This window comes from Macrosteles quadrilineatus, unplaced genomic scaffold, assembly GCF_028750875.1.
Source record: "Macrosteles quadrilineatus isolate MER2022 unplaced genomic scaffold, UCM_ALF_1.0 Scaffold_8__2_contigs__length_117827958, whole genome shotgun sequence".
In the NCBI taxonomy this organism is placed as follows: domain Eukaryota; kingdom Metazoa; phylum Arthropoda; class Insecta; order Hemiptera; family Cicadellidae; genus Macrosteles; species Macrosteles quadrilineatus.
The window spans coordinates 22,948,198-23,020,286 of record NW_026542601.1 but is presented as its reverse complement, the minus strand read 5'-3'; the positions used below and the strand labels follow the sequence as shown (position 1 = coordinate 23,020,286).

At 31.4% G+C, this 72,089-nt stretch overlaps 1 protein-coding gene across 1 annotated transcript; it reads left to right on the top strand.

Annotated features, from left to right (window-relative positions):
* The first annotated feature begins 32,383 nt into the window (after positions 1 to 32,383).
* On the top strand, positions 32,384 to 66,419 carry LOC129000262 (dipeptidase 1-like). Its single transcript, XM_054427223.1, has 16 exons — positions 32,384 to 32,493; positions 41,641 to 41,857; positions 42,241 to 42,512; positions 44,313 to 44,580; positions 46,925 to 47,030; positions 47,843 to 48,035; positions 50,624 to 50,780; positions 52,269 to 52,401; positions 52,975 to 53,125; positions 54,606 to 54,675; positions 55,128 to 55,304; positions 57,756 to 57,840; positions 61,932 to 62,007; positions 64,430 to 64,568; positions 64,814 to 64,920; positions 66,039 to 66,419. The coding sequence occupies exons 2-15, from the start codon at positions 41,651 to 41,653 to the stop codon at positions 64,916 to 64,918; spliced, it is 2,139 nt and encodes a 712-aa protein (XP_054283198.1). The 5' UTR covers positions 32,384 to 32,493; positions 41,641 to 41,650; the 3' UTR covers positions 64,919 to 64,920; positions 66,039 to 66,419.
* Positions 66,420 to 72,089: the final 5,670 nt, after the last annotated feature.

Genomic DNA, 72,089 nt, shown 5'->3' with positions numbered 1-72,089 from the left:
TATTACAGAATTTATTTCAAAACGAAAAAAAGTAATATTCAATGAGTTTAAAAGAGTCAACTCAAAGATCACCAGTGTGTAACTGCTGGAGATACTCACGATGTATATACAGTAATCAACATTTCCTGTAAATATTTTATCATATTTCATAAATTGGTATTGCATTTTAATGTTTCTACAAATGTTTCCTGACTTATAGCTGCATAAGGTTGTCCATGTTTATCTTATTTATTGATAAACCTATGCATGGCACCACCCTTGTCGCCAGCAGTAAGTTTACAAATTTCAGTAATTTTTTAATAAAGATAAACACTTTTTTGATCATATTAAGGACTTCCTGTTGTCTGTAACAATTTTATTTGTTCAATCGGCGTATTTTTATTTATTTAGTTAAATAAAACATTTATTTCATTGAAGTAAACTAATATAGGCCTATTTATATTCACTGTACTGTGTATAACAAAATATCGATTGAGAAACAAACAATTACACGTAATAAAAACCTCACTAGTCCGCTGCATTGTGATAGCTGAAAATCGTCGGAATGAAAACCGCCGCTAAAAGATACAGAAGTTGGTACGCCTGCAGGGCCCTCCACAGCTGCGCGCGCCGCTGGCACTGCCGCTCAACACATCCCCACCTAAAAGACGAGCAAGTGGTAAGTCGGTCGGGAGGATTGACGACAAGTTGGTTTCTCGTGTATAATAATTTAGATTTACAGGCCGGTCAACTGGACTGACGATGAAATAACTTGTCGACGTACTGGTTTTCAGTAATTATCTATTTAATTAAAAAAGACGGTCTAGTGGCAAGACGACCAAGTATCTTGTCGGTCAACTGGTGGCCCCCCTACAGAATATGTGGCAAATAAAATATGACTGAGCATACCTCAACCAATAATCGGTAAGAGAATGTAAACACAATCTTTATTTTCTGTCCTCATCTTATACGATTACGAAAGCAAACTCAAGAAAATACTTCTATCCTAGTACAAATGAGTTAGTTTTCACATGAAACACGTTGGGTCAATATTATACCTTATATTATTAATAAGATACTGTATTCTGTAGGTACTGCTTACAACAAAATAGTGTTCGGAAATTATTTTATAATTAATTTAGTGTCGGATATATCAACTTTTAGTTGATATATCTGAAAAATGTATTAAAATTTCGTACGCTGTGAGTACAGGTGGCTTTACAAATTAGATACGAAATAATTATGATAAGAAACAACTTACTTAACTTATGCACTTAATAAAAGAAAATTTAAAAAAATTTAAAAAAAGAAAATTTGTTGATTTTCATATGGATATTTAAGTTAATTTGCCAAATGAAACTATAAACTGCAATAATAAGCAAGGGGAAAATCCGAGATCAGATAATAATTATTTTATAAACAGAGTCCAAATTTGGTTTCTTTCAGATATATTGAACTGGTTCACTTAATCTACAGATTCACATTGATGAAACTAGGTAAAAAACATAAAGATTAACACTTATTTAACTAATTGAGCGAATCAATCTAATTGTATAATAAGATGTAGATTCCTGTACCCAAAAATATTTTATGTTAAGTACATCCAATCCATTATAGATTTTAAGGCTTGCACTAAAAAGTCTACCTAAAAGACGTCAAATTATACATTAATATACAGTACACCACACAAAACGTATCTTAAGCCAACATTATATTCATACCAGGTGTGAATATAAATATAAGACTAATTTCATTATAAATCTGTTTGGTAATTTTTTTGAGCAAATAGAACTCTGCTATATTTGCAATACGTTAGAGTAGGATGTTGCATATTTTTCCTACTTAAAATACAACATAAAACAATAAAACTGAATCATTGAACATCAACCCCCAGCTTAAAATATAACAGGATTAATTATACTCTGAAAGAGCACCCTAGGGACTTTCTGTTAAGCAAACAAATTACAAAGCAACTAAACTAATTTAAGTTGATTGCCTGTTAGTGACAACAGTTCGTTATTTGGATTAACTGTTAACCGTTGCTTTCCTTCTGCATTTGGCTTCAAATTTTGATTTGGAGATATAAAAAAATCAGAGTATTTTTATGAGAGATTTGATTATTGTACTTTTATGGTGCAGCAGAAAGAGGCTGTAACAGTACAAATTAATTTACATATATTGTTAAGCCTTAGATCTGTTTATAGAAAATTAATATCACAATTGTGTTTAAGATACAATTTTGTTTTATATCCTTTAATTGAAGTAGTGTCACAAACTATTTCACATTTGCGTAAATATTAACCTTTGACATTTTTAATTAATAGTGAAAATAGTTACAGGCAAATGTCTACTCTATACCGCCCTACCTAATGATTCTGTTGAGGTACCTACAGTTTTTTAATGATTTTTACAAGTATTGGCAGTTACCAGTTTTATAACTTGGCTAATTGTTGCTATATGTAGTTCCAACAATGGTCTCAGGTTATTAGCATTGCAAGATGTTAAGGGTTCCGGTTAATTTCCCCCTGTTTTTATGTACATAGTAGAAAGAGTTTATACTGTTAATATATTCAACGTCTATAAATCAATATCAATGTTATAAAAATTTGCTCGTTCATTAAGTGTATATAGATTTTAATTGTGATGTTTTAGGCTACTCTATTCACTTATTAATTTAAATATTTGTACTAAACACGAAATATAAAATAGTATGTTTATCATATTTAATTAAAAATATGTTTTCATTCTCAAGACGATATGCAAAGAAAACCTATGCAAGAAATTAACATGATATTCCTCATTATTTGGACTTTTGTTATATTAGTCATTTAGTTTTATAGTTTCCAATTAATCTTTGTCTAATAACACAATTGACTTACGTTTTACATCTATAGATAAATTTATAAGCAATCATTTGATTTTGACATAATGTTAGTGTCCACTCATCAAACGCCATATTATGGTTTTAGAATAGTTTCCTAATAATTATACAATAAATTAAGTTGGTTTATAAAACTCGAACACGCTTATCCTATAAACCACAAACACATAAGACATTCGAATAAACTTAGCATTAGCTCAGTTTCTTGTTACTTCCATTCTTCAGTCCCAGACCTCGAATCTTATGAATATTTATATGGTTTCTTATCACAGGACACATTTTACGTCATTGCCACAACATTTTATAATAATTTACATTTTGATAATGTTCTAAAGCTTAGGAGAACTATAAAGTCAGAAGTTTGTATAATTCCTCTAATGTCATTTTTAATTCCAATTTTGCGCCGGTTTTATGGATTGGACAAACTTATTTATAAATATTTTTGGTTTGAAAAATGTAAAAAAGAATAAAAGTCCGAAAAATCCAAAAGTGCCAAATCTAGTGAGCATGCTCCTTGAACTTTGTGAGGTTACAATTTAATCATCTCAGTGCTCACAATTTTCATCAAATTAAGAGCACAAAATTTATTCTCTGCAGGCTTTTGTTTTAATATAGTAGGTAGATTAGTTATAACACGAACACGAGTTGTGCATGTAACTAAATTAAAATGTTTAGCTGTACGATTACAAATTATTACGTTGTTAAGGGGATGCAGAATATTAAACAAAAGGAACAATTATTATTACACACCTTAATCTACTCTTTATGTCTTCGTATCAACCACTAATGCAAAATAGTGTTGGCAAAAGTTATATAATAGTTTTCAACTGCTTGGTATTGATTTTTGGTATAAAAATAATTACATTTATTGTAATAAATGATTCATAGTCTAATTGAATTAGGTTTGATTTGATTATTCTTTAAAAAAAAAGTTAGAAATCAACGATGGTATTTCTTACAATAATTATTATTATTTAAATTAGCTTGACTTTATTTGTTGAATTACAAATTGTGTCTAAATCAGCATTACCTTTAAATTTAATTATTTAAATATAGGCTATAAAACATAAAATTCATATAATATGGATGAACGAGGAACACTGTAGTCTCTCTCTATGATGAATTATGGCGGGAATACTTTAAATAATAATAATGCACCAATTCAATGGTAATAATTCAATTTGAAAATAATGGTAGTAAAATTTAGTACATATTGTTATTGGTTTTCTCAATTTCCGTAAACTAAGATTATTGAACTACTAGAGTTTATACATCAGAGAACATAGTATCAGCTTAATATCTGTCTAACTCTTTCTCTTATTCTGTGTCCTAACCAGTAATACAAGTCTATTGAACGAACTGTATGTAAAACAACAGTAAAAACTGTTAAGTCATAACATAATCATGGATTAAAATTTTAAAATTTACTTTTATCTAGTAATGATAAACGTAATAGAGGTAAAAAGTGTATAAACATCTTCAACACTCATTTTATGGTTTTTCCATACGGTAAATACTGCTTAAAGTTATTAAATAAACGAGTTTAGAATTGAAATTGCTCTGTTAATGCAAAGCCTACTATTTTTAGGTAGTTTATTTTCTTTCAAATTTTCAAAAACAACAATGCAAGATATATAGTATCTACGTAGTAAAGGAATGGAGAACAACGAATGGTGGAAGTATATTATCATGATTGTTCTTGTAAAAGATGGTACTATTTTGCTAACGAAAACAATGTTTTCAATTAGTATAAAACATGTGTTTGTATGCAAGCATTGGACAATTTAAAAAGATAAAAACTAAGTTAGATTACTTAAAAATTATTTTTCCTTATGAAACAGAGGCATACCTCTTTAAAACGCATGGTTAAAACGAATCTTAGTAATAAATATACCTTTAAATTAATTGAGATTATTTTAATGGGGTTAATTAACTTTTGTCGACTGATTCGAAGTTCCTTTGAAAGACGATCCGTTTTAGTCCATTATAGGAACATCCCTAGGAAAGAACATAAATTAGTTTTAGCTGCTTTGTAATTTGTCTGTTTGAAACAGGACCTCAGGGCAGAGGATTTAGAGGAACATTACCTAGGTATATTGTTGGTGGTAGCAATTAATTAAGCTGTTACAAGAAACTTATTAGAACATACTAGGTACATTAATTTTAATAGAAATAAAAAAATTAATCAACAAAATTACGAAAAATAATAAAATAAAATACAAACATCTACATTAGCCTATAAAAATGAAAAAAAAACACACAACAAAAGTGAAATCACCGAAAAGTTTTTTCCGATACGATATAGTGTAAAAAAACTCTAATAATTTAATCTTCCTGAATAGCTGTCAACAAATTTTGTTTGTAAGTATTTGTTTTATAACTGCTTATTAAACATGTTTTTGAATACCAGATAGCACGAGTATTTGGGGGGTTTCGTCTTATATCGATGTAAAGTAACAAAACTGACAACAACCCCAGGTCTGTGTCCAACAGAGTAGAGAGGTTTTTAGTTTGTAGTCTGTCTGGGCAATTCAGAAATTTAGATGTCTCACACTTCAGTTTATATCATGAAAGAATTTTCCAGTCCCTCCATAAAGAAAATAGTATAAGTACACTAAAGTTTACATGTTGTATTACTTTAAAGTCAGGGTATAAGTTTATTAACAATACAAAACTATGTTTAGCTACGTAGGCTGTACGTGCTTTTTATATTGATTCGACTCGTAAAAAATATACTCTGTTACTATTAATTTGTTGTAATTTTAACAAAATTATGATACTGTCATGAAAAAGTCAACACTAGCTGACCAAAGAATGCTTTGTTTGGTATTTTCTCAACCCTAAGACAGAAGTGAACCTACCGGTTAATAAATCATTCTTGACATCATTGGACTAGTATATCTAAAGCAACATATTTTCTCGATGTACTGTATTTTGTGTGTGTTTTTTTGCCAGTTTAGCTGTAGTTAGTTTATGTAGTGTATCAAAGTTGTCCAAATAGGTGGAAAATAATGTATTTGTTTTAATAAAATTATTCTGTTTGACCATACTTCCAACCTATCCAAATTTAATAGTTTAAATGTCAAGTTAAACACACAAAGTACAATACAAGTGTAAATAATACACATTCGAACTGTTATAGATTCAAAAGAAATATGTGTTAACAAACATCTAGTTAAAAAAAAAAAACAACTGATAAGTTACACAGTAATAAACAAACAAAATTACCTCAAGGTTCTTTGAGGGTAAAATTCACCTCTAAATTTGCAATGTAAATGTAGGTTTGCCCTTTCTCCTCATTTGCCTTGATCACTTTGCTTAAACTTCGAAAGCTTCAGTTGACATAGGTCTGAATAAATGCATTCATTTCCTTGTCGGATTTCGTTGGTCAAAACAATAGCTTAAAGTAAAAATAGTTTATTTTTCGGTCATTTTTAGTGAACAATAACTGAAGTACTTTGAAACCTGAGAATGTATAGTTGTGCAAGTCGGTTTCAAACATTCTTTTATTGTTCTGCTCCCTGGATGAAAGTACACTTAGAAAGAACCAATAAATTAATTTAAATATGATAGTCGTTGATTAGCATACTTTTTAATAACTCATTTTAAATTAAGAGCTACGAAACTAGTAAATGGACAAATATATAATTTGCAGGATTATGAATTAAGTGTCTAATTAAAATAATGTTTTGTAATTAATTGAGTAAAAATAATATAAAATGAGTAAAGTTATGTCTATCTATGATCTGGCTTGATTGAAATAATTTTATTAATTTATTGCTTGATTGAATTACTTGCTTGATGCCAATTACATTTATCTCCTACTAAGATGGCTATTTTCACATTATATGACAAAATTAAACAAAATTAATAATAACATTAAATGTTATTATTAATTTTGTTTAATTTTAACTACTTACTTTTTAGAGCTTAGACATATGTCCTACGAAATTTGTATTGTTTGAATAGATCACAAGGTACATAACATATATAACTGATGATTACCTCCTTGAACCTCATTTTATAATTTACAATTATAAAAACCTTCTCTGTGATTAAAACGACTAAGAAAATTAATATTGTTATTGCTGCATATAAAAGAAAATATTGCATGTAAAATCATTCCTTTACATTATTTACCACAATTAATTTTGACAGTTATTTGAAAAACAAAAATTGCTAAGTATTGCAAACTGCATTATTGTTACTTTGGCCCAATAAAATTATTTGATTCGATTTGATTTGATTTGCTTATTAGCATATTTTGACCAGAATAGAGTGGATATAAATTACAAAACTAATACTCTGTGGTAATGATCAAAGCTTAAAAAATCATATAATTAATGCAGAATGGATGATTCAGGTATTCCCCAAACATAACTCTAAAGCTGCCAGGTGGGGCTGAAACATATTTTAAAATAAAGTGAAAATCCATAGTTTTGTGTTTCAGTTTGGATTGTTCAAAATAGAATGTTATTAAAACTAATTGTAACTACATTAGAAACCATAAAGTAACTACACAGTTATTGTGTAGGACCTAACGTCAAGAAATTATAACAATGATTTGACTGATTTTAATAGGTAGGATGGATTAGAATATGAAACTTTCTTACGGAAAAATATAGCACTTCCATGCAAGGATGGCTTCTCAAAATCAGGAGGATGCTCGACACAAGTTGTTCTCTACAACCCTTTCAAATGTTGCGGAGAGTCCATTTAATTACTTACAACTACTGAGTTACTTCTACATGTGTCTAACTATGGAGAGATAAAATAATAAAACCTTAACATGTGTTAAGCACGTATTGAACATGATTAATACGTTATACTTGAACTACAATGATCAGTGATTTACATTTTAACCAATCTATGACAACGCATCACAAACTATTCTAAAACTGTGATCTTTATCAATCCAATGTCGTAAAAATACAAAATTTGACTTGTAAAAACAAACTATAAGTGTACAACCTATTATTTCAACTAGAGGAGAACCAATTCTTTTGCAGCTTTCTTACAATGATGTAATCCATACTACTAGCATAAAAAAATTAAATAAAACATCTTGCAATTGTTAAATAAATCGTTTGTTTAATTCACCTGATCTTTAATCAGTGACATAGTTAGTTGCATATCAGTTTTTCTTTTTGCCAATTTGCTGACGAATTTCTGCTGATTCAAATATAGCTTGGTCCAACCTTGAGATTAAGACCTTTTAGGGTCGTGTGATTTAAAGTCCTAAAACAATCACATTGCGAACATTAGTGGTTCTAATTTTATTGGATTTTAAGATATATAAATTGAAAGTTTGAAAATCAAAGGAATCATTGGAATGGGGCATATAACCATATCAAGAAACCAACTTTCTCGGACTGTTAATTTACATATAATTATTTACTCCGTGTAAGTTTCTAAGGTAGTTGGTTAATTGTACTAAGAATCTATTATGTTTTCCGAAAGAAATTATAGGTGAATTTTTTGTCCGCATAAATCTTTTGCTGTTTTTATATGGAAGGCCGAGGGTAAAAAAAGTTATAACAAATTGGTGTGTAGTCACTAAAATAAGACACTTATAGTAACAACAATTTTATTTAGATAAAAATACTAAATACTTTAAGGTCCTATTCCTAAGAGACATCAAATTGATACATTAAGTTAATATTTAAACAAAATAAAGTTAGAGAAGTTTGACAGAAGCACAGACATCGACAAAGTTCGAGTTTTCAAAGTTCAGTAGGGAAAAGAACAAACAGTGCCCGTAACGTGATGTGCATTCAAACGTCTTCATTTGAATCCTAAAACATTATTTCAGACATTAGCTGGTTGAATTAACCTCTTTCGGCCTCGTTTTCCTGGGTGGAGAAAAATCACCAGAACATTTTGTAGTAGCTATTGAAATATGCTAGAAGTAATTAAATTAATTGCTGGAAAGTAATTGTACATTTAGATTACTTTGTAATATACTACAACGAAAAAACATAACTATATGTTAAAGCTGTTCTTGTCAAAGAGAATAAGTATTTACAAATATATTTATGAGTTAATTTTAAACCATAAAATTAGTAAGTAAATATCTCATGAAGATTGTAAATTTATAACTTTTGCTTTGGGATCACAATAAGAAAATCCGTAAACTTTTTCAAACGCTGATAACTTGTTTATCGTAACTTTTGAAGCCAAAATCCACTAAACTGAGTGTGATAATCAGCCGAATACCTAAATAGAAGATGACATTTTATTCCAAATACGTTACTAGAATTTTGTCAGTAATATAAATAAAAAAATTTTATTACTCTATTATACCTCGTAATAACATAGCCATTCGACTTGTGGTTTTTTTTTCAAATGTTTGTACTTATTTAGTGGATATAATTTCTACAAGACATGGATCCAAGTTATTATGTTTATTGTTATGAGTTGGTTGGAAAATAGTACAATAAATTCATTAGATACTCGTTTATTCTAACAGTTTAATTAGACTTAAACGCCACAAGCCATGACTTAAATCTTTTAAATTCACTAGGGTCTTCAGCTAGTGAGATCGTTATAACTAATATTCCTTTCAGCGAATTTCAACGTTTTCAACCATTAAATAGTCCTATTTACCCATCTAAACTATAATTATTATCTACTGACTTGTTATATAGTCACATCTGACTAAATTATTAAGGTAACGTTTGTACATACGTTATTCTGCCAATAGGTTTATCCGTGATATCTAGCATGGACAATAATTTAACTTGAAAAATAATTTTAGAAACATATTGTTTTTAGGGTTGAACAAAAACTTTTACAACTATCTACTATTTATAATTGTACTGCTATACTCTGTACAATAGACTACCCATGTGACAGCCAGTCCCATATTGATTGTCAATACAGTGCAGTTGTGTTTTGGGCAGATTTAATTCATCCCCACAGTGTTTTATGTCCATTGTAACTACTACTACATCAAAAAATCCAACAAAAAATAACTAGAGAAAAATATGACTGCAATAAGATATGACATTTTAATTCCACCTATTACTTATTAAACTCTAAACTCAATGCATTCTGTATTTTAACATTTTTGAGCTTGGTACAGTGTTTCATTAATAAACAACTACTGTGCCTAACCATTATCGTAAGGAAACTACAACATAACCTAACAATGGTAACGCAGTTAAGTTTCATGGCCCTAAGTTGAGAGCGAACGGCTTCGATAGGGACGAACTATCTTTGACAGAGGACTATCGGAACTGAATAAACAGATCTTGGAAACCCCTTAGAACAAAATGAACCACATAGATTTAACTTGCAATGACTAGTAATGGGCAAACATTGTTTTAAAGATTTACTAGAAGCGAAAGCGTCTTTTTTGTACGCAATAATGTTTTTTGAATACGATTAAGTACCGAAAATTCATTTTTGCTCCATGTAAACGACAATTTTTATCATACTGTAGAAATAAAATAACCTTGTAATAATTACAAATAAGACCACATAATTTGAGATTATACAAAGTCGTCATCAATGCTAACATTTCTGTTATTAACAAACTTAATTATTGTGATGTGTGATAAACAAATTTTGAGGTTAGTGAACAGAAAAATGCTCCATATGTTTTTTCTATTACCTATTTGAAGTTATTGAAAACTACGATTTGCGGACAATTTAGAGAACTAAAAACAACCATAGATTATGATTAAAATCAATTTATTACTTATAACAATGATGCTTAAAGCCATGCATGAATTAGATTACAAAGTGATTCCGGTATGTATTTATTCATTATCAGCTGTAAACACCACATTACAATTAATACATTAATTTATAAGACGCAGACATGTAAGTAAACTAGCAAGCAGACAGTAGCAAGGGTAATTCAAAAGTAGCTTATACTATATCTATGAAAAGCAAACAGTGGTACAGTATTAAGTTTAATATCCCTGTTTTGAAATACGCGAGCCTCATATAATGAACACATATAGCGGCAGCAATGGATAAAGAATTTAGAAAAAATAAATTAATACAAATGACCATTTAATTAGAAAATCAAGTGCTGTGTTTTATTAATATAATAAAAGTTGAAGCAAAGATGATAGTTAAAAGTGTTTAGACACATAACAAAACAAACAGAGCATTGGTGAGTACTTTACAAACTTAAATTATTCTAGATTTAAAGAAATAATTCTGTCAGTAATAATTTATGACTATAAGACAAAAATATAAATTTGAAACACATCCAACTAACGTGTCAAAATTGTCTTCTAAGATTTAAATTATTTATTACTATATGCATTTTAAATAACTAATACAAATAATATAATTTTGATTTCTGGTCAGCTAAAACCTCCGCACCTGAGGCTAGTATGTTAACCCGTAAAATCAGAATTACAAATTAATTTTCACAACCTACAACAACAGATTTGATGAAACATATCATAACTTAACTATTGAATGTTTCTCTCGTTGTGTTTAGTTTACACACGAATTTACATCACAATCATACTCGTGTAAAAACTGAGAAGTTAATTCGGAGGGTTTTTTTTTAACCTAAATATACCAAATCGTAATTATTTCTTTAAATACCAAGAGCTGCAAGCATTTTAGACTAACTATTATTATAATCAAGAGAAAATACAATATAAAGTGGAAGTAATGGCCGAACACCAAAAAGTATACTATTTATTCAGGCCTATAGAAACAGAACCTGTGGAAGTTCAGGCAAAGTGATCAAAGGAAATTAGGAGAAAGAGCAAACTTACATTTACATTGTAAATTAAGCAGAGAATTCTCTCCTAGAATAAGTCACTGACAATAGTATTCATCCTTGATTGTGTGAACCATTAGTTGTTCATCTGCATAGCTTTGTAATGAAGGTTACTTTGTAATAATTATTGTCGATAGGAAATGTTAGGAAAGGATGCATGGTCTAAAAAGGGAACAAACTGTGTGTATGCCTGTACTATTAATATATAATATCATTAGCAGGTACTAGCTGAGGTATATGTTCTTTAACGGGCATTTTATGAAGGAAATAACAAAATTGCGTATGGTCGTAGCTTTTTCCTTTAAACAATGAAATTTATTTTGATTTAAGATAGATAATAGATTTGTAATATGAACATGAACATAGTTATTTTTCAGCTGTGTTTTCGCTTCACTTTACATTTAGCAATGATTAAAGTTGTAACATTTGAGAAAAGAGTTGACAACTGTAGCCCTAGGTTGTTAACGAGATTATAAAAGTTAAGAGTTTCCGAATCATTCCTGGAAAGTATCTGCACTAACCGTAAATCAGTTACAACTTTAGTTTGGCCTCTGTTGTTGTTATTGTTGTTTTTGTTGCACTCCTTTGCAGGTTGTTAAACGCCTTTGTTAATGCACCTTTCAATGGTTTTGATTAACATTATGCAATATTGAATGGGAGTACCCAATTTCAGGTTAAAAGCAATTATTTGCCTAATAAAACCCCATAACAGTTTATAAATGTTACATTTCTTTTTGAAAATACGATTCTTTTTATCTATTACTGATCGTTCCTACAGGCGTTATATGTCATGAAGGCGAATAATATCTTAAACACAGGTAACAATCTCCAGTTTAGGTTTGAAAACTTTACTTGTAGCAAATAAAATTAATACACGTCTGAAATAGCTTGGATTAGCGTATAATAGTGCGTACAATAATTTTAAAAAATCCCAAAAATTGCAAAATAAGATCGTTACATTGGCCAGCTGCAAAGGCTCAACATCTTTACCATTGAATCTAGATATTTTATTACTTCAATTTTTTTTTTATTAGAATTATTTCAATTTATCCTTATTTGAGGTTCAATTTACTTCAAATCTCGAGTTCAAAGGAATAAAAGTTAATTAATGTTTTTCTTATATATTTATTAAAATATGTTATTTTTATAGCTTAAGCTTGCGAAAAAAAACCTATTTGATTGAATTTAATGTTAGTTATCAATCCCATTAATAGCGGGTTGAACGGTAATCATTCAATTTTACTGTACGTAAATAACTTAAATAGCTCACTGCGTGTAAATAGTACCAATTTGGGTTCAATATTTATGTTTACAAATTTTAGTTTATTGAAACTTTTAACAAATCGTAAATTTAACTTTACATACCAAATAATGTTACATCAATAATACAACATACGTCTATGACTTGATAAGAGGACACTCGAACATTATTTTTCCTCCTACATAATAATATTAATTTCTCCAAACTTACAAAGGTTGAAGTAATTTCTTTTAAATATGTATTGACTTTTGAAATGTTTATGTTTAACTGTGCACGATAGAATGAAACAAATTAAATATAGGTACTTTATTTATTTAAATGTTAAATTACGTTTGGTGTGTACATATTAATCGGGTTCAATATTTATGTTTACAAATTTTAGTTTATTGAAACTGGTAACTTAAATCGTAAATTTAAGTTTACATACCAAATAATGTTACATCAATAATACAATATATGTCTATGACTTGATAAGAGGACACTCGAACATTATTCTTTCCTCCTACATAATAATATTAATTTCTCCAAACTTACAAAGGTTGAAGTAATTTCTTTTAAATATGTATTGACTTTTGAAATGTTTGTGTTTAACTGTACATGATAGAATGAAACAAATTAAATATAGGTACTTTATTTATTTAAATGTTGAATTACATTTGGCGTGGACATAATAATAATAATAGGTAAAACACTTATTGCTCAATAATTTATGTTTATTATATTTAAAAAAAATTAATAAAACTAACTTAAAGCTAAACAAAATAACTTCAATTAACATTACCTTTCAAAATATAGGTAATAATAATCAAGACTTAGGTTTATATAGATACAACAAGCCACTATGCCCACCAAAAGGGTTCAACTAAGCCGAAGGGCCCCTTGAATATTCAAGGACCATCTTAACATAAGATAGTCAATATTATTTATCTTTAATTAAAATCCAACAAGCTTTCGAAAGGTATGGCCACATGAAAGCCACATGAAATTTACCACATTGCCTTTTAGTAATTTTAGCGTACTATTTCCATGAAGTCATATTTGAAAAAAATAGATGGCAATGTGTTATTGAAATTGAGGAAATTAACGAGATTATACCTTTGTATAAACTAATTCACAAATAAGTGCTTGAGTAAGTAACTCTAGGTTAATTTTTACATAAACAATCGTTTTCTACATTTCTCACTAAAAATGACTACTCTGATCAGATAAATAGTACTCCTAGCTTTTGGTGTTAAATTTGAACAGACTGTAATATAACCCAGACACTGTTAGTTGTCACAGATTGGCACTACAGCCATAAAGTTGAATGTGAACAACTTGAGCACTGAACTTCGGAAAACAGGGCGAATGGTTATTGAAAACCTTTAAAGACAGCCTGGCACACTGAATACAACTTTTGCAATTTTACTTCTCGTCACCCTCCTATTGGACTAGAAAAGACATTTACAAAAAATCTTTTAAATCTGGCCAAATTATCGTTGGTTAATCGATCGTTAGTTAAGATGGGTTTCACAATAGTGCATTAAATGAAAAAAAATTTATATCAAACAAAGTCTATATAAAATCCAAAATCACGTATTTTTTGGGTTTTTATACAGACTTTGTTTGATGTTTTGATTTTCATTGCATGCAATATTGCAAAACTGACTTACAGCATCTTAACCAACAATAATTTTCCCTGATAAAAGAAAAATCCTGATCAACAAAAATATTACAAAAATTACTCCAATCTGTAAAATCGGCGATAAGAACCTATGTCAAAACTATTCCTTCTGTACATGGTCAATGGCAATGCTATTCTTATTCTTTTTGCCAAATTTATTGATCAAGGTCACAACTCTACACGCGGACACTAGTTAAATATTTATCAGCGAAACACAATGAAAAATAAACATACGTCACTGAGGATATTACTTGTTATCGTTAGTGAAATATGCTTTTATAGAGAAATAGAAAAGTAAACGTCGAAGCTTAGATTGCGCATGTTCGAAAAGCATTTTGAGTCAAATGATCAATTTTGTACAAGATCACTTAAGATGGCACGACTTTTACTATTTTTATGCAGGAGAAGTAGGGATTTGCTGTAAACATTGTTTATATCAATTCTAAGAAGCCATTTTAAACAAAATAATTATTTAATATAAGGACAAATATACACTTTATTTAATTCCCGTGGATATAAATAGTTTTTATTGAGGTGGTGTCGTACAAATCTTAAATGTTTTAATAGTTTTTAGTCAATCCGTTGCATTGAGTTAAGCTATTTCAGTAACTATTTATATTTCAGTAACTTTGTACTGCAAACAACAATGAAATCCATGGCAAAACTAACAAGCGAAATTCAATAAAACTTCACATTCAAGAAAGCTACATACAATTCGAAAGAAAAAAAAACATGTAATCGTCTCATTTTACATTTCATATGGACATAGGTCTAAATCAATTTTAAGATGTGCATAAAACCTATCGTGCTTTTAATTAATTTAGAATAATTTTGTTTGCGAACAGTGGTTATGAAATATGTAGAGTACAAAAAATAATTCAAATACTATTTTAAGCCATTGGTATGTATTCAACAGTTAATGTGTAGGGCTTAGCTTCTCAAAACTCTAATTATGATTGAAGTAGGTAGAATATTTTTTGTTATCAAATTTTCTTTTTCAAAAAAGGAACTTGTTCTTGCAAGAAGGTCTACTCAAAGTCAGGAGGATGCTTGACACAAGTTGTTCTCTACAACTCTTACAAGTGTTGAGGAGAGGCCATTTAATTACCTCACAACTACTGAGTTACTTCTTCCTGTGTGTGGACTATTTGAGCGTACGAAACAATACGCCATTTTGTCTCTGTTGTTGATTGTCAACTTTCATAAGCTATTTAAGAGGGAGCCTGAAGATGGAGAATGTTGGATAATTGAGAGTATACTAACGTGACTGTGCAAAAATTTCGTTTGCCATCTTGGTTAAATATGTCGTTCATTTGTAATACAAAATATATAAAAATATGAACATATTAATTTATAAAATCTGTAATAGATAGATAATTTAATTCTAAGTGTAAAATAATATGTTCTATGACATAAATAGCACTAAAATATTTCCTGAGTCATTTAAACATATAACATGGCAAAAAATTCATGGACAGAAAACAGCCGCAATCACAAAAATCTATTGACCTTTAGACGATCACACAATACAAAGATTTCAAGTAAAACGTTTAAATAGTTGTATAAAATTAACTGATCTCTTCCAGATAACAACCATTACTTAATATTTTTACATATTATTGGCCATTCGCCACCACAGTTGTTTAAATAATTTTTTTTTTATTAATTGATTGAAATTTTAGGGATTATAAATACGAACCATAAGTTAAAATAGGCCATACATGGTGAGTGGGTGATATGAATAAATGGACTTAGTCCACTTGAAAAGAAACACACTATTCAAAATTTAGTCAATTAACACTTTTATTAGATCAACTAGAAGATATTGTGTTACAATTATTTTAATTCAGAATCCATACATTTAATTGGTTTATTATTTTAATTACAAGATGAAAACTGAACAGTATTTGTCAACACCCATGGTTTAATTAATTTAATTTTACCTCAATTATATCAACCTCATGTCAACATTCCACTGTTTGTTTACAAATCATCAGAGGTTCACTAGTTATCCACGTTTAGTTTCATTTGAATATTTCAACATATGTATGAAGAAAATACAATTGTACGCATCAGGCGTATTTTACTTTCAATTATTCGAAAATTGTTGTTAAACATCATCCACATATTGAAACAGATTTAATAATTGATTCTTTTTTGAGTGTAAATTTGATTCTGTGTCTTATTAATACACGATAACGGAGATAAATATGTATGTTTACAAAAAAATTATGCAATATATAATTTTTAAATTAGTAAAGGGAATTTTAGAGTTGCCATTGTCATAGTTTGCTGCTTCTTGTTTTTGCTTGTTTTTAGGGGAATGAAAATTCCTTACATATACATTTACTATACATATACAATACAAATACATTATACTTTTAGTTTTATTTGGTTAGCGTATTGAACTGTCTTAGCCAAAAATAATACATTAGCTTCTACGTGATTATTACCAGTATTCGGAGTGAACTAAGTTTACGTTACGTGATTTTGGGATATTTTTTTAAATATATATATAATATGTATTTTGTCCTTAGTGAAAAGACATTGGCATTTTCTTTGAGCTTCACAAAGCAGTGATTAACATTTTAACCTTTTTATGACAACACATAATGAATTATCCTAATATTGTGAATATTTACAATCCAATGAAGTTTAAAAAACATTGACTTGTTAAAACCAAACTATGGGAATACAGTATAATATTCCTTCCGTAGGAAAATATTTTTTTTTTTAGCTTTCAGTGTCATTATATATCTTTTAAATAACTATAATCCATCATGGCATTACAGAAATACTAAAACAAACGAACTTCTACAATAATTGGAATACGTAACTTGACCTATTCGCCCTATGTTTAATCAGTGACACAGCTATTTGCATTTCAAGTACTAATCTTTGTCCATTTGCTGATGAATTTGATTCAAATCTTACTTGATCCAACTGTGAGATTAAAACCCTTTTGGTGTTTCACAGCCACCTCCTTTTGACAACAATCTCACTGTAAACATCGACGGACCTAAGTGTATTGGATTCAAACTAAAACAAAGATTTCAGAAACAAACATTGTAACATTGGTCAGTTGAAAATCGAGCTATATCAGCAGACCGTTTTTTTTTGGACTGAAATGGTTGGTTTACATCTTATTTGCTTTGTACTCGTTGGTGAGGATTTTAGTAGAGTGAATTGATAGACATCGCTTTTCTTTTTACTCCTACTACTTTTTGACAGGCTAAAATAATGAACTTGACACACGCTTCAATAAAATAAACAGGTTTTGTCTTCTAATAATTTTGATTGTAACGAGATGGATTGAACCATGCTGACGCTTAAATTGAATGACTATAAGAAAAATATGCAGTTCGAGTTAGCTTATCTCAGTTGTGTATCATAAAAATTAAATTTTTAATAGGGTTCATACAAATGTTTTTTAACTCAAAACTAGAATGTATTTTTGATATTCATTTAGATAGTCATTATATACTAAAGATAGATACATTACCTTTATTTTGTTGGAGTGATCTCTGAACTTTAAGTTATTATCACATACAGTAGTTGTATTTTGTTGCATTTATCATGTTTAGTATTTATTGTACAATAATTCGTATTTAAATGAAAGTAAAATTTGCAGACCATAATACTGTAACATGTTTTAATACACAATAATGACCACAGTTGTTGAGCTTATTAGTACAGTTATTGGTTGTATTACCAATAAATTGAATAATTACCAAAGATTCTGTGAAGGAAAGACAAAAAGATTTCCTAAGCTAGGGTTGCACTTGATTTAATTAACAGCAACATAAATAATATAGTTAACAGCGAGTTGAAATTGTACCTGCACATGTAGTTTATGAAAACGAGGATCATATTGGTGTACATTCAACTATTTAAAATATTGACAATTTATTAACAAAAATCAAATTAGTGTATAATGGTAACAATTTGATAACAACAATAGTAATAGATTATTCCTACAAGTACTCTAAAGAGACGAAATGTAAAATTACTTCCTTATAATTAATTTAACATAGTACAGCCTAACCCTTTGACCATATCAACAACACTCTATTAAAGTTATATTCAACGTACAGAATGTTGCATGTTATGATCTGTTCCAAATGGAATATCACTAATGAATAATACAAATGTAATGTGCACTCACAGCCTTTCAAAGTTTAATCATAACACAACTATAATACAATGAGTTCTTTGTTGAGCCACATGAATACGACCATGCAGTTATCCATAACTACCTTAGTTAGTTATTATTTTAAATCGAGTGGAATATAGTTTTTTTTTTTATATCGTGTGACTAGAAAATATTCTCACAATTAAGATTTTTTGGAAATTCACTTCAAAACTGAATTATTCCCTTGGGAAGAATTGTATATTCACAAAGAAAAATGTAAAAATAGAAACAAGCTAATTAATAAATAAGTGAGTTTTGTCTCCAGTTATTGATGTTGATAAGGAAATTAAACGAATTTCAGTTACAATTCACTAGAAGCGAAGAGTGGCAAAATTAATCTCATAAGCTTTTACCTACCTTTATACCTTACAAACATTTTATTTTAGTTTCTTAAGCTACTTTATTTTTTTACGGTAATCTATTTGTGTCATGGTAGTCAGGCCTTCAATAAAATCTTAGAAATATGAAATTAATTTTTCCAGCTTTTATTAATTTGATGTCTCCATATCAACATTGTAAACTCATAGTGTATACTTATGTAAGAATAAATACACACTGTTGTTTAACAACAACCAAGACAATTATTATACTCAACAAATCACTTTCAAAGCTTCCTTTTAGCCTAAATAGCCACAATGAAATCCAACAATCTGGAGGTTAAATAAACCGCTAGATATAAAATAAAATAGATGGATTAAAAAGATAGCATCAAATTATTAGGAACAAAACAAACAGATATAAACTATAATTAAAGGCATAAAATAACTGTGATATGTAAATTGTTTCAATATTCTAAGCCAATTAAAAACCCCCAATATGAATATTAGTTCATCTTATGGCTAGTAATTATTTAACTTTGTCTTACTTTTTTCATCAGTTTTTTCCTTACCACTCTTTTTTTACAGTTTTAGTATTTTTCTTAAACCCAAAAACGGATATTATTATTTTTGATCTCAGGATCAAAAATCAAAGCTTAAAAACTACGAGTTTTCAACTACAAAACATATCGTCACTATTCAGATACCATTAGGAAGTAGTTGCTTTTATTTAAGTAAAAGGTTTTGAACCGGAGGCAGATTTTGCCCATTTAATATTATAAAACCTTACCCAAAATCATTAAAAGGTGCATTAACAAAGGCGTTGCAAACTAAAACGTCTTTGGCTCGAGTGCAACAAAAGCAACAATAACAATAACAACAACAACAGAGGCCAAACTAAAGTTGTAACTGATTTATGGTTAGTGCAGATACTTTCCAGGAATGATTCGGAAACTCTTAACTTTTATAATCTCGTTAACAAGCTAGGGCTACAATCGTCAACTCATTCCGCAACACTGTCCAGAATGTTAAAATTACCACCATTGTAAAATTGTGTAAATGACCATTGTGTGTCTTTGCTAAATGTAAAATGAAGTGAAAAGTTTATTAAAAATATATTGTTACTGTACCTTACTTAGATTACAAAACTAACTATTATTATGTTAAACAAAATAGTACAAAATGGTATGTCTATTCCTTTGATTTCTCTTGACTTTTACAACATCAGGACATAAATAAGGTATGACCAAATGCAATATCAGTATATCCTTCACAAAATACTCGATGTGGAACACTATATCAGCTAGTGCCTGCTATAACTGTTAAATTGAATATGATGTGGGAGCGAGCTGGTCTTGTGGTAGAGCGCATGGCTTTGGTGCTGAGGTCCTGGGTTCAAATCTTACCAATCACAAATGGGTTTTATCTGTTTGATGATGCCGCGACCCTCTAGGTCTAGCCTGAAGTAATGTGAAAAAAGTTTCGGTCTAGAACTAATGTCTTTCTTTAATACTTTCTCATGAAATGGTGACCATACAATATTAGGTATTTAAGCCAAGTATGAATGGAGATGAGTGTAGGGTGAGTGGCACGCTATTTTAGTCTTAATTAATAGCCCATACAGCCAATGGCAACTAAGGGACCTACAGTTTATAGTGGAATCCCAACCAAATTTTTGCCTCGTAATTTTAACGAATTGGTCTAATTATCAGGTTAGTACTGCTGATAGTCGTAGTACTCACCAGTCCTAGGTTGTGAAGGGTAGACATAACAAAATAAAAAGTACCTGCCTATGATATATTGATAATCAAGGCATATAATTAGTTTCCTTCCTTTTAGGAATTAGTTTTTTTTACTTGTGCATTTAATGATCTACATAATCGAGCGCAAATTGTCAGTGACTTATTTGAGGAGAGAATTCTCCTCTAAATTTACAATGTAAATTTAGGTTTGCTCTTCTCATTTGCTTTAAAGACTTAGCCAAAACTTATTTAGCTTCTGTTTAGATTGTCCTACACTAGTACACTAATTATTGATCTTCTTTAATTTATATTTCGTATTTTACTGCATTTGATATTTGTTTGACATTTTTGTATACTTCCTAATTTAGGAATAGGTTTGGTGGTCAAAATAAAACAAAATTCAAGAATTACAAAAAATGTCACTCTTGACTTTCGTTTTATTTTGGCCCATTTAACACATTCCTAAATGAATGGTACTTATAGGACACCTTGTATATCTGTCATGTGTACGAAAATATTTTAAACTAACATATTTTGTTTTAGTTTGGCATATAATGCACAGTAATACATCTTTTAACCCGCAAATATTTTATTATCATATTTAACACTGTTTGAATAGCAAATCATATATAGCTAGCTCAAGCTCTACTAAAGCATTTTTATTTGACCCTTTTTACAGTATTGTGTCCAACTTAGTAACCTAAGCTCTTTGCCGTTAACTTTATGGCCATGGCACGAAACTTCAGCAAGCAATGTCTAGGTTATATTGCTACAGTACCAGTTAGATACAACAGTTTTTTAATAGTTTTAAAACGTTCTCGGTGTAAAGCTCAAAACCTTTGTTGAACTTAAACAATGTAAAATGAAATACTATACAGCAATAATATTTCTCTAATAACTATTTTTTGTTGTTTTTATCTAGCAGAGATCAAAATGAGCATAAAACACAACAGAGGGTGAATTAAATCTGTCCTAAACACACAAACTGCACCATGTTGACACGAGGGCAATCAATATGGGACTGGTCCGGTCACATGGTCCATTGTAAGTAATAGATTGTTACAAGAAATATATTTACACACCACAAGAATATGATTCAGTCTGTAGTTAAAGTTATTGTCGATGCTAACTAATGCAGTTTAAGGTAATACAACAGTCAGTACGAAGCGGGATATCTGTAGATAATAAACATTTCAGAATGCAATTAGTTATAGTTTAGAGAACGCAATTAGTTAATGACTGAAAGTTTAGAAAATCTAAAAAAAAAAAAACAGTATTTAGTATAACTAACTAAAAACCCAAGACACTAACTACCATAGAGACCTGATTTTTTTTAAATATTCAAGTCACATTCAACTTTCAGACTAAAAAAAACAACCTTACTCAAATAAAAAAAAATATTATGCTTTTAATTCAAGTTATATAGAAAAAAAATGGTTAAATGACTATTCAATTGTGCTGCTTTAAGAGACACAAGTCCAGTGATCGGGATTTTCGAATTTTAAGTGAACGATAAAAACCCTTTCAACTTTTATAGCATTGAAAAAAAAACATTATTGTTACTGATTTTATAATAAATACCTCTCTTTCATATTAGCTATTTTGCGTATTCAGATCAATAGATTTTGGTTTCTATGTATGGTCAAGTATCATAGCTGAAAATGATTAGGCCTACTTATATAAAGGACTAGCTGGCCCGACAGACGTCGTCCTGTCCTATTGTGGTTTTATGTCACATGCTCGTTCATTTTCAAGATGAGCTCGTTCGCATGGCTCAATCACGTCCTGGTTGAAGTTCGTTCGCTACGCTCACTCATCTTTAGGTTGAAGCTCGTTCGCTGCGCTCACTTGCCTTCAGGTTAGCTTGTTCGCTACGCTAACTCGCCTCCAGGTTGAAGTTCGTTCGCTACGCTCACTCACATTTTGGTTGCAAATTAGCTATTCTCATAACTTAAAAAAATATAGTGCTGCACCCTGTTGGTAAACCTATTAACTTTTTAATGTTATTGAACATCACAGAATCAGATAGTTTAGTTGAACCAGCTGTTAAGATTCTTTAATTCCATTTAAATATGAGTACTCATAAGGTTAACATGGGAAACTCCAGAGCCACTGGGGCGGAGCCCTTTTGACGGATCTGCACCAAACTTCACACAAACCATCCTTGAATAATGCTTAATAATGCCTGAAATCTTCATTACAATCTGTCGAGCGGTTTTGGAGTCCATAAAGGACAAACATACAAACAAACATACATTGGATTTTATAGATATAGATAAATGACTTATTGATATAACAATAATAATATTATTATGAAACCAAAAGAAAAAATAAGCATATACACTTTTTTTAGTTGTTCACTTTTGTTCATTTATTACTAAAATAATGAGTAAAAATTTGTATATTATAACACAGTAAAAAACTTTAACTTTCCGTAGTTTAAAACAACATTATTTTAAACACTTATAAACCTTTACACAACGTACCACTGCACTTATAAAATAATAATGTTAGTGTATAGGTACGAGGTAAGATGCCAAAGTTATTATAATTGAGGGAAATAAAACGATTCTCTAGCTAGAGATTGGAGTATTTGATTTGTATTCTCAATGTTTCATATTAAAGGGTAATTTCGTTCGCATCAGGAAAACAAAAGCTCAAACGAGGTTAATTCAACCAGCTAATGTCGGAAATAAAATGTTTTAGGATTCAAATGAAGACGTTTGAATGCACATCACGTTACAGCCACTGTTTGTTCTTTTCCCTACTGAACTTTGAAAACTCGAACTTTGTTGTCTGTTCTTATGTAAAATAACTTCGACGTGATAATAAATCAATGTATTTTATTAATAAGGCAACTATCAATGATAAGACCGTAAAGGAATTTAGTACATTTTAAAGTTTGTTACCTAAAGATGTTTGCTACCCTTTCAAGTCCAAATTATTAATACTTTAAATTCAAATTCAACGAATGCTAAGAACCCATTCCCATTCCCATTGCCAAACATTTGGACCATCGTAAAATGATAAAAATATAGGATAGCATAAAAAATAAGTTTAACTTTGATTAGGAGTAAAAGGCCACACACTAAACTACGAATAACTACTAATAACGAATAAATACTAATATTAACTATGAAACTAAACTATAATGATACTAAACTAATAAAAAACAATTTCATAAATACCTATATATATAAATAAATATGCATGATGTCAGGATTCGAATGCTCTCAGACTAAATTTGTAAAAATAATCTGTAACGTATTTTTACGGCTTGGATCAGGGTTGTAAGCCAATAATGATAATATTTTGTAATATTTTTTTTTCTTGGACGCTAGGCACGAGCCTGGAATTGTTTTTCACGTTACTTCAGGCTAGACCTAGCGGTTACGGCACTATCACTTGGATAAAACCCATTTGATCCCGGGACCCCAGGAACCGGAGTCCCGCGCTCTAACCACTAGACCAGCTCGCTCCCCGTGTAATAATAAGGTTGCATTCTTCACAACAAAAATAAACCTTAACATCCAAATTATAGCTCAACTTTCTGTAAAAATACTCCCTAAAGGCTTATTTGTTTTTCATGTTATTTTACTCCATGCCAGAATGTAACTACAATGTATAGCAAAAGACATGAAAACCAAGAGCAAGAGGAAAATTAAATGACCGTTATTCTGGCGAGCCTATAAAACTGGACCAAGATATAAATGAGAAAACCGAGTTGTAACTGAGTTATGGGCGGCGTTGATACTTTCCAGAAACGTTTCCGAAACACTTAACTTCTGTAATCTTATTTGCTTTGTGTAACACTGAGATGGTATAAGTAAAAAATTACGAGGTCATAAAATAACTACAGTGGTATTAAACTATTAAAAGTCGTTGTAATTTTGTAACAATTCTATAGGAAGTGAAGGGTTATTTTATACAAATTAGTACAACTTTACTTCAAATAATAACTAATGTCCATAGTGTAAAACCTGAAACAAAACTTCACGTCTTTACCATTTATAATTTGCTATAGGCTATAGGCTATATACAACTATACAATTATATTCATGTTTACTTTTTACTTTTCACACACAATCATACAATTGTAAAATAGTTTGATCAGATAAATGATGTCACCAGCTGTTCGTGTTACAATGGGACAAACTGTAATATAACCTAGTCTCTGTTAGTTGTCACAGATTAGCGCTACGGCCATAAAGTTGACTATGAACAACTTGAGCACTCAACTTTGGAGAACAGGGCGAATGGTTATTGAAAACCTTTCTGGACAGTCTGACACACTGTATACAACTTTGTTTTGCAATTTTACTTCACGTCACCCTCCTTTGTGACTAGAAAAGAATATTTACAACAAATCTTTTAAATCTGGCGAAATTATCGTTGGTTAATCGATCGTTAGTTAAGATGGGTTTCACAATAGTGCATTAAATGAAAAAAAAAAAACTATATCAAACAAAGTCTATATAAAATCCAAAATCACGTATTTTTTTGTTTTTTATACATACTTTGATGTATTGATTTTCATTTCATGCAATATTGTAAAACTGACTAAAACCATCTTAACCAACGATAGTTTTCCCTGATTAAAAATTGTTTTCCCTGATCAACAAAGAAATTAAAAAATCAACTCCAATCTATAAAAAGGGCTATAAGAACCTATGTCAAAACTATTCCTTCTGTACATGGTCAATGGCAATAAACTATTCTTTTTCTTTTTGCCAAACGTATTAATCAAGGTAACAACACAACACGCACACTAGTTAAACATTTATCTGCGAAACACAATGAAAAACAAATATAAGTCTCAGAGGATGTTAATTTTTATCATTAGTAAAATATGCTTTTATTGAGAAAGGGAAAAGTAAACGTTATAACTTAAATTGGCCAAGAAAAGCATTTTGAGTCAAATGATCAATTTTGTACAAGTTCACTTATAAGATGGCACGACATTTACTATTTTATGCAGGAGAAGTAGGGATTTGCTGTAAACATTTGTTTGTATCAATTCTATGAAGCCATTTTAAACAAAAACAGTATTTAATATAAGGACAAATATAAACTTGATTTTATTCCCGCGGATATATATAGTTTTTATTGAGGTGGTGTAGTACGAATCTTAAGTGTTTTATTAGTTTTTAGTCAATCCGTTGCATTAAGTTAAGCTATCTAGTAACTATTTATATTTCGGTGACTTTGTACTGCAAACAACAATGAAACCCATGGCAAAACTAACAAACGAAATTCAATAAAACTTCATGTTCTAGAGAGCTATTACATACAATTCGAGAGAAACAACCTGTGATCGTCTTATTTTACATTTCATATGGACATTAATCAATTTGAAGATGTGCATAAAACCACGTGCTATTAAACAATTTAGAATATTTTTTGCGAACGGTGGTTATTATTGTCATGAAATATGTAGAGTTGCGTATTCAACAGTTAATGTGTAGGGTTTAGCGTCTAAAAATTATTATAATGATTGAAGTCGGTAGACAAGTTTTTGTTATCAAAATTTTTTTTTCAAAAAAGGAACTTGTTCATGCAAGAAGGTCTACTCAAAGTCAGGAGGATGCTCGACACAAGTGGTTCTCTACAACTCTACAAATGTTGAGGAGAGGCCATTTAATTACCTTACAACTACTGAGTTACTTCTATATGTGTCTGGACTATTTGAGCGTACAAAAATACGGCATTTTTTCTCTGTTATTGATTGACGATGGAGAATGGTGTATACGCGTAATTGAGAGTATACGAACATTACTGTAAAACATTTTCCATTAACATTTTCGTCAAGTATGTTGTTCATTCGTCATACAAAATATGTATAAAAATTAAAATATGAATTTATAAAATATGTAATGGAAAGATAATTTAATTTCTAAGTGCAAAATATCTTCTATGACAAAAATAGCACTAAAACATTTCTTGAATCATTTAAACATATAAAATGGCAAAGAATTCATGGACAGAAAACAGCTGCAATCACAAAAATCTATTGACCTTTAGACGATCACACAATACACAGATTTCAAGTAAGACGTTTAAATAGTTGTATAAAAATAACTGATCTCTTCCAGATAACAACCATTACTTAATATTTTTACATATTATTGGTAATTCTCCACCACAGTTGTTTAAATATATTTTTTAATGAATTGATTGAAATTTTTTGGAATTATAAATACGAACCAGATGTTAAAATAGGTCAAACATGGTTACTGGCCGATATGTCTAAATGGGCTTAGTCCACTCGAAAAGAAACAAACTATTGAAAATTTAGTCATTGAAGACTTTTATTAGATCAACTAGAAGAATGTTTTTACGATTATTTCAAATCATAAGCCACACATTTAATGGTATAGTATTTTAATTTTTAAGAGCTGAAACCTCAACAATACGTGTCCAACACCCACGGTTAATTAATTTAATTTTACCTAAATTATAATAACCTCATTTCAACATTTCACTGTTTGTTTACAAATCATCAGAGACTCACTAGTTAACCTCGTTTGGTTTCATTTGAATATTTCAAGCCTATTTATGAAAAAAATACAATTGTACGCATCAGGCGTATTTTACAGTTAATTATTCGAAAATTGTTGTTAAACATCATGCACATATTGAAACAGATTTAATAATTTATTTGTTTGAGTGTAAATTTGATTCTGTGTCTTATTAATACACGATAACAGAGATAAAATTGTACGTTTCCAAAAAACTATGCAATATATAACTTTTAAATTAGGAAAGGGAATTTTAGAGTTGCCATTGTCATAGTTTGCTGCTTATTGTTTTTTTCTTTATTTTAGGGGAATGAACATGCCTTACATATACATTTACTATACATATACATTGCATATACTTTTTTTTAGTTTTATTTGGTTAGCGTATTGAATTGTCGTGGCCGAAAATAATATATTGGCTGCTATATGATTATAATGACAAATAAGTTTACTTGACGTGATTTTGGGATATTGCTATAAATATATTATATGTATTTTGTCCTTGGTGAACAAGGAATTGACACTTCCTTTGAGCTACTCTAAGCAGTAATTAACATTTTAACCAATTTATGACAACACATAATGATTTATCCTAAAATTGTGAATATTTACAAACCAATGAAGTGTTAATACATTGACTTGTTAAAACCAAACTATGGGAATACAGTATAATATTCCTTCTGTAGGAAAATATTTTTTTTTAGTTTTCAGTGACATTATCTTTTAAATAACTATAACCCATCATGGTATTTACAGAAATACTAAAACGAACTTCTACAATCATTGAATGCGTAACTTGATCTATTCACCTAATGTTTAATCAGTGACACAGCTATTTGCATATCAAGTACTAATCTTTGTCCATTTGCTTATTAATTTAATTAAAATACTTGATCCAACCGTGAGATTAAAACCTTTTGGTGTGTTGCACAGCAACGTCCTTTTGACAACAATCTCACTGTAAACATCGACGGACCTAAGTGTATTGGATTCAAACTAAAACAAAGATTTCAGAAACAAAACATTTTATCATTGGTCAGTTGAAAATCAAGCCATATTAGTACACCGTATTTTCGGACTGGTAATTAATTGATTTAAATCTTATTTGTTTAGTACACGTATCTACACGTTGATAAAGATTTTTTCGATTTTTGTCATGATAGTTATGCCTTAAATAAATTCTTAGAAATATGAAATTAATATTTCCAGCTTTTATTAATTTGCTGTCTCCATACTAACATTGTAAACTTCTAGAGTATACTTATGTGAGAATTAACACACACTGTTGTTTAACAATAACCAAGAAAATTATTGTACTCAGCAAATGACTTTCAAAGATTTCTTTTGAAAAAACCTCTATTTACGTTCTACAAAACTAGTCGATAGTTTATAAGTTTTGAATAAAGAAGAATAACTACTATTAAAGTTAAATAGTCACAATTTAATCCAGCAATCTCGAGGTTAAATAAACCGCTAGATATAAAATAAAAAAGATGGATTAAAAAGATAGCATCACATTATTAGTTACAAAACAAACAGATATAAACGATAATTAAAGGCATGAACTAACTGTGGGATGTAAGTTGTTTCGAGATTCTAAGTCAATAAAACCCCCCCCAATAAGAATAATAGCTCATCTTATAGCTAATAATTATTTAACTTAATCTTCCATTTTCATATATCTTTTCCTTACCACTCTTATAGTATTTTTCTTAAACCAACAACGGATATAATTATTTTCGATCCCAGGGTCAAAAATGAACGCTAAAAAACTATGAGTTTTCATCTACAAACATGTCTTCACTGGTTAGATACCATTATTAGGAAGTAGTTGCTTTTATTTAAGTAAAAGGTTTTGAATCGGAAGCAGATTTTGTCCATTTAAATGTATAATACCTTAACCAAAATCATTAAAAGGTGCATTAACAAAGGCGTTGCAAACTAAAACGTCTTTGGCTCGGGCGCAGCAAAAACCACAATAACAAAAACAACAACAAAAGAGGCCAAACTAAAGTTGTAACTGATTTACGGTTAGTGCAGATACTTTCCAGGAATGATTCGGAAACTCCTAACTTTTATAATCTCGTTAACAAGGGCTACAGTCGTCAACTCTTTCCACAAAACTTTCTAGAATGTTAAAATTACCACCACTGCTAAAAGTAAAATTAAGGGAAAACTTTACTTAAAAAATTATTGTTGCCGTACCTTACTTAGATTGCAAAACTAACCATTATTATAAACAAAATAAAATTTCATAATACAAAATTGAATACCCATTGCTTGGATTTTTCTTGCTTTTTACAACAACAGTACCGAAATAAGGTATGACCAAATGCAATATTAGTATAACCTTCACAAAATACTCTATGTGGAACAGCTACATCAGCTAGTACCTGCTATAACTGTTAAATTGAAAATGATGTGGGAGCGAGCTGGTCTTGTGATAGAGGGAATGGCTTTGGTGCTGAGGGTGAGTTAAAATCTTACAAATCCACAATGGAAAATTTACAATGTAAATTTAGGGTTGATCTTCTCATTTGCTTTGAAGACTTAGCCAAAACTTATTTAGCTTCTGTTTAGATTGTCCTAAACTAGTACACTAATTATTGATCTTCTTTAATTTATATTTAGTATTTTACTGCATTTGATCATTTGTTTACACTTCCTAATTTATGAATAGGTTTGATGGGTAAAAATAAAACAAAACTCAAGATTAAAAAAAAAATAATACTCTAGACTTTCATTTTATTTTGACCCATTTAACCTATTCCTATATTAATAGTACTTACGCAAAGGACACCTTATATATTTGTCAGGTGTACGAAAATATGTTTAACTTACATATTTAACTCATATTTACATATTTACTCTTTTTTATTTTGGCGTAACATGAACAGTCATAAATCTTTTTACTAGCAAAGATTGTATTAGCATATTTACCACTGTTTGAATAACAAATCATATATTATATTAGTTAGCTCAAGCTCTACTGTGGAGTTTTTATTTTACCCTTTTTACAGTATTGTGTTCAAGCATAGATAAAAGGAGTATAGACACTACTTCTTTTAATCTATGGTTCAAGTTAGTAACCTAAGCTGTTTGCCGTTAACTTTATGGTCATGGCACGAAACTTCAACAAGCGATGTTCACATTATATTGCTACCTACAGTACCAGATAGTTACATTACATTACATTTACTTACATACTTTCTAGGTTCAAGCTCAAAACGTTGTGTTGAACTTATATAATGTAAAATGAAATAATAATGAAATACCATACCCCAATGATATTTCTCTAATAACTATTTTTTAGTTGTATCTAGCAGAGATCAAAATGAGCATAACACACACCAGAGGGTAAATTAAATCTGTCCTAAACACACAAACTGCACCATGTTGACACGAGGGCAATCAATATGGGACTGGTCTGGTCACATGGTCCATTGTACATAGTACATGTGGCGTTTAGGTTATAAATAGCGTAGCGAACGAGATCATCTTGAAAATTAAACGTAACGGTACTTTCTTTCCATCGGTCTGTCTTAGGGGAAACCTATAACTTAGGCGATACGAAGTTCGCCGGGTCAGCTAGTACAATTGTAAAATACTTTGATCAGATAGATGATCTCACCAGCTGTTCGTGTTACAATGGGACAAACTGTAACATAACCTAGTCACTGTTAGTTGTCACAGATTGGCTCTACTGCCATAAAGTTAACTGAACAACTTGAGCACTGAACTTTGGAGAACAGGGCGAATGGTTATTGAAAACCTTTCAGGACAGCCTGACACTATATTTAACTTTGTAGCAGGTAATTTCGTGTGACGAAAAATACAGTAATTTTTTTAAAGCACTTGTTTTAAATATTTTTCATAGTGAGTTATATGTGGAAATTTTTATGTGAAGCTAAAATATCAAATACGAGATGAAAATGTGAGTATTTAGATGATTTTACTGGATGATTATTTGATTCATTGTTAGTTAAGACAGTGTATTAATTATAACTAGAGGTCGTCCAGTGGTCGAAATCTGGACCAAAAAGGTACAGAATTCCCTATTTTCACCCCACGCTGTACAGTAAATTAACCATGTGATTGGAATTTCTTCATTTTGTTGCAATTTCTGTTTATATTTCGTCATTATTTAGTGACCAGCATGGCAGCCCATAAGGCCCATGTTAATTTGTTGAAGTTTTAAATTCAATTGTTGTGCTTCTTTTAGACCATATTCTAATTTATAAAAGGATTCTGCACATCTACAAGAAAATATCTTTCTAACAGTATGCGTAGATTTTCCCTGTGATGCACTAGACCTGAGGAAAAGGTTTTCAAGAAACATGCTTGCCTATCCATATATAAGTCCTAAAGTACCCATGAACTTTTGAGAAAACTACAAGTCACACCCCCATAAACCATATACTTAAAAAGTTCGTCATGAGGAGAAACCTTTCTCAAAACTATCCATTATTTCATAAATTGCCCTTTAAAGTCGTAGTTCCTTTCTAAAGGGAACTTTAATGTTAAATCAACTCAACTGTACGTATTTGTTTGTTATTCTTTCAATTTTTTTTCTTATTAAAATCAGGTATGTATATTTGTTTTTATTACTGTAATCAGTTTTATTTATTTCAGCTTAACTTAACGAATCATTAGTTTTATTAATACCTATGAAGTCAACCTGGGCGAGGCCCGTGGATAACAGCTAGTGAATATATAGGATGATATGTGCATTTTAAAAATGAAGCTTTAAACAAATCCACATGTTAAAAAAACAACAAAATAACACTTAAAAAACACAGTTATCTTTTCATTTCATACTTAATACAACGCAAAAAAATGTGTAAAACACCTGAAAGATAAATACAAATTCATCCATTTCCACGAAAGATCGTTGAAAAGTTATCAGCTACTAACAATGAAATGGAGTTCATAATTGGAAAGCGTTGATTAAAATACAAATAAACGTAAAATTGTGGACATTGTGGTAAAAACTGGGATGATTTCATAAAATGAAAGTTAAACAGGGTTAGGGTTCAATGAGGGTGTGCGGATGGTGGGTGGTAGTTAGTAGTTTAGGGGTGCGCCGCTAGGGGTGGACACTAGAGTATTTGTCAGTGGCAGTTTTGTGCGCCGCGTGTGTACATCTACATGGGATCAGTGCACGACGTGGAATTACATTTAATTTAATGTAGGTATAAAGAATTATATTTTTATGAAACTCATATACCTCCTATATGTCTTTTAAATGTCTTCTAGATACAATGTTATTTGAAAGGGTTAAAAATATGTGAGTTTATTGTAAAAGCTTTAGAAAATAAAAATAAAATGATCTCGTCAATAAAATATTTGATCAAAAACTTAATTAAGTGAAGTAGTTTTAATGTTAATATATTTTGATTATAGTGATGACAAGAACCGTAGTTAATATTTTATTTAATATCTGATAAAATAATACTATACTCTTATTTTACATTTCTCGGTTTCATATTTTTCATGTTTTTCCTTACATATTTGATTTCTTTATTTACTTACTGTTTGATTTGTAAACTTCTCAATAAGAACCTTTTTTATATAATGATATATAGAACTTAACATGATTTCTAACTACTCATTTCTCAAAATATCAAAAGTTTTTACACAAAATCTTTTGCTCTGTCGCGCGAATAAAACTAGTAATAATTTTTTCACAATTTATGTAAAATCGTACACTATGATATAAAGGTATTGAGCATTTTCTTTTCTGCATTTTCGGATAATACGATGCATACAGTTTTATACGTAAGCCATTCGTCACTATGAATTAATGTTTATTAACCTTTGTTTGAAGACTATTCTAAAAATCTAAAGACTGACCTAAAGCAGTGACGGTATTTACCACCAGTAGCTGTGATAAATTAGTGAATAAGGCAATTTTAGAATTAGCAATGTTTGACTTATTAACCCAAAAATTTACCACTAAGCTACCATGCCCGGTAATTTAATACTAGTGACATTTTTTGCTATCGATGTCTACTCAAAACAAAATTTCATTAAGCAGAAATATTCTTTCATTGGGTAAAGTAAAGTTACCTCACATTCAACGGTTGCCTGCACTAAGCAATACGTCTGGATCGCAGCACCATAATTAATTACAGGTACTTCCGCAGTGGCTGTTTAATTTGGCGCCCTTAACTGTTAATATTGTTCTAGCTCAGCCAGCCATTTACTGTTTATTGTTGTTGTTTGTTATATCACGTGCTTTTATTTTTGTTCGAGGTAAAGTTTACGTTAGCTCTTAATTTTTTGATATCACGAAAAAATTCTTAAAAAAATATTGCGTTGGTTAAAACAAGCTTAAAATAACCTACATAATTACCTTGTGATTTTGAATACAATTGTACACTTTTAGGACATTCTTTATGGAAAATAAATTAACCTTATTTCAGGAAAATACTTAGGCTTTGGTGATAAATTTACCATTCGATTTAATAAGGTAAAAATATGATGTTGTGATTGCATTTTTGTTATAAAAATAGTTTCACCTTTTTAATTATTAATACATATTAGCATGTGTAAAACTAATCCACAGCTAAACAAGTGGATTTTAAAAATATAAACTTTTTGGCTAGAGAAAACAACTATAAATATAAGGTGTTATTCTTGACATGAATCTAAAATGTCTGCACTGTTATGCGATGCGGTACCATATATCAACTTAGGGACAAGCTCGGAGAAAAATGTGCAGTCTGTTTCGATAAGGAATATTGCTTTATTGTAAATATTGTTTCTGTATCTGGAATCACGTTATGTAGTAGTTTATTTGTGAAAACGACTTCACAAATCTTAGAAAATCTTTAGAAAGTCTTTTCTGTTTGAAGAGGCTCATTTTCGTCTATTGTGATGATAGAAATCAGTGTGTATGCATCTTAACATTGTTTATTTTACGGATTGCCGTTTATACCTTTCAAACCATAATAAGTCCAGGTTTACCCAATTTTATACGTTGTCACATTAAATTATAAAAACATTTGAATATATATTGTACTCCCAAAAACAACAACAATAATTTACCAAAGTGCACCAATTTATACAAAAGATTACTGAGCGTAGCAATAAATCAAATGAATTAAAGATAAGTCCCAAGCTGAATGATTCAAATACAATAATCCAAATTATCAAAACAAAATCCTAATAATATATTTAAAAAGGTCTACATCTATATACATATTTCATATCATATAGTAATATAGGCAAAATTGTTTATGTTTTAGAAAAATGAGAATAGAATAATTAATCATTGTTTAGCCTTAAATACAGCATGTAAGGAAGTTAATGCAAAACAGCAATATATTACGTGTTCTTTGGAATGAATTCAATTGTTTTATCTACACACTATTGCAACCACAGAATCCTTTGAAAGTAAGATTTACTTCTGTAAAATCACTGACCATGATTGCCAGCTGTTTTTTTCCAAGTCCCGCACATTCCACTAAATACCTATAAGTGATGGACTTAATACGAAACTTATAAACTAGGCACTTGACAAGGCGATGTTTGTAGAATATACTGAGAGCTTTTAAAGACTTAGACACCAGTTTTCAACTTGGTTGACGCGACGGAACGGTGAAACATTAGCGTTGACAAGAAGTGATGTCAACTTTTAAACTTCCCTTTAAACCCTCCCGTCCCCCCCACCATAACATAGAACCTACGCCCGGGGACGTTTTGACGGATGGTGATGGATGGGAAATTCCTTCGGTCAACTTAACCATCGTTGGCTGTCAATTTTTAATATAGCGAAGTATTTCCATACATAATAACTTGGTTATACCGATAGGTTTTTTTTAATTACCCCCTAATCAGGTCTTTATTATTCATTGCCTACGTTATATTTCACAATATCTAATAAAGGTAATTTTAATCATTGGGTTATGTAGTGTATCACATACAAACACTAGGGATGGATAGAAATCTGAGACTCTAGCTAAGTAGCATGTTATTGTTTTTGTAGTAAAGTTGGCATGGTTTCACGTGACTTTGTAACAAAACACTTAAATATAGATTTAAATGGCTGTCACAATTCAACAAAACAGTCATATTAGTTGATTTTACCTAATGGGTTGTTACAAGTTTTAAATAATACAACCAGCTTAAGATTTTTGAATAATATAAAAATACTGAATTTTGAATAAAAATACGTTTCAGATACACATACACATGAATACGTAATTTACACATACCGAACGTTAAGAGGTATTGGGTAGGTAATTAAATGTAAATTTTACAGATTAAAGTAAATCCGTACAATCTTCTTTCCATCTATATAAGTATGAAAATATTAACTGAGAGTCATAGAAGTAGTTACTGTATGTAGTATATGGTATATTCTAATAAGTTGTTTTTAAGTTGTTGAATGCACTTATCTAACACTATCAATGTTTACGAGATACGATGCAATAATTTTTAGTTGAGACAAAGGTAAATAATCGCCTCATTTTATAATTTTTACCACGATAAAAATAATTGAAAGTTATGTTTTAACGGAGTAAAAATAACTAAAATTAATTACAAGTCCACATGTTTATCTTTAGTTTAGAAAAATTATACATAATGTATAAACTAGATAAAATAAATATATATTTAATGTTTTTATAACAGAGAGAACACCCCCTGGGTTTAAAACAGTTATTAAAACCCCACCGGTGTAAGAATGCATGTTTTTACAGCTAGAAATGAAACACAAAATAAACAAACAACTTGAACGTAATAACAATTCTGTCTGTCTGTAGGCTAAATTACAACACAGTGTGTTTAAAAGTTACGACATATGAGCTTTTCTATTTAAAAGCGACACAAACTTTCAGTTATTTCACTGAAATATCAACATGACACCTTGTTTTTCATCTAATTGTCCACTTGGCATGACAATGTTAGTTCCATTTAACAACGAAGTTTTTAGGAAAATGGATTTGTTCTTTACTTGAAAAAATATCGATCTTTGTTGCCATTGCGCAGGCAGAGAAAATGTGAGCTTTGTATAACAATTTTGAAATTTCTTTATTTTTTTCAACAACATTTCTGTGTTTTGTACCAGTTGTTTAAAGTTTAAAAATTCGGAATAGTAGATTTTTATTGGATTTTTTGAATATCTGTTATTTAATAGAATTTATTAATGAATTCTATACTTATTGTTTTTCAAAATTGTTTTTGGGACTATTAATTCAGTTTGGTCAAGTATTTGTGGCTAATCCGTGATAAAATGAAGCAGAAAATTAATTCAAAATTACAGTTAATATTTTAGCTTTACTAATGTTTGCGAGGCAATACGTAAGCATGTTAAAAAGTAAGCAAACAAGGAAACGCCTTGGGAATTTTTATTCATACCAAAAACAATAACTCGTAACATGTAGTCCTTAGGTGGTAGGACCTTAGGGGAAAATATCTTAACCATACGCATCTTAATTATCTTAAAATACAAAATAAAATAAAATACAGCATAAGAGTGAAAAAAACAACAATTGTTTTAGTAGTATATTATAAAGTATACCAAGTTTAAAATATGAAAACTAGTTAAATAATGACAATGAGTAATATAGTAATATAATATATTCTGAATATCAATCCAGAACAAATATATACAACAATTCTTTTAATAGTGCTTTAATGAAAACAATAATCTGTCGAAAATCATAACTATGTATACAATTTATATTTTTAATCTTACAAACAAATTAAATAACAATGGAGGCTTAATAGAACTTATTTTTTCACCAAGATTGGCATTAGACAAGCATTAGTTAGGTATAAAATGAAACTATAAGAATTGCAGAATTGTAGATTACTTTACTTACTAAACACATTATGCGTAAAAATATTCAAACTGTAGCGTGTTCTGTGAAAATTAAACTGTTACTAGAAAATGCAATCTATTAATTTACAAATACCAATTAAATTATTGGACAATTAAGCTGACTAATGACAAGTTAAATTGCATTTAGATTCAATTGAGTTGCTTCAACAGCGTTAACACCATTAGAGCATGATTCCAGGCTAGATTCCGGCTGAATAGTTAGATAACAATAACACGCCCAGTTGTCTCTAGAGTTTGAAGGTTGTAAATTATTGCGATGGCGTCGCGTTGCAGTAAAAAATATTGTGATACGATTAGTGCTGCTCTTCAAATTAGCTCTACTGTTATTCGTATATATTTTTGTGTATAATTGACATTTATATGTTTACGGTTTAGGTATAGTCTCTGTTAGTTATATTAATGCACAGTATTTAAGTATCACGAATATTTAAAAATTTAGCTAGAACTAGATTGTTCTTTTATTATTGCTATAAAATTGTTTTCAAAGTAGGGAAATAAAGTTAACCTCCTAAACATATTTTTTTAACCATTTTTTTTACAGAATAATCTTAGTAGTTTAGTAAACAAATCACTACAATGCCTTCAGAAATATGGCAAGCTTATCAAAAATAAATTTAGAAATCCTTATATTCATAACATACGGTATAAGCAACATTAATGTTTAAGTATTATAGGTTTGGAGACAAGTGTAACTTTGGTTTACCTGTCACATAGGTTCGTATTTTTTTCTTTGGGTTTTATAATACAGCTTTAAACAGCTTTCTGTTAGATAGTATCTTTAGTTGATATCGTAATAGCAAATTAAACACCATTTAAGTCTGAAGACGATATCACTTGTTGTCGAACCATTGGCCTTCAGATTTGAAGGTGAGCACTATAACCATTCAGCTACTTTGGCGATTGTAATAGAATTATTTATTTTTTTTCGGAATATTTACATTGGTTGTACCAATAATTATTCATTTCATCCAAATAAACACTCGTATAGCCAATGGCTCCACAATTCCCCTCTTCCAAAATTCAAGTTTAATTCAGAGGTATGAAGTAATCGTCATGTATGATTGTCTTTTATGTTTTAATGACACGTTTTTATTTCTTAAACCTATTATATATGGTCTCAATTAATACCTGCGATCTTAACAGATGTTTTTATTGTCATCATCCTTTTAATTTCGCAACAACATATTTAATAGGTCCATTTAATCTCCTAGCATTACGTAAAGGAAAATTTTCACGTTTTTGTTGTAGACAGTGATCTTTAAATAGTGATATTGGGCAAAACAATTTTGGTAGCACTATCATCGCTAGACCACCCATTAGAAGCCATACAGTTTTAGAGCTTCTTATCGTTTTAATAACTTTTAACGACATACTTTGTGTACTTGTTGTGTTGGCTTATAGATGTATTATTTTATAAAAATGTGTAACTAAATTTCTTTTAAATACGAAAGATTTTATAAACTGCGTTTTATCAAATTTTACTCAAGATTGTCGGAGTCGATTACTTATAAAATTTACTCAATAATTAGTTTAAAACTAAAATTATACAGAAGGGTGTGAATAGTAAATGTACCTACAAAATATAATAACCCAATAAATATTGAAATAATGAATGAAAACGTAATTATAATGTGAAATTATATATTACAATAAATATAAATGACATTTTGTAAAAAAAAAAAACAGAAATTCAGAATTGAACGTCAGTAACACAATAGTGTTAACAAAAACAATCACCCTGACCGATCTGATCATTGAATGTCACTACAACTGGGTAATTCGTTTGAATACTCGCGACACAGTGATTCTACAGCATTTCGACAATGCTAACTGTTGGTTTTGCCTAACGCTGCGCCACGGGTCATTTATAATGTCACTAGAATGGTTATTGATTGTCAATAAAGAGAATATTGCTCTGCGATCCTCCCTTAGTGACGTTTTTGTGGTTAACATTGCCAAAACTGCGTTTATCCGTTGGAAATGGTGCGGATAAAATCACAGTTATTACAAAAATAATACCCAATTTTGTGCACTGCGGAATGTTTGTCATAGTGGTTATCATATATTTTCAACATAGTGTTGTAAAACCATTTGCAATAATTAGTTGCAATAGGGCACGGCAAAATTATAAATGTTGATACTTAAAGTTTATTTACTTTGGCGTAAATACTTGACATAAATTGCATTAAAATGTCTCAGGTGGCTTATTTGTAAAACGAGTTTCGCTAAAAAATATTTGTTGGATTTGTTTTATATTAATTAATCAATAGGATTTAAGACACTAATTTTGAGAAATATGAGAGTTATTAATCTTAGCTTAGGATGTTACTGTCATCCAAGGAAAAATATTTTACACTATTACAAATATTAAATTGAGTGATTTTCAATTATGTTTATGAATAAAATTAATCTGTGTATTATTGTTTTTAATATAACGGAAAAGTGTTCATATGACTTTAGATTTTTCAATTCATACGCCTCAAATAATTGTTTTGAGTTGTTGTGATTTTGAATATTATGAATGTCTTAAAACATAAACTAGAAATGCTAGTACAAAAAGCTTCCAATATTTCAGAAGAACTATTTTCAAAGAAAGTATGTTGCAGACACAAGTATAAATGCAGTACGCTATACAATATTTTATTGCAAAAGATTGAAGGCACAGTGCGTATTCTGCAAAAGTAAAAATAAATATATAGAGGAAAGAAAGGTAATTTTTAGCAGATTCTGGCAAGAATGAAATTGAGTTTCATATATCTCGGCTACCTGCTAGAGAATTACAGTACTGTAATTTTAAATACAGAGTAGTAAACTGCTGGTAGTAATAATAGATCATCGATGTATTAGATCTGGTAAATCTAGACTACTAGCTCAACAGTGAGCTGGTATAATGGTAGAGCGTGATGCTACGGTCTTAGAGGCTTTGGTTTTGAAACCCACTAATCAAAAATGACGTTTGCTACGTAGAAAAGCCTCAAGTAAAGTGTCCAACGGTTCAGAGTTGGAGCACAGACAATGGAATAAACAATTAAAACATTAAAATTAACATTAAAGTATTATATTGTCTGTGGCTGGAGCCTACCATTATAGGGTGTGAAGTTAGGTCATGAGTATAAAATAAAACGACCAACTCAATAGGTCCAACTCTCTGACCTATAGTTACTATACAAGTCGTTATAAAACTATAATAACATTACGTTAGTGGATCATACAACCGTCCATAATCAACTATAATTGTTATATATCCCAAAAATATATCTTTTATTTTAATATTAATCATATGACTGGAATAATTTCACATTGTAAATAATTCAATGTTTATCTTTCATTATTAAGAAATAAACATGTATCAAGAGTTGTGTTCATATATTTTGTATTAATTTGTATTTAATAATTTGGCGACGAGGATGGGATATACAACAATAATTAACCTATTAGATACTATAATCTGCGTTATTGCAATTGGGTGTAAAATAGTTGACTGTGTACATACCACCCCTACATAACCCGGGACACATATCCTGGGTTACCATCATTTATTTGTTTTCAAAACTCTTCCCATCATTTTAAAAAACGCTTTAAGCATACGTGAATGCAGAATCAGTGAATCAACCTTTCGACGAATGAAATGTAAATCGCTCATATATTCATCTCCGTTAATAACAAACGTACGCACAAAGGAATAAATTATCGCATGTTTAAGCTGGCAATTTAGCGTTGTTCACTTTACAATTATTTTGAAATGACAATACATAATTTTTAATTTAAATCTGCCTATAGAAAAAATATCAATAGAGCCTAATTATATTATGAATTAAATTCATCATGACGGTGACGTATAGCTATTTAACAATTTTTACGTTTCGTAATTGGCTTAAATCTAATTCAACACGGTACTTAAGTGGAAAGGGTTATGACTTGAGGTCAGAATCAGGTAAACATTTCAAACAAAGTTAAAAAAAATATCATTATAAGGAAAATTATTTAAAGAAACTTCATTAAACTCAGTATTTATTTTATTAAAAACTCTATTGACAAATTGGTCTTCTCTACTCTAAATTTTATTTGTGAACAACTAACTGGAGAACAAATGGATTTTGTACAGCAAGGGAAATCAAAGGAATCTGACGAGTGTATATATTAAAGTCGAGTAGGAAGTAACTACTGTATTCCTCTATCATTGTACCAATGGTTATAGTTTTTTTGTACATCCCTCCTTCACGTGCTAGGAAGCTGTCCGAAATAGTTTTACACGCTACAGCTAGGCCTAGAGGTACTAATTATTGGTGATGGACGGTATTTAAACCCAATAACTCGGAGACCAAAGGCCCGCGCTCCACCATAGACCAGATACAGTAGAACAAAAGACTAGTTTCTCCATTCATGCAATGATCTTTGTAAAATTAGTATCTGTATAAAACTTGTTTCATGTAGATTTTTTAAGGTTTTTTTGTGTAAATAGCTCTGATTTAGATTCTATTTCAGAAAGGTGGGAATGCGAGGGTACGATGACTACCCGCCGCAGCAAGAGACGGTGTTTGACTCCCGCCTACCGTTCAGAAGTCCCCAAGAGGCGTACTACAAGCGGCCTCACCGACCCCGACGGTACAGCGCGGGGGCCGACTACGGCAGACAGATATACAGGACCTTCAGTGATGACCAGAAGATGCTGATACATGCGGGGGTGCAGGTCCCAGCTGAGGTAATAGCTAATTCTTCATTCTAAGATTACATTGATTCAAAACACTTTACCAAACCGACTCAAATACATATTTGATTGAATATACTCGTTATTTCAATTTTATTAGTATATTCATAATTTGGTACCAACTTTTAGCTTAAAGGGGCCTCTTTGAATTACAAATACAATATTCCTGACGTTTAGTGATGTGAAATGGACGTGACCTAGTAGTTTAGACTATTATTTTTCATCCATAAAAAAGAAAATAGTATAGGTATATTAGGCGTTCTGCGAGTAGAATTGGGTCGAAGTAGAAGCGATCATACTCATCATATTTTGAAATAGATGAATTAATAGTGCAAACACTAAACTAAAGATGTATATTAACTCTTTGCTATCCTCAGGTGTACCCGTACCCTGACACCCGGTACTACGGGTCGATGCCCCGGAGGCCAAGGAAGCAGTGTCCTGAGGATTGTGTGACTATGGGTGTCTGCGAGGCCCCACCGTGTTGCTGTGAGGATGAGTGGTACTCCCGTGGTGGTGGGGGGTTCTACCCTAGTGATATACCTCCTTGCCCTCCCGCCCCTACGATCAGCAACCCTGCGTTGTACAGGGAACCACCTTCCCAGCCTAGGAGCTACAGGGATCCTCCTCGCTCACAAACTCCAACCAGGTGAGTGTAGTTTAAGTAATGATATCATACTTACCAGAATGGAGAATTTAAGATTTTGGTAGCTACGGGAGATTCATTTTCCTCCTCCCATTCTCTTAGAGACATCAGAAAATCCACCATCCCAGATATCTCCAATAGTTAAGTCATTGAATTAGCCATACACCCTTTCGGATGAGAAAATAGTCCTAGTTTCCTTGTGGCACTCTAGAACGTTTACAAAATCTTCTTTCACCCCGAAGAGCTACAGGGAACCCCTCACCTGCAAACACCTACCGGAGTAAAATTTGTCAAATCGTATTCTTGCCGATAAAAAGAGAACTAAAGACTTGAGAGAACTAAAAATCTGAGGAAACTATAGAAATCTAGAAAAATAAACTTGCTGGAAATACCAAAGAATGTTTGACTAAAATGTAAATGATACAAAGTTTGAATAGTTTTTCACTGAATGTACAACTATGAATTTCTCATAATATCTTCGGGTTCATTAACCAAACAGTTGATGTTAACAGAGTTTTAAAATAATTGCACTGATTTCAGTATAATTGAATTTTTGTTTATTGCCAGCCACTCGTTTTAGCTGCCAGATTTTTTTGTTGATATGGTTGTTGCAAATATATTGCGATCTTCTCAGACATGTAAACGAAGATATAACGCTCACAACTATTAGCTATTAGTAATAGATAGAACCTAATCTAAAAGTACAAAAATACCGAAATTTGAACGTATGAGTAAAAGTATAAATACGTAAATTTCCTGACCATCCGAACAGGGATATAAAAGTTTATTTCGCTGAAGTGTGACGAACAGATATTTATGGACATCGATGTAAATATTTTAGAGTTGTTTGACGTCTCGGAACAGATGTAAATCAAGGTACCATCATTTTTATGATTGCAGAGTACAAATATTTTATACAAATAACTTGTGTACAAGGAAATTTTGAACGATTTAAATTCTGAACATTCTTATCATAATCAATAACATGTGTAAGTATATGTGTGGTGTTATAAATGGGTTGTTACCCATTTGCATCTTGCAATCATTGCAAAGAATTCAAGATCGAAATAACAAATGAAGTTAAAAACTATGAAATCCACTGAAAATAACTAATAAACACATTTGACTGTTAATTGAAAGCACAAAAAATCATTACAGGGGAAACACTACAAAACACTACAGGGGAAAAGAAGTATAACAGAACGCACGTTTGAGTGTCTCAATAAAATAATACTTTTAATTGAAATGGCTAGACCATACGAAGGTAGGTATTTTAAGCCAAGTATGAATGGAGATGAGGGTAGGATGAGTGCTGCGATCTTGTAGGCTTGTTACTGACTAAGCCCGTCATGTTTCTAGACAGGACTGTTAGTTAATATCCCATACAGCCAATGGCAACTAACGGACCTACAGTTTATAGTGGAATCGGAACCTCATTTTTGCCATGCAATTTACGGATTGGTCTAATTATCAGGATAGGACTGCAGATAGTAGTAGACTCTCTAGTGCGAACTTTAATCAACACCAGGGAGTATCGCATTCACAGATTATGCCTTAAAAATATACATAATTCGTGACTTCCAAGTAGCTGGATTACAGGACGACGCCACGGTCCCAGTCTACAGAGCTTCAAATTCAATGATGTTTGGTGATATCTAGTCCACACATAGATGGAATATGATATTCAGTATCAAAAATGACAGTATTTCACTGACTCCGGAGTAAATGTTTTCAATACTCTCTCTTTTTACAATTTTATACAGTAGTTTCTTCCATTACCACACAATTTGTTTTCCATTACAGGTACACCCAGGTCCATACTCCCACCAGACCCTCCCGTGCTCAGACCCCCACACGTACCCATGTCTATCGTGACCGTTCCATGAGTCGCAGCTCTAGCAGAGAGTTGAAGATGAACGGTCACGGTAACGCCCCCTACTGCCAGCGAGGGCGAACACCCAGGGATGACACTGACTCCGAGGAGGACATAGTCATGACTGCCCCTCTGGCTGCCGAGTGCCACTGTGCTTGTGACCACATCATCAACGGCAGCTACCGCCAACTCAAGGAGGTAGGCTGCTCTGTATGTGGTTATGTATTATCATGAAATAGTGGGTTCAGTAGAGGGGTTTCTACTAACAGTGCTAATATGGTAACTGTTATATTGTATGTTCTAGGTTCTGTGATGCTTTAAGTGTACTTTTAAATATTTAAAGTGGCAAATTTACTTTACCCATCCACTTTTCTTGGTACGTTTAAATTTAATTTGAAATGAATTTAATAACTTTATTGCCAGCTATAACATCAGCAATTTTTTTAAAGCTCTAGATTTAAGTCTCCGGAATATAAACAATTTGGTTCTTAAACATAATTATAAGTTAATTTTATTCGTTTATATTTACTCCTAATGCAAATTATATCAGCTATAAATTTTACCATTATGGTCTTATGCGTTTCTATTTAGTGACATTTTGAGTATATCAATAATTTGAAGTTCCTGATTTAATCATGCAACATATATAGATAGATTTATATAAAGAAATGTGCTCGGTAAACCAACCTATATCCTCTTTGTATTTATTTATATGACCATGTCACTTTGTTTGTTGTAATGTAAAAACAGTTTGTTACAAGCATAATATATTGGAATCTGTTTAGTTAACACGTTAAACAAATCACTTAAAGTTGGCAAAGAGTAAAAACAAAGATGAGTTTCTATGTGTAACATGAATAGGGTTAATACGCGTGTGGCGTATTTTATTCATACAGATACATTTTAATAGTGTAAATAACAATTAAGTAGTTGTATCCATACCAGGCTCGCTGGAATCTCTTAGGAGGAAAAGGTCGTCAATCCTCAACAAGTGATCATCATTCAGAGGACGATTCTTATCGCTATGTTTCAAGACTCAAATCAAAATTCAAGCCAATTCCAGAGGTTTGATACGGACATCAAGTTTTGATTGTAATTTGTATTATTTCTGCTAAGCAATTTCGTATAGCAGATTACGTGCTACACATTTTCTATTTTAAAGCAGTTTTGGGTATTGTATTTCTTACATGTATTTGCTTAAGCTGGTGAAATGTTTCTAAATTTTATCTTACCGTAATATTTATAACGCTTTTGTCTGCCAGTTGTACCTTCACTGTAGATCGTGTAATCTTACATTATAGGCCTACTTATCATACTCATGTTATTAAACATTGCTTACAAAATGGAAAAAAAATCACCCTCAGCAGTTTTACATAAGTGAAGAAGTAAAGTAGTTATTTGGTAGTTGTGTGTAATGATTTGTGTGCTTTGAAAAGTACGGTTTTCATATTTTTGACGCAGAAACAATATGTTCTAAAAGCATTCTTCATGTGTTTTGTTAAAGGTATCAATAAGTACTTGACCTTGACTCTTATCTTTTATGACTTGCCTCCCTTTATCTAACCATTCCTTAAAATTAACTTGACTAGTAGCTTGTATAAGGCGCTTGCTTAGTGACACCATTTATCTGTTTAGTAAAATGTCCCCAGCCAAATTCTAGGTGTACAAAAATGTTATTCCACTATCAGTAAAAACAAATATAAAAAAAATACTATGATAGATGTTAAGCATACGAAGTGATATTTCATTTTAATATTTTTTATTGAATACAAAGATTCCAGTAATCGTAACAGTCTTGGTAGTAGATCAGGTGATGTCGAAAAATGTAGCAATAATCCAAACAATCCAAATAAACAGCTGATTTAAACTGTAACAGATGTTCAACATTCAATTGCATATTCATGGGAATCGTGGAATCAACCAAACCAAAAACGTTGAGATACGCCTGATGATATAGTTGTTTTTTATTTTAAATTTTACTAATTAAAAAAAATTGTGGAATCTAAATTCATAACAATCCTAAAGTCGATCAAATTAAACCGGCAAGGAAAATAGAAAAAAAACAACAGCAATAATCATTAAATTAATTCAATACAAAACGGTAACTTATTATGTAAGTATTGAGTCCAAGTCAGATGTGTTTATGTACAACAAAGGAGAAATGAATAAAATACTTACATTTCCATGACGGAAATGATACACAGAATAAGATATTGTGGGGATAATACGTCATAACCAAACATAGCATCGAACTTGTGACAAGTGTTGGATTGTTAGCAGAAAACCTGGAGATGATCTATTGTACATATATTGTAATGTACGTGACGGTTTTACATAATGTTTTGAGAAAGGAAATTACAAAATTATCTCCAGAATGTAAATATTGTACAGGGCAACTCATTAAGAATACATACTCCAGACGAAAACCTGGTAAGTGTTGGATTGGTAACACTGAACTTTGAGGGACTTAGTTGTACGTCAAATGTAATGTACGTGACTTGATGGTGTGACTCTACGTGACCCTGGTGTGACGATGTTCCAGGAAGACAGCACACAGTTTCCTCCAGACGTGACCCAACCTAACAAGGAGGAGGTGACGTTCTATCCGCGACATCCTCCTTCCACTACCTCCACCTCCACCACCACGGGTGAGTATTCTGAACCAACCATCATCAGTGTTAATAAAAAAGGAAAAAAAAACTATTATTAAGTATTTTATCTATGTTTTTGTTGCTCCCTTTACCTAACCATTCCTCAAAGTTAACTTGACTATTCTGCTAGCAAAGTAATTAACCAACTTTAGTCGTAGAGGCACAAACTAACTACGACTCGTGGCTTTTGTTTTATTTAGTATATTATAAATTTAAATCAGTACGCCTGACTAGAAAATAATTATTCGTGACTAAAGCTATCCCCACCAAGAGCTTAACCAAATTATACATAAAATTAAAAAAAAAAATACTATTTTTACCTTGATCCAAACAAATACCATCTTGTAGAACGTTGTAGAAAAATAGATTAAGGATTGTTTAGCAGAGCTTATGCTAATAAAACCAGCATACGATCTATGTAGGATACTGGAAATATTCTATCAATATCCAAGGGGTCACATAGAGCACCTTCTATTATTGTAATACCTTCTATAAACTCTAGAAATGATCACAGGCCTGCATAACATTTAAAATAGTCATTTTTATATACATATGAAACCATTATGACCCATACGAAGCATATTTCTTATAGTAACATTATGTTGTTGAGCATACTTATTATAAAAATATGACCTTAAGACTTTTTTTTTAGAAAAAATCTGTTTTGGATGGACAAGCTAGTGAATAAAACGTTGGGTTGCTTTCGTTAGTGTCGGCCATGAAAATGAATACTCAACATAGTATAACTTTGTTTCAGAACTTATTTAAAACGTACTTACCGGATTCCTTATTTCCTTTCAAATTCCTAGGCTGTATGCTGCTAGTGGATCTGTTCAGCTCGGGTCGGGCTCGCCACCGCTGGTTGGTGGGGGCTGCAGTCCTACTAGCAGCGGCCGCAGGAGTGGGGGTACCCCTAGCTCTCAGTATACAGTCAGGGGCCAGCTACGAAGAGCGGCTGGAAATGGCGCACAAACTGCTCAAAGAAACTCCACTGATAGATGGGTAAGTGTAAATTAATCTACAAAACTGGACGTCGTGACGTTTTACTGTCATTGAAAACCCACCAGAGAAAAGTTAGAATCAAAACCAATGTAGGGATTTATCCAGCTGGACCATATATTGGGGAGCCAACTGACTATTCCTGTGTACATTAGGCTTGCCTTTGATCTTCTCTCAGCCAAATATTTTGCCCCAGGTTATCAGTGTGCACGTAAAATGTAATGTACAGGTTATTGAGATCAGTAAATAGCACTTTTGTTGGTAACTAATGTTATACTTTACTCATAATACACATGTTTACCTTATCATAATAGCAATTAGGTACTTGAAATAACATTATGGTAATCAATAAAAACGAGCTGGTGGCCCGTCCTACGTACGGGAATCGAGTTGTCATCTAAAACGGAATAATTCAGAACATCTACACGCATAGACACAAATTCTGACAGTTTTAATGGGGAAGATCACCTTATAAACAAATGTAACGTGACCACCTATTTATTCCATTCGAATATAGATCTAAAATATGGCGATATGTATTTTAAATCCGATAATATTACCATAAAACACCATTTGTGTCGATTTGAAAAATCTTGAAGTGAGATTGGCGACCGATTCTGGCTTTGAGTAGAGTAGCTACATGCCACCTCCAATTGCATACTGTACTACTTATGTACTTACTGTACCTTATCTTACCTCCGTGACCACTGAAACTTATATGAGGATTCTCTTCTATCACCTGCCTCTTCAAAATTTAGATCCCAGTCTGAGGATGCATTTCATAACATGATATTTCCCGTCTATCGTGTGGTACTCCTTGGATTATACTTTTTAAAAGATTATGCACAGCCTGTCCATCCAAGCTTTAGCTACTTCTGCAAAGCATCCATATATTTGGGTGTTAACACATTTCTCTTAGCTCTCTGTTCTTTTTTACTTCGACCTCCGGGCCGTTATCTTGAACTGGTCTGTATATTTTCTCTGCACTTTTCGGTTCTTTGGTCAGTGCCCAAGTTTCTGAATCATCAGTACTACGGGGATAGTTGGTATGGTATGAGTCGAGTTTGGTTTCTGCTGCACCCTGCAGTTTGTTTAACAGTTTTATAGAGACCTACTACACCGATTGACGCTTTCATTACTAACCAAAATTTTAGTATGCCGACATACTCACATTCAAACATAGGCCTACAGAAAAAGAAGTATCAACACGTAAACCACTTATGTCTTTAACAATGAAGCGATAAACTGCTGACAACATATTTCCCAAATATGAGTTGAAATTTGCAATGCATAAACTAAATACTTACACAGATTGCATTTACGACAAAACTTGATTAAACGCAAGTGTTTGAGATGTTTAGTTCAAAATAACACATTTCCTGATAACGCAGATCCTTCACGGTAAGGGAAAACCAAGGCGTACTACCTACATTTTAAAGTGAAATAGTATGTAGGCAAACACCAACGAACAATATTTTTGTAAACAAACAACTCGTAACATAAACATTTCAATGACAGTTATAAACCAGCTGTTAGTTAAACCAGCATTGAAAATACTTTAAATTGCTAGCGTCGGCTGCTAGACTTTTTAAAAATTAAAACCTAATTTATAAAAAACTGAAACCCTAAACTAAAATTATGGCTTCGACATTCCCTAGTTCTCAAAATTATCTTTCTTTCAACACAAAAATCATGCAAATCCGCCAAGTGGTTGATTCAGAATCGTGAAATAAAAAAAACCTGTTTCGTTTTAATATTATAGATAAGCGCAATGAAAAAATACCCTGTGTATTTCTTTGTTGGCTTAGCTAACTTGATGATTATATGTATTTCAGAAATAATCACGGTCATTTTTTATCACTAATCGATAAAAATTAGTTTTTAAATTTCTATAGATGATGAATCTCAGCTTGTATTTATCTTTTACATAGCTTGTTTATAAATGATTTAAAATGTATACGATTTAGTTGATTAATAGAAAAGTAAGTTTATCTAGCTAGCAAAAGTTTTTAAATGCAAAGGAGCTTAACCACACATAGGCCTACGTTTGTTTTGTTGGTACAGACTATAGGAATAATCAAGGGCACAGGAATAAAGAAATTGTGCGATCGCAGTTGTCTGAAAACAGCGTTCAAGTCACATGTCATTCTCTGTTTATTTTCGAAACCAATTTTCTTTGTAGTTTTGTAGTTTTATGATATGATAACGTAAAAAACACAAAAATCAAAGAGTTAGTATTAAATTATTTGTTTTAAGCTAATCTTTGGCAATTGTAGCTTATGTTATCTAAGAGGTTATTGTGAATAGTCCCCATATTAGTTAATCAGTAAAAAACACACACATGCAAATCAGAACGTGTCCATAAGTATAAAGGAAAATGAATAGAACTCTAAATCAAACACTTTTTTCAGAATTTCTTTACTACAAGTTGCACCAATAGCAAGTTTAAGGACCAATACATGAAGGATGTAAAGCAGTAATTAAATAACTTACTTTATTATAAATATACAATCACATTGATCTTCCAAGGAACATAAAAAGTTTACGGACAAAGTAGTCAAGAAATAATTCATGTTATTTTATATTTTCAGTCACAACGATCTTCCATGGAACATCCGGAAGTTTGTCCACAACAGGTTGAATGAGTTCCGGTTCGGGGAGGACCTGCGTCAGGTGCCTCCCTGGTCACTTAGTGCCTGGTCACACACTGACCTTAAAAGACTACGAGCGGGCCATGTCTCGGCTCAGGTAACCTCTGACCTTTACTTATACATTCGATTCATAGATTCGTAAATAATACATACGAAGGTCCAGTTTCAAAATATCGAAAAAGTTACTGACATTTCACAGGATTGAACTGGTATCGTTCTCAAACACGATAGCTCCGTGGCAGTGTACTGTTATTAAAGAAATTATAGATATTTACTCAGAAAAAGTGGACTTGGCTTTCACATTGATTTACTCACTCAACTATATTTTTAGTAAAAACAAAAACATTTCAATAATTAGAACCATATGATTTAAATAAAGAATTTATGGTAAAGTCTAACCAGTTATAAAAAGCATGACTAGGTTAGTAAAAAAATCGGCTGTCTTCACTATCTCATAACCTTGAATATTCGATGAACACCAAAGGCATTAAAACTCTTTGTCTATGCAGGAAATACCTTAACAAGCTAAATAGTAGGTAGGGTCCACCCATTTTTATATATACAAAAACATACATTGTGGCACTAGACAATGTTTACACATTTGTGGAGTAAATTCTTAAGGAAAGGAGTAGTGTGGGCTCCAGAGAAAATTTAATTTGAGACTTTTAAGGTTAAGTGGTTGATTCAAAATTAATCTGAAACCAAATATTTAAAGCTGTAGATGATTTTGTTTTCACCATCATGTTATATTCAACAAAACATGTTCTTGAAGCTTCACACTAACAATGAAGTAACGTGGGTTCCTAAAACAAACTCCCCTGAGATAAAACTCGATAAATAATAAGTTTCCTCAACTTTCGGAACAGAGGAAAACTACTTTGGTTGGTTGAACAAGAACTTGAGATTCTTATTCAGCATAAATATTCACGGGCAATTAATCTCCCGGTTATGGCGGAAAGTCCAGAATTATCCGGAAAAGCAAAGTTTGCATAAAACCAATTTCCAGCAAGCTGTTGTATAATAACGTGGAATTCGATTACTGCTCTAGTGCTTACAGAAGTTGTATCTAGATTTGCATGCGGCTGGGTGAGCTTAGTCTAATTGCACTCTTGCCACCTGCACACTCAAAGTGGCTTAACACTCCCTCGGATTTGCTGTTTGTATCTAGATAGCAGATTAGGCAGAAAATCCACCTGAAAGTCCACATTAGTTTCATTAGATACGAAAGCGAGGTGTTTTAAGTGATATTTGTTGAAAACTTTCAGCTTATCATACATAATATTGATTCCATTTATTAATAGTTTTATTAAGGATAGAAAACATTATACAAAATTGTTTTCTCACTATTGTTAGCTATATCGTTCTAACATCTTTAGTGGGAGCGTTGGATTATATTTCAAACACAGAGGCCGTAAAAATACACAACATTTAAGTAAGAATTAAAACCCACGGTGTCAAAATAACTTGTTATTTTTAATAAGTAATTCGTTGTTTCAAAAAAGGCAATTTTTAATTTAGGGCAAAGAATTTAATGCCTGGTGTTCTAAAAGGGTTAATAATTTTAACTTTCTTCATTTTATGACAGTTTTGGGCTGCATACGTGCCTTGTGAGTCACAGTTCAAAGACGCTGTCCAGTTGACCTTGGAACAGATTGATGTTATCAAGAGGCTGACTGACAAGTACAGTCCTCCTCTCACCTACTGCACCTCTGCTAAAGGTACCAGGGAGAATATTAATTAATTGACAAAACTAACAATCAACTGGACCCTAAAGTAATGACAGTCTCAGAATCAACTATACTTAAAAGTTAATCAAAACGCTATCAAGTTCAATTCAGGAACCTTTTTTAGTTTCCCTTCAAAATGGTGCTTCTTATATTGTTAACTGAGAATCATTTTCACGTACTTTGTTTTTCAAGTAATGAATCTGTGTACTACAACATTAAAAAATTTATATTTGAGGTGAACTGATTACATATTAAATTCCGATCTTGCTTACTCCTTGTTGTTCACTTTTAAAAACAAAGAACAGTGCATAATCAGTGCAGGGGACCACATAATCAGTTTGCAACCCTCAGGACTATCCTCTGGTGCTGACGAACTACATTTCATACATACCGAATAAGGGAAAAAACCTCACGCTTCTTTTAGGGTGATAGGAAATGCCTCTATTAGATTTTTAGTTCAAAGTGCTTTTTCTTTTTCCACAACACATGAGTGTACATCTTAGAATTACATGGCAGTGGAATTATTTTCAGTAAGATTACTAAGAGCAGTTCTTGTTTGTCTAGAGATTTCAGACGCCCACGCTAAAGGAGGGATGTGTAGCCTGATAGGGGTGGAGGGGGGCCACTCACTAGCCAATAGTCTTCCAGTATTGAGGGTGCTGTACAGTCTAGGGGTGCGATACCTCACACTTACCTCTACCTGCAACACACAATGGTAGGTCACGTGACTTTTGGTACTGACTGTACCTAGAAACGTATGTGTTAATTCAGAAACATTTTATTTGGAAATTACATAAGTGTAAGGTTACATGTTTGCTGGGTTTTAGGTTTAATTATGGACAGCAGTAGATCTGATTTTATATTAAAGTTCAATAGTAGTATTTACAACGAAAATGGACTTAGTTGAATTTAGACACGGACACAGTGAGCTGCTGTCAAATACTGATTCCTGACTTTGAATAGTACAATTCACCCTATAAATGTGGATTATGTTTTATGTGTAGGTAATGTTGGTAAAGTTTAGAAAACACTGACGTTATATTGATTTTTTATATTATATTTTTCCTTTACTTTTAGGTGTATAAGCAATTTGTGATTGATCGTTCGGTTATAAAACCATTGTGCATGTTTTTATTTACAATTAGAGTGCATAATTAGGTAAAATAGTATTGGAAAATGTTAAATAAACAGAAATAAAATAGTAGCTAAACGTTAAATGGCCTACACGAAACGGGTGAAGCTTACTTTGAATTTGTCTTTAGCCAAACGATAAATATGATAAATATGGTTCACGCTCATACACTAACTTTCCAACTAAGCCACAATAAAAGAAAACTTCTTGTAAAATTTTAATTTATACTAAGTGAACTATTTGATTGTACACATTTTTAGATAATATAAAATGTTGTTAATTTGTATTCATATGGGTTCACATAATCTTTTTTTAATAAATACTTGTGTTTTTACTATATAATTTACATAATATGTTAGAAATAATAGGTATAAAAAAATACAAATCATGACACATGTGTAACCTTAAGACACGTTAAATTGTTTAACGTTTTTACATTGATACAACGTGTTTGCAAGAAAATTTAAACTTATGTGTGAACAAACCTTTAGCTTATACATTGACAAATATATATATTTGGCCAATGCAAACTAATCCATCTGCTACCCAATAAAAACCAATGTGATTCTAGTTCTTAGATTACCACTTGACATTTATACATGTGAGAACTATTACCACACATTCACATCGATGAAATTCAAATAAATGGATAGGTGTATCACAATAAATGAGTTATTTGAAAAGTGTCATACAATCCTAGCAAACAACGCAATGACTGCGTTTCATAGATAGCTTGGATAGTGCTTTGGATACCGGTAGTCGTTGTTGGTTTAGCATAAATATTTGCTAGAGGGTTGATGACAAATGGTATTTATGTATAAGTACGCTGTTTAAAATTTAAATTATACTCTTGAATAATATCACTATCTTAAATGTTATGATATAATTTTAAATCCTTAATGATATGAGAAACCAATACATACTCGTATACCTTATCCTAAAATTACAGTTTAATTATGGCGACTTATGTATTACAGTAGTTTTCCATTTTATAGTACAGTTGAGTGACCTTAATGTTTATTTATTTTATTTCATATTCAAATGAAAACATTTTTTTACCAAGGGCGGACTCTTCCCTGGTAGAACTGCCTGGGAAAAAAGCTCAACATGGGGGATTGACGAATTTTGGAAAAGTAAGTAAATCCTTATAAAACATCGTAGGTTAAATTAAAACTATAATTCCAATATAGTCCATAGTATGTAGTAAGTACAAGTTAGTGTAGGCTATCTATATCCCCACGCTGGTAGAGCAACATTAAGAGTGAGGCTGTACAAATATCATTATAACACGTAAAAGTAGGTAGTTTAAAAAATGTTTATACTTTGATTACACATTGCCTTAAAATTCTTGAAGTATGTGTTTATATTAATGATAAATGAAGGCATACTTTAACGAGGTGTTAGGTGTAATATTTTTCATAGACTTGATAATCATAGTCAGTTTAGGAAATAATTTTGTAAAGACAATTGTCTATATGATGATATTTTTCTAAAGAAAAATCCCAAATTTCACTATTTGTTTTCTGAATATCTTTGTGACTCCTTTCTTATTATTAACATGATTTATTTGTTTCATTATCGGCAGATTATCGTCAAGGAGATGAACAGGCTGGGTATGATCGTGGATCTGTCGCATGTCTCACTGGCCACTATGAAAGCAGCTCTGGAGGTCAGCAAAGCTCCCGTCGTATTCTCCCACTCTTCCGCTAGAGCGCTCTGTAATAGTTCCCGCAACGTGCCTGATAACATACTAGCCTCTCTGGTAAGTAAACCAGTTGATTTTGGAACAGTTCCCCCTCGTACTGAATCTCATAACATCATACTATCTAGTATGTGTGGTAGTTATCTATGAAACCTTTTCCGCCTAGCTCTTGTTAACATCATAGCCTCTCTGGTAAGTGAAGTAGTGGGATTTGGAACAGTTCATGCAACGTGACCGATAACATACTAGCCGCTCTGGCAAGCAAAATAGTTGACTTTGGAACAGTTCCTGCAACGTGACTGATGACATACTAGGCTCTCTGGTAAGTGAGGTTAACGACTTTGGAACAGTTCCTGCAACGTTACTGATAACATACTAGCCTCTCTGGTAAGTCGTTGACGACTTTGGAACAGTTCATGCAATGTGACTGATAACATACTAGCCGCTCTGGCAAGCAAAATAGTTGACTTTGGAACAGTTCCTGCAACGTGACTGATGACATACTAGGCTCTCTGGTAAGTGAGGTCAACGACTTTGGAACAGTTCCTGCAACGTTACTGATAACATACTAGCCTCTCTGGTAAGTCGTTGACGACTTTGGAACAGTTCCTGCAACGTGCCTGATAACATACTAGCCTCTCTGGTAAGTAAAATAGTTGACTTTGGAACAGTTCCTGTAACGTGCCTGATAACATACTAGCCTCTCTGGTAAGTGAAGTAGTCGACTTTGGAACAGTTCCTGCCACGTGACCGATAACATCCTAGCCTCTCTGGTAAGTGAAATGTCAACTTTGGAACAACAGTTTCTGCAACGTGACTGATAACATACTAGCCTCTCTGGTTCTGGTAAGTAAAGTTGACGACTTTGGAACAGTTCCCGCAACGTGTCTGATAGCATACTAGCCTCTCTGGTTCTGGTAAGTAAAGTTGACGGCTTAGGAACAGTTCCCGCAACGTGACTGATAACACACTAGTCTCTCTGGTAAGTGAAGTAGTGAACTTTGGAACAGTTCCTGCAACGTGCCTGGTAACATACTAGCCTCTCTGGTAAGTGAAGTAGTGGGATTTGGAACAGTTCCTGCAACGGGACTGATAACATACTAGCCTCTCTGGTTCTGGTAAGTAAAGTAATCGACTTTGGAATAGTTCGAACAAACACACTTGTTTGTTACCAGGCACGTTGCAGGAACTGTTCCAAAGTCGTAAACTTTACTTACCAGAGAGTTGCAGGAACAAGCAAGTGGAATAGCTGACTTTGTCTGTTTTCTTTTTTGTCTGTATCTAATGCAAAACAACAAAGGTATATTACATATCATGTATATTTAATAACTTTAAATATATTTACTAACACTTAATTACTTATTTATTACGTATTTAATGAGATTAGCGTGGTTACAATTTTTTGAATTGGATTTTACTATAATCATGTTAAAACAGGTGGAAGGATTATTTTGTTTAGAAATATTAGAAACTAATTTTACTTGAAATTATTTATTTATTTATTAGTTACATCTATATTTAGGCTCAGTGTAAATTTCTAATAATATACATACATTATACCTTTTGATGTAAAATTACAAAATGTTACTAAAAATGTTGCATATCGTTTTAAAACAACTGAGTGGCGTTTTTGTAGAAGAAACAAAAGGAAGGTAATATTTAAAACACATCATTTGAATGACACAACCCACGTTGGGAGATAAATAATGTTTCTAGTTCCGTAATACGTTCATTGGTCATGGTTTGGCGATATTTCACAAAGTTATTGTATTTTAGAACCATAAATCGCATCGATGATGAAAACCGCAGCGAGGACGAGGAAATCCGCCGGTATCGATTCAAACCCAACATCAGTCGGCCCGCGGCTTCGTATTTGAAGCGAAAATCGCCCTTACTCATCCGGAAAAACATTAGTTTTTACGTTATATTTGGATATGCTTCAAGCTACAGAGAACAAAACTATTATTTTTAGTGTGATTTCGATAAAATAGAGGGTAAATTATTAAAACAACGGTTCCAAAAACGATTTACGGTCGATATGTTTTTATGGCCGTTACTGTTGAATGTAGGAATGTATTGTGGAATATTCAATAGTGTTTCGTGCTTTGGGTTGGGTTATAATGTATACAAATATTATAAAAGTGTGTATCCTTTGAAAAGATGACTCACTTTAAAGCTCGATTACTAAAAACCTTAAAATTCATTACTGTAATTTATTCTCATATCGTCAAGCTCACCGCTCGCTTTGCTGAATTAGTTCTCCGCACCTGTCTTTGACCCCTTGTGCATAGGTAAACGGAAGAATAAAAGGTACTATAACCCTTTGAACAATTGCTAAAAATTTTTGTTTTTCAATTTATTTTTAATTTTATTTATATACAAATTCAAGTGAAAATTACTGTTGCGTTGATCTTTTTAAAATATACCAAGCTATTTCAATCACTTGAGTAACTAATAAAGAATTTATTTATTAATTTTACCAAGTTTACCAAAATGTAATATTATTTACAGGGTCTTAACGGAGGGCTGGTGATGGTTAATTTCTACTCTCAGTTTCTGACGTGCAAAGACACTGCTACAGTCTCCGACGCTGCAGGTGAGATAACTTCTTACACAATAATATTCTTTGGATACATACTGTAGTAGGATAAACAAATGTAGAACTATTTAGGCTTAAGCACTGTAGTTAGGCATAATGATAAGGCATTCTAATACGTCTTGATACAGGTGAAGTAACAAAGTAAGAACAAAAGATCCAGGAATAGGTTTAGGGGGTCAAATAAAACGCAAATCAAAAATAATCTATTTTCCAAAGATTTTACGTTATTTAAATTTTGTGTGTGTTTTTACTGATTATATTACAACAACGATAGATATATTTATGACATGTGGTATACAATTAATTCTTTCTAGTCAAACACTATTTTCTTAAAACAGAATAATTTAAAAATATTTGTTGTTTCAAAACGGTGACGGTGACCATTTTATCTTTAATAACTTAAATGTAAAAAGATTTCCGGTTTTATGAAAAAAACACTCCAGAAAGACTTTTATGTTACAATCAAAATTCCACATCAAACGACATCACGTTAAAAATATCAAATAATAAATATTTGAGGAATCACAACTTTAGCCCGAAATGAGGGAGGCCTTGACTGAAAATCCATAAATTTTTCCTAACCTGTACAACCAAAAATCTTATTTTTGATGGTTTTATACTTGGGATTGTTAGATGGGGAATTTTAAATGCTAAGTAAAGGTTGTATTGACATTTTTCATAAAATCAATAATTTTTTATAATATTTTTATCTGGAATAGTTTTTGACTGGATAACTTGTATACAGAATTTCATTAAGATATCTAAAATAGTTTTTTAGATATAAATTTAAAACAGAAAAAATTTTAAATATCTCACTAACGAGGCATATTTGGGAATAATAAATATTATATTTGATTTTCGTTGATCCCTGAAACCTATTCATAAATTGTTGTACTTTCTTTCGGGACATGCCGTATACTGACTCGAGCAATAACTTTCGTGTATGCAATTTTTTTGGTTTAGTATGTTATAAAAGTTAGGTTGTGCATGTTAGTAAACGTATTTCTGGTGCAGAAAAGCCTAAGAAATAAACCCTTTTACAAGTACATTCCGCATCAGAACATGACTATGCTATAATATTCCTCCTAATTAGTATGTTAAAATGGTTCCATAATTTCATTGATGATCCAAATACTTTAATTTACATACTTGATAGGTACTTCAAATAAATAATTAATTAATTTTAAGCTTATAAAATGGCCTTTACATGTATTAATTACCCCTGGGTAGTTGAAATGTTCCCATCTTAACATAACAAACGTAAAGATAGTGGAGTGCGAATAGAAAAAAATCATCGTAGCTGTACTTTTGTCTCAGTTCTCGGCAAATAACCACGAGCTTTGACTCAATCTGCCGACTAAGCTCAAACAATTAGTAACGGTGGGCATTTGAAATAAAGGGGAAACAGAAACAATGGTTAATTGATTACGAGCTTGTTGAAATAAATAAAACTCTTTTTCCTAATCCTCCATTATTTGATGTTTGTAAAGGAATTGACTAAAGTTTCAAACATATTTTTTACTTGTGTTTTTGCTGAGCACTTTTATTGGATTCGATAAAAGGATGACATGAATTATATCAGTGGGATATTATTTTGATTTACTTGTGAAAATATACCTCTGATTTTGGAGGATATACATGTATATATTTAGTATGTTTTCCATGTTTAGTATTTTTTGGGATGCTTAAAATATTTAATTTAATTGTCTGGGTATCCAAGTGGTTATAGTGCTTGAAGGCTAGTGGTTCGATTGTTCGATACGAAGCGATGTGGTCCCGAGACCCAAACGCATTTTGGGTAAAAATAATATTAAAAATAAATACATTATAGTAACTGTTAACAATTACAATTACTTTGCGAACACCAAAATTGAATCAGTTTTCCACCAACATGAGTACAACATTCAACTTTGGGAAATTAAAGCTATTCCAAAACTGTTATATGCGGAACGTTTTGATTCAGTTGACTCCTGATATTTGTTCATTACATACCACGTTGGGTATACTGCAATGCGAGCATGAGGTCGGTAGTGTATCCGCTTGTTGGAATGCTGAATGCTGAATGTTGACGTACATTCCACAGCAATATGGAAATCGCCATGTTGATGTGTTAATAATTCCCGCACATTCCTTGCGTATGCAGTTGATCGTTGTGGGCTACTGCGTAATTTCCATAAACATACTGATTTTAAAGAATCTTGTCTACACATGGAAGGTATTTTTTTGTATATTTCATCACTAGGACCTAAAGTGACTCTTTTTGACTCGAGGTCAAGTTTTACGATCGAGGCGATGCTGAGGTCGGAAAATGAGCGAGGGTTAAAAAGTCACTTTTTGCCCGTGTGGTGAACTATATTTTTCGTCATATTGCGTCATTAACTAACGAACAAAGCTAAAAAAAAAAATAATTTTATGTAAAGATAACCTGTCAAAACAACTTCCAGCTTGTTTTTAATTCTGCTAATGTAACCAAGCAGCTGTTGAATAAGTGATTCAATAACATTTCGTCCATTTACGATTGTGTTACCGTACATTATACCATAGATACGTCGAAAGATTTACAACAATAGGCTAAAACCTAAAAATTCAATCAATAAATAGTTTCGATTGGTACAATTGCCACAATGAAAATTTACAACTGTTTACAACAGCTGATTTTATACTCCCTAGAGACTGAAAATGAATTTACTCTCAAGAGAGTAAAGATTCTTCTTTAGACCCGCAACGCGTGCATTAAGAACTGCTGTTTTGCTGCAGTATGACGAACAATTTATTGTAGTCCTGAATAACCTATAATAAGCAAAAGAGGAATGAAATTCCTCGATTCTGCCAGGTAATTATGTTGTACCTTTCTACGGGTGAAAGTTAACTTTTCCAGCGACTATGTAACCTCGTATCATTATCAAAAATTAAAATATTTTCTTATATTGGTAATATTGTCAAGGGTACGAGGGGCCAAAGAAAATATTAATGCACGTAGAACTTTTTCGTTCGTTTTCATTGACGAATCAGACTATTTTTTTTTACTTTTGATTAGCAGATTCCTCATACGCAGAGTAAATCATCCAGAAGTCCGAGCAAAGAAAAAAAAACTCAGTAATTAGCACACATATAAAACACTGTTCTTTTTTAATATTTACAGCTAAAAGTTGAAAGTACACCTTTACTGTAATTTACGAGAAGTACACAGTTTAAACAATTTTGTGGGACTTCATTCGACATATAAGCTAGTAAAAAATATGTACCTATTTGTTATTTGTTTTATATAAACTATACCATACCTAGTAAACGGGATTGGTATTGTATCAATGCGAGGTAATTTACGTTTAGTTACCCACTAAGTAATAGTGGTTTCCATGAACAAGACAGCTATACTGAGCTCTTACGTTATATTGCGTTGCTATTTCACATAAACTATGCATAACCCAGATTACTAGATAATGTCGCATTTATGTGCCACATAACGCATATAAAGATATGCACATAATATCGTGTTTATACCTAACACCTACCATAGGTGCGGAATACATTTCACAGTTAATAGTTTACTTTTTATGAGTATTAATTTGATTTGAGTTATCTTTCTGTCGTGTTGTGTGTAAACATACCTTCTGCTGTAGTTTGTCTAGATACACTTCTCTTGTGTTGAATGTATTTTAATTTACGTTCATTTGACATTTAATTATATCTTCCTATCCGACAAAGTTTAATATCCTCTATTAGGTTGACGTAAACTCATCTTCTACAGTGTACTGTTATGTTTAAACATACCTTCTGCTTTGTTAAATACGAATTTATGTTTTACTAACTTCAATCGAGTGAGGTATTTTTGGCAAAAAAATCATTAACAAATAATAAACCACCCTTATAACAAACATGATTTAATTGCATAGCTTATCCTAGATTATACAAAAAAAAATTTTTGAGTCGAAAAAAATAAATAATTTGTTTAAATACTCGTACATCAAGTGACTAGTCTATACTGTATATTAATTCGTATGTAAATTAAACAGTCAAAAGTTGTCATGGAGTTGTTTGATATTCCTAATACACTGTCAGATCACTGTATAGTAATTTTGTTGTTGCAGCTCATATCAACCACATTCGGAACATTGCAGGCGTGGACAGCGTAGGACTAGGCGCAGGCTATGATGGCATCAATTTGTAAGTGAACTAACAACTATTTTTAACTAACTTGAGAAATCAGGACACTTTGTATTGCAGATAATGAACCAGAAAAAAAACTAACTTAAGCCAAATAGTGAAAAATATATCGGAGGCCAGACTAAGAGCATATTCTATCACCAAGGTCCAGTGTTTCTTTTTGACATGAGCTCAAGTTTACGAGCTTAAGTTAAAACATGAACAAGGGTGTGATGAACAATACGTTTGTCATGGTGATCCATTATTCCTGATCACCAAATTACAAAACGAGAATTTTTTACTCGGTTTACCTTTATAAATTGTTTTATCATTTCCATTTGTTTCACTATTGTTTCTATCCCATTGTATGAAAGGAAGATGTTTTAGACAATATCGAGGTGTTTCCTTCCAGAACAGCAACACATCAACATCTTACTAGGCATCGCACCCGACTAGATGTCCCTAGAGTTAGGCTGTCAAGGACTCAGAAAGCCTTCAGTAATGGAGCAATAAATATATACAATAAGTTGCCAAACTCCATCCTGCACCTTGAAAAAAGAAAACTCCTTAAGATGGTTACAGCGTATATCAAAGACAAAGCCTGAAGTATCTCAAAGACGTATCTCAAAGACTACTCGCTGAAGGAGTACTTTGAAGACCCTCTATTAGGCCTAGGCTGAAGTATGCCTGTCCACAGCCTCAGTTTTAATTGTATGTATGTGTAAATAAGTGATTTTATGTTTTTAATGAAGCCATCAATCCCCCATGGGGTAAAAGATGAAGAATCGGTAATAAGGTAATAAGATGTCACTCCAACATAACAATAAACTAAAATTCATCAAATTCAGAAAATGCCAATGGCATTGTAGTAAACCATACAATGGGACACAATAATAAAGACGGAAGCATTTAGGTAAAAATACAATAATATATTTATAAACCGGCAAATATTTTCCTTCGTAAATTTTGGCAGACGGATTGTGAAATCAGAAAAATGTACAGCAGATAGACTTATCAGTTTTTCTCAGTAGTTTCTTCTGAGCTATCTTTTAAATTTACTTGTGCAAATAAAGTATATTATAATTCGTAAACACCCGCATATGTAAGAACAACATGCATCATACTTAGCAGTACATGATATAATATACAATGTTATACAATTTATTCTTGTTTTATTTCGTAAATGTTATAACCACAGGTTATAATGGACATCTTCCTCAAACCATAAGGTTTATAAGTAAACCAAATCCGTTAGAAAATCGTACTCCTACGTGTTGGATAAAAGAAGGGAATTGTTTTCGTTAAAAAACTGAACAGACTTTTAGTTTCCGACCCTCGGAAATTGGATATCATCCCCGTACTGAGAAAACAACAACAACAAGGGTTGGGTTTTCCAATTGATACTTGGAAAACTATCTCATTCTATCTTAGTTCATATAATCATTTTTCATAGTGTATGTGGATAATTTTTTTACTGGATAGCAACTGTGATGTCTATATACAGTATTATATTATAAGTGTGTGTAGCATTTTAAGAGGTTTCCAAACATTTTTAGTTTCTAAAAGTTGTTTATTGCTATAGATCCATCTTATTAGTTTGATTATTATTGCTTAAAATTTGTTTTAAAGACAAGAGACAAGGTTTATTGAATAAATAGTTTTTATACCTCGTTATTTCCCGATTGCACAGAGTGAATTAACAAGCAAATAGCCAGCCTTTTTACACACAGCTCGTTAACCTAGTCACACTATAAAATACGATTAAATAATAAAAAAATAATCGGGAAAGTTGACTCTGACGGTGACTTGACATGCCAATTCGAGCAAAACATATCTTTAAAACTATTCAAGTGTCCTCACAGTTGGTTGTGCACAAGCAGCATGTCTTGATGATGCCAGAAGAATCACTACTTGCCATGAAGTCATTTTCACTGGCTGCACCCTGTAAACTCGAAGCAGTTTGAACATATTTATTGTCTAACCCTAACCACCTTATTTTAACCTCCGGAGCACACCGAAAGGTCTGGAGGATGTGTCAAATCTAACACTAACCTTGTTTTGTACTTCCCAGCACACCCAAAGGTCTGAAGGATGTGTCAAATCTAACACTAACCTTGTTTTGTATCTCCGTAGCACACCCAAAGGTCTGAAGGATGTGTAAAATCTAACACTAACCTTGTGTTGTATTTCCGCAGCACACCCAAAGGTCTGGAGGATGTGTCAAATCTAACACTAACCTTTTTTTTTATCTCCGCAGCACACCCAAAGGTCTGAAGGATGTGTCAAATCTAACACTAACCTTGTTTTGTATCTCCGCAGCACACCCAAAGGTCTGAAGGATGTGTCAAATCTAACACTAACCTTGTTTTGTATCTCCGCAGCACACCCAAAGGTCTGAAGGATGTGTCAAATCTAACACTAACCTTGTTTTGTACCTCCCCAGCACACCCAAAGGTCTGGAGGATGTGTCAAGCTATCCTGCTCTCTTCGCTGAGCTGATTGGTTCAGGACTATGGCAACTAGAGGACCTTAAAAAACTCGCAGGCCTTAACTTTTTGCGGGTCATGAAACAAGTTGAGAAGGTAATAACAATTTTAGGCAATCTCAAATGCCAAAACATAAAGTTAAAAGTAATAAGTTCTCTAAATATATATTCTCAAGACATCATTTATAGCTACAAAATTACTATCATGTCTTAACATTATGTTTCTTAACATTAAGTTTCTGTAATTTTATTTTTGAATTAGTATTATTATTTCAGATATTGGAAAAAGCTAGTTTGTAGTCGGATAGAAAATAAATACTTTTATAATTTACTAATTTGTAGGTACGAGACGACATGGCCAAGTCTGGTGTGGAGCCTTACGAGGATACGATTTCTCCTAGGTATTTAAAAGGCCGGACAAACTGTACGTCTCAGGATCCCTTTTAAAGGTGAGATACATGTTTTCATAGTAGAAACTCTTTTGAAAAATAACCAAGATCCATAAATGAAAGTGAATAAATGTATTATACCATAGCAATTTTACGCAAATAAGGTCAACTTTATTGCATGCCCAGTGGTCTATAGTACTCTTAATAGAAGCGTGTAAGTATCTGACATATAGGTAATTCTATCCTATCCATGAAAGTATGGTTAACAATTGTTACGGTTTTGGATATATTTGACAATAGTAGTTTACGCAATGGTCGCGTAAAGATAGTGTTAACGACACGAGTAGAAATCTAAGGTACGAGCCTTGGTGAGCGCCTTAAACAATTCTCCGAGTGTCGACTATTTATATGAGTTACGTAGACTACTCTACCTACGACAGTGTTTTATTTACTAACAATCACTACTCATAACTTCTAAGAGAGGTTTTGATTTCGTTTATAACCTCTCATTGCCACCAACAGTGATGCAACGAATCATTGTACCAAACACTAATTGCATCACTCAACAATTAACTCGGTCTGGACAGCCGATAAGTTGAAGTTTGAAGCATTACAATTTTACTTCTTTCCTCTCTAACCTTGAACCTCATTGGTCTGTTCCCGTGTTGTTAAGTAAGCGAACAATGCTTTTAAATGAATCTTTTCAATTCTTAAAACTGAACTGATACGGATAGTTTGAAAAAAAAAAACTGTCGTAGGTAAATTGCTTAACACAATCGTCTGGTTGAAATGAACTGCACTCAAACCATAATGAAGCCAACAAATAAAAGAACGGAAAACCGAAACGATTCTGGGAGACGATTTTTATCATCGGCATAACTATTGCAACATATCACGGGGTAGCTGATGTTATATGTAATGTAACTTTACCATCGTTAAAATAAGAATCAAGTATGTAATGTAAGAAAATAAGACATTCAGATTTGTTTACAGGAAAAATAACGTCTTGATTATGACTACGTATGGTCTTTTACACTTGATTCAATCTTTTATTAGTCAATTACATGCATTTAAAATGCAGTATTATTTTCATTTAACTTAAACAATATAAATGTTTTAGGGTGGATTTGTGACTTGATTATGACTTCTTCTAACATAGGCCTATCTATCAATTACAGGTCACTGCCATTTAAGATGAAGTAGTTTTGAGGACAACAAGAGCCGATAAGATCCAACCGTCAACGGAGCAGCCTTCCCGCCAAACGCAACGAAGACACACCTTTACCCGCCAAATCTGACCGAGGTGGCGACAAGACGCTATTGTTTAGGAACTTACTTGCGTGATAATCATGGACCTGATAACAAATTTACCAGCTGATTCCTATTAATTACATTTCACTGTTAGAATAATATGATTAAACTGTATATACTGGAAACAGGGACTGGAATTATAGTAACAAGACTTAAAAATGACCAATTTAAGCTGCTTTTAAGGCTTGGTTGCTGATAGTTTACAATAGTTTCGGTTTTGTTGTGGCTTGTAAATTGATTTAGTAGAAGCTTTCAAATGGGTTTCAATTTCAAACCCTAATAACTTGTTAATCAATTAGCTACTTATAATTTCTTTAATTATATCAATAAATGATATAGTTTTTATGATTTTTTTAATGTTTATGAAGTGCTATACATATCAAGTGCAAAATATAAATACATTGTTGAAAAGAGATGAAGATTATATTCATGGTTCCATTATTTATCAATTTCTATCAAAATATAGTAATAATATAAAGCATTTCATGTACCTACATATATAAAAAAAAGTTACTTTTTAGTTTTTAGGAAAGGTTTATTTCTAAGCTACGTTAAAAGACCTTCTTAAAGTTTACCTGTGGAGTAAACGTATTCTGTTTATATTGATATTAGACTTATATTCTACAAGATGACAAGGACTAAAATACAATACCAACAGTTTTAATTTGTTAAAGGATTATTAAATGCAATATATTTACTATATTTAGGGATTGTACCATAAATCCATCGAATTAGGAAGTTTAAATATTAAATTAGAGTCAAACCACTACAAGTTACTATTTGAAATGTTAAATAGTTAAATCATTATAGTCATAATTATGTGAGCATCCTCTCGAGGCATATAATATATGATAAACACGGATTTTAATGAATTAAATTGTTTACCAAGTAAACCCGCTAATCGGGATTCAAACCAAGAGAACATCTAAAGAGGACATCTTTATACAAAGTTGATATGTAAAAGTTGAAAACAATTTGTCATAGTAGATGAATATTTTCGTTTATTTAGACTAAAAACCACACGTTATCTGAAATAATATACAATACTGAAATCGGTTGTGAAGATAGAAGTAGTTTGGTGATACAGTATACTTTGCATTGTATATATTGATAAGATTCGTTAAAATTATAAATTTGGGTCTTAATTACCGTTAGTGTCAAATTTTGCCTTATGCTACCAGTAAATTGCAATAATGTTTATTACTGAATTCATCGTTCTATTGTCTTTACCCATTTGCATACCTCAAGTCATGATAAAATGACTGTTTGAATCTTTCAGTAGTTGTTAAATAAAGCTTTCAATCTTGAATTTCAGTTTGATGTTCTACGCTAGACGTCAATGTTGGTTGTTCTTATTCTAAGTGGTGCTAGGACTCTACTCAACTATTAAATTCTAGTCTTAGTTGTTAGGTTGGAGCTTATTTTATAGGAGGCAACTAGTAAATAAAGAGTTTTGTATATAAATAATATTAAACTAATAAATTTAATATAAATTTTTCTACAAAATGCGTTATGTTTATTGCACCTTTTTATCAAAAAGTAACTTCCTTGCTTGGAAAGAATTGCATTTAGTTTATTATTGCATAATTATATATTATGCATTGCTTACATAATTGAACAATAATTGTATTTGGCACCGTAACAACCACACGTTTTGACGTTAGAAAAAGAATACACAAAACTGTAAATGGTTTAAATTACAAAATTATATCAGTATAATATCCACAATTCTACAAAATAATTAGTATGTTTCTAATAAGTAATTGTATTTTATCTAGGGAGTAAAAATTAAGATGACCATACCTAATCTGATCTGCATTTAGTTTGAAACAAAGTACAATTCAAATTTTACATATTGATTTAGTCACAAAACGATACATAAAAATCAACATTTAACGCAGATCCATCAAAAATAATGTAACATTACATAAACGTGTGACATAAAAAATTTCAAATCGTATCCATGATATATGAAAGTCATTGATTAACTTAAACAAACGATCATATAAAAATGCATTAAATCATCAATGAGCCAACTATGAGATTGATATGCAGTTTTTTATGTTTCCTACTTTACAAAAATAGTAACGATCCTTAATCTCACAGTGTTAAGTTAATATACGTTTTAATAATCCACATTTTCATATCAAGTTATAAAACGTTAACTCAGTCGTAACAGACTGCCTACGTTTATTACTGCAGTAACTACACCCACAGTTAATGGATAAACACTAGTTACTTTACTTTTAATAGTAATGTGTTCTAAGGCGAAAATTTGTTTTATTAATAGTACCAGGGAACCGATCATTGTTCGTGGTGTTTATTTTGTAGGAGACGTTAAAAAGATAAACATATGCCTACATATGAACAATTTCTGTGATAATATAAAAGACAGTCAAAAATATGTAATAAAACAAATTATATAATAACATTTTGTCTTGCTCACGTATTTGGGCTATTTTTATAACATTTTGTGCACGACCCTGTCGTCTCAAGTTATTCAAAACCATTGTAGGCCTAAATGAACTCATATTACTTACACAGTAAAAATTTCGTAAAGAATAATCATGGATCTAAAACCGTATCATTAAAGTGCTTTCAGAACACCGTGGCAAAAGTAAGTAAATGCAGCATTTTGAAACTTTCTGTACTATAATCAGTGCAAGGAACCCCACTTTGCCAGGTGACTGTAGGAAAAACTATTTCCTACTTTTTAGTTAGTTTAAAAACCTGATATTTTATAAAGTTTATTTATAAGCTATATCTTTATAGCATTATGGTTGTAAGATGAGACAATATTTTCAAGCTGATGACTGAACAAAACATGAGAAAAGGCTTATCTCCATCACCATGACAAGGCCCAATATTACAGTAAGTGGAACATCCATCCAATGTATATCGGTGCCGATAATGCGAATTACTTGTCAATTCCCAACGAAATTTGTCAGCTTATAGCTTCTCGGAAAATGTATTACAAGTGAGCTTACGTTGAAGTGAGGAATATTGGCGAAGAAAAGTGCTTCAATAAATCTTTGACGAGACTTTGAGAACATTTTTACAACTACACTTAATGTTGTATAGTTATTTTTTTTTACTATTGTAAAACACAACATTCATTTACTTCATGTTAATTAAGTATGCAGATAGCCCACTATATATTTTTACATCAATACTGGCCACATATTATCTCGATAGTTTTACCTGAGTTAAACTAATTGTTGTAGTAATTTGTAAAATCTCATCATCATATTTCTGTGATACACAATTTAATACTGTAAAAGTTCAAAATCTACTTCAATGAATAGCAACGTTAGGCGAGCTGATACTATTATAAGTGATTTATAATGTTACAACAATGGCTATCGATTTTCTATGCATTCCATCGTCGATGGTCCACATTCATTATAATTCTAGTAAAAACAACCTAGACGCTGTACCTCCTTTGATGATATGAGAATGTTTCTAGTATATTTGAGTACCTTGAGGGTAATGTTTTCTTCAGAATATACATAATGTAATATATTTTTGATTGGTACAATATTACTAAACAAGTGGCTGCAACATGTGGCTGCAATAGCTAAATACAACTTGTTGCAACTACTAATACGACCAATGGTGTTTCGATCACATTATTATGAAAACAATATATAAAAATAATGTGTAATACTATTAACACTCAGATGAAATTTTATGAAACATTTTAAATGGAATTATAAGACCTTTTGGTGGTTTTATTCAAGTGTTACCTGTAGTAAAACTACTCAAAATCTGCATCCAAGCACTAAAGCAATAAATCGTGATTTGAAAAATTAAACTAATTTATTATTCTCTGCATAGGGGAAACCCTTTAGAATTTTAATGGTACAGGTTTTAATTTATTATTATAGGTACTATAACACAATATAATATAATACACAAAAAAAGGTAAATAAATCATAATCAACCAGTAAAATATAAAAGCTTATTGTCATTTATTCATTTATTTATAGAACAAAATGCCAAAACATACTCTTATGATCCAAGAAGAATAGCTAAATCCACTTTACCAAGCAAATGATGTAAAAAAATAAAACAAAACATTTTATCAGATTGCTAATATAAGGATACAAATAATTAGGAACACAGTAATAAATCATAATACACTGAAACCCATGGTACCAAAGACATATTTGGTACCCATGATTTCAATAAACATAACCTACTTATTTCTTCGATTGAATGTAGCCATGAGAATAGGGATTTTTATAATTAAGGGCCCCTCTTCATTGGCAAAAATGCCGCCATGACTTGGATTCAATCATAAGCAAATCCACTAATTTCCTTGCAATATATTTAACTCTATATTACTTTAAGCATCCGATTTCAATTAATTTTACAACAATAGGAAATGTACAAAATTAATTTTTAAAATAAAACATAGTTATATATAATTTTAATTGATATATATAGTTTAGGTAGCCTATATAAGTCTCACCCAGTTATTTAGAAATGACCATGGCAAAATAAACAGTTGACAATAATCAGTAGAAACTCTATGTAATTACTTTTGCACTTATTCTTCCTCCAACTTTACATTATCACTTACAATCACACGTTTTCCGCTAGAACAACAGACAATATACCAAAAATCTAAGTACGAAAAAGTTTAAATAATTATTATTTTACAATTGTTAAAGGATATAAGATTTAATATTTTACCTAACTAACCACCGGAAATTAAAATTTTTGTGTTTCTTTACAACGGATCAAGCAGTTCAGAGAGAACAGACGATTCTGTCAGAAACAAAACTCATAATGCTTTACGTCTTGGCATCTTTCCAGGGATTTTCTTTCCTGAGTGTAAAAACCAAAATGTATAAGCTTCGTAATTTTAGAATGTCTTTCTACAGTTCCGTAAAAGTGACATTTTTGTTTAGGAAGAGGTTTAAAAATGTTAAATTATTCTTGGTTTGTCGGTTACTCATCGCTAAATTAAAACTATACACAATTACACAAAATGTGGTATATTTCGGGTTGTTATCAAAACCCATCCACAGCCTCTGGTAACAACATAATAGGTAAATAGACTATGATTTATAACTTTTGTTTATAAATTAACACACGTTTGAAAGCTTTTAAAATTAAGTTGGTAGGAAAAACTTTCTTGTATATCTATATGTAGATGTCATAGTTAATTTATTATTGTTTCCCATTTTCAATTTTGTTCTCAACCTATTCTCGAATCAAAGGTATAAACATTAGGGTGATTTTAGCAATAGGTCGGGATATGTTTATTTTATATCCGCCATGCAGCTTCTTTCAGATTTCTCATCTTCCAGTCTTCTTCCTGATAGATCATATCAGGTGGTCAGTCCAATGTAATATATGCTCTTCAGAGAATACATGTTCACTAAGATTGGAATAATTCTCCAAATGGTTACTTATGCTCTTCTGGTGTTCTTTTTGTCTTTTCTCCATAGGTCGCGATGTTTGTCCGTAAAAAAAATCTTCCACATACAGAGTATTTAAAAAAAAATATTTTTTGTGTCCTTTTTCTTTGGCTTCACTCTGGTCAGAAACCTTCTCAATGTAGGTTCAGAAGAGATTACTGTTCTAATATTAAACTTTTTGTCAATTCTTCTTAATTTTTCAGACTTTCCCTTCACATACGGTATGGATATTTATAGATATACTGTATAGAGGTTTAAAAGGTTTTGCCACTTTTAACCGTTTGCAAAAAAATATTTTATAATGATGTGATGAACCGAAGATTTCAACTTATGAAGTCATAAAAATAAATTTACCTTAAAATAACTTCATATACTGTAGATAGTAAAATGTTACTGACAATAATTATACGTGTTACACGATTCACGGAAATCAAGTTCAAAGTGAATCAATGCTCCGTATGAATATTTAATTGAAATCTATATTCATAC

Bases quoted from the DNA above. Each gene is read 5' to 3' on its own strand.
- LOC129000262 (XM_054427223.1), top strand. From the start codon at position 41,651: ATGCGAGGGTACGATGACTACCCGCCGCAGCAAGAGACGGTGTTTGAC. The intron at 52,402-52,974 runs GTACCAGGGAGA...TTGTTTGTCTAG, and splicing joins CTACTGCACCTCTGCTAAAG to AGATTTCAGACGCCCACGCT. The intron at 62,008-64,429 runs GTAAGTGAACTA...GTACCTCCCCAG, and splicing joins GGCTATGATGGCATCAATTT to CACACCCAAAGGTCTGGAGG.